Here is a 72,089-nt window from a genome sequence, read left to right as displayed (position 1 = left end):
GATGCTTCACACACAACCTGGGGGGCACGTGTAGAATTAGCTTTAAAAGTAGGGCACAGATAATTGTCTGGACAAGAAAGTGTATCAGTGCTCTGTCATGTTCAAGTTCCTGCCACTCAGCCTCATAAGGCTAATCCTCGGGAACTATCTCACGCTGTAGGGGCAGAGTCGCTCTGCTTTTTGACTTATTTCTCCGTGCCGATACATACATGTTAATGCACTCCTCAGCCCAAGGCAGCTGAATGTAATTAATATGTATGAAAGGTGAAAAAGGGAAGAAAAGAGGTGTTTTTGATTAATTGTTCTTATGTGTTGGCTTTACCATATTAATAACCAGGAGGATTAAGAAGGTCAGGGCTGACCTGGTAAACATTAAAATTGCATGGTGCTACTACACATAGCTGACAGTAAAAAGACAGTAAGCATACACACGCAGGCTCTAACACTGGCATGAATATAAATTACTCACATAGCGTAACACCAACCAAATCTGAAAAGTGTGCTGGGATGTCATTAATAATAAACAGGCAGGCTCCCATTTATTAGAATAGTGAAAAGTCATGTTTTCTCCAATGTGGCCTATTTTAAAAGTGCATCTGTGGGAATAGCGGAAGCGCTCTGTGCTTGTGTCAGAGCAGGCTCTCCAGGTCCCCACTGGGAGGAGGTATGGCTCACTAGCAGCTGAACACACTCCTCATTCTGGTGGGACAGCACTGGGACAAATAGCAGAGGGAATATTTTGCAGAAGCTAGATTTCCTTTACACTATGTGTCTCCATTGTGCTTATCATGTAAAGATCTGGGATTTTATTAGCCATGAAAATGTTCCGTATATTTTTTATGCTTTAAGCTATAAAATATAATGAAAGAGGAACACCCCACGGTGCATAAAAATGGTTCCGATTTTAGCACGGCACTGTAGGATCCAGCTGATACAAGGCCAAAGGGTCCATTTTTATCTTTTGATTCTCGCATTAACCTTCCATTAAAAATTATCTATGTTATCATCACCCCAGATTTAGCCTAATAAATTCCAGTTTTATGAGCCATCTTGGAGGAGAATTATCATGATGTTATAGTTTAAGTAACATATGTTCCAATTTACTGACATCTACTGGATTTGACGCGGCATCAGCCATCCATTCACATCATCATCATCATCATTTCATGGCATGAAATTCCCTGCAATAGGTCGCCTTTGGATTTAAGTGATCAAGCAGTACATGAAGCCAGAAATGAACAGGCTGCTGCAGAACCAGGAACAGTATTGGTGCAGAAATGAATGGGTTTTTCATGCATATTGTGATCATGCAATATCATGTAGCAAAGTCTGTAAATAAGAAAGGAGACGGCCACTGCACTGAATAATGCAGCCAATTTTCTTTGTGAGAAATACAATTTATCTGTAATGCTGAATCCTTATGTTTCAGCCCCTTTCTGAGTGGAACCCTATTAGCAAGAAATACGAGAAATTTCCAAGTGATTAATGTTGTAAAATTCTTTTTAAAATCTTTTTCAGTTTTTATATCATGCTACTTTATTTCCTCTGCTGATGTACTGGACAGAATGTTGCAGAGGCATAACTGTTGTATTCAGTGATTCATTTTGCACGAGTGGTAATTGATGGTTGATATATAACTACAGTCAAATATTTTCTGAGGTCATGGGAGATGTTTGGAGTCTCTAAGGTGTTTATTGCCAGGTTTACCCGGTGGAGGTTGACAAATGCAGATGTAAATCTAATTTTTAAAGGTTAATGCTTTGGAGAATTCAGAGTCATAAAAAAGGGAGTCGCATTTATAAGTTTTCCTTCTGGAGAGCTGATAAGCATTTCCTCCATGCTCCCTTGATTTTTACCTTTGTGACAAAGGGGAAAAAAAGTGTTTTCTTGTCATTAGGTATGAAATAAAACTGAATTATATGCCTTATATTCAATAGCATGCATCAAAACAAAGAATTAAGATATGTATGTCGTTAACAGTGATTTAGACTGAAAACAACACCAGTAGCCTGCTGATACAATGTGGTACTGTAGAGAGATGAGTCATACATATGTGACAAAACGAGAATGATATCACTGAATGTCTGACACCTCTACTTCGGTGCAAGCAGTAGCCTTTCAGGAGGTCAGTTGGAGTCAGATGGTGGAGGGAGACTCTGGGGCAAGAAATTAAGCTTTTCTGGACAGCTTCTGCAATAACCTGGATAGATATCTTCCCCTCTGCAATTAAACCCTCCCTGATTACGTCTCTCTGGCTATCGATTGGAAACTTTCACTTAATAACCACTAACATGGTCTCTTATCTTAACCTCAAGGTCTAGCCTTCAAAGACTGACTGCACAGAGATTTATGTCTGTTTCCTTAGTGACTCCTCCGGGGCATTGTGTCATTTCTGTATTCCAAAGTGTGGAGAGGTCTGTTGATTTCTTGTTTAACCACTTTCCCGGTTTGCAAGTCAAATCTGCTTGTATAAGTGCAGTGAAAAGGGGATGAGGGTATCAAACGTCTGAATGTAGCTCTACAAACTTTCTTTGATTGTCATTGATTCTAAGTTTAAAAGCTGCATTAAAATTGTATGACTTCATTGCTGTTCAGAATGATAATTCCCGTTATCTAGCTCCAGTTTGCAGAGAGTGCTCCCCTAAAAATCAATCCTACAGAGCTAATGGAAACTCAAAGAACACAAATGTTTAACACAATAACACCCACAGTTCAATGGCTCGCTATATGAAACCTAAATAATTCTGTAGTACTTAGTGAAGTCACCTTAAAAGGAAAGTTACGGTTTCATCATGAAAGATTATTTTCTTTGTGTTTGCACAAATTCAGGTAATTAAAGAGAAATCAGAGAGGTTATACTGAAATAAAAGTGGGTTTAGAGTGCCTCTACAGGGCTCTCACACCAAAATGTGAAATACCAAAAATTTTTCATGGCCACATGCATGAACTGTCTCCCAACAAACAACAGAGAAGCTCAAATTATAACACAAATAGAGGAAGAGTGTCTTCATTCTCTGTTCTGGACACTGTATATTTACAAAGAAGGTGTTTGCTGCAATATTAATGTTCTGAATGTGGAGTGTGTGCCTTTAAGAAATACGATCAATGAGACAATTATTAAAAATCCTTATTTGTAAGAGCAAGAAGCCAATTGGTTGAATACCCACTGGTTGTCCATTATAGCATCCATCACTGATTACAGTCTGGCTTCCTGGACTTCCTCTCAATCGTTTTCAACATTACTGGTATCGATACGCTAGCTAAACTAGCTTGTTTATAACGGGAGAATATGTTACAAGTGCCCAAGTGTCCCAGCTCAGTATTCTCCTCACATGTCATAAAGGAGACCTTTCAAAGGGTTTTAAGTTCTCAGAATCTGTTTTTGCCCTAGGCCAGATGTTTATGTATGTTTCCCTGGTTCAATATGATGCAGCTTATAGACTACTGATGTTACTCTTTGAAACTTACTCCCTCAAATTTGCTGGCAAGACTTGATATATCCACAGTGGCTAAACAGGCCTTTACAACTCAAACTGCTTTTGAAACGTCCAAAGCAAGGACTGTAATGCTTAGCCTACAGTATGTCTGATTTACTTTGATACCAAGGGCTAAAGGGAAAATGTATTTCAGGTGTGTGGGAATGTTTTATAGGCTGTGTTAAGTAAAAAAGTTCAGAATTGAACTATCTCAAATAATAAACATTGCAGGAAATGCACCAACGTCGGCTGTCCAAGGCCAAATTAAATAATGTATTGACTTTATATTAATCCCACAGACTTTATAAAAGAGATGACATAGCCACCATCACTCATTGGTTTGGGGACTACTGTTCTGAAGCCTCTTTGGCATTTTGTCCGTTGACATCTTGGGTTTTTTTGGCACCAAAAGTGACCATATTTGGACGAAGAGCTGGGATGGAGTGTTAGCTAAATGCTAGCTAGCTTGGTAACCAAGGTGCATCTATAATTCACTCTAACATGTTAATTGGATGCTCATCTTGGCTAGTGACAGGCTAAAAACAAACTGTACTCACAGGAAAAAATAAAAAGTCAACTCTTGAGTGTCTTTTAGCACAGCGAATACTGAACAAGACATTTTAGGCGACCAAAATGTTACAGTTAACTTTAATAAACTGAATATACACTTCAAAAGGGTTGAAGTTACACAACAAAAACAAAGACATCACCCAAAAACAATGGCTATTTAAATGTGCCAGGCTTGGACATAGGCTATATAAGCCTCTATCCTGATTGACAGGGTTGCAGTGGTAGCTTTATCGGCGGTTTTAATCTAAATGGGACCATAATTTACAAAATCAGAAAGGTTTTACTGAGGTAATAAATCAAATGAGATGTTGGGTCATTTTCATACTTCTATGCAGTTTTAAGGCACTTTTGTATCGGGTTCACATTTTCAGGCTGGAGATTGCTGCTTGGTTAATACTTGAAGCTCATACACACTTGAAGTGCATCATCTGCTACACTAAAACCATACAGCAGCCCCACAAGGACTTGCCTGAGCAGCGCTAAAATGTAGACTGAAATGCTCTTTAACAATTGTTCAATCAGAGCAATTTAAAGATTAAATCGGTGAGCTCCTACATCGTTGCTTTTAGGTAGCCTATAGCAAAGAAGGCAACGCATCTAGTGTCATGATCAAACTGTGTTGCAAAGTGAAATTAGGGACGGGGCCCCAGCAAAACTACTTTGCTTTGTTTCACCTGGAGCTCCACAGTGAAGTAGCTTGCAAATTGTAGATTAATCAATTGGCAACATTTCTGCTTATAATCTGTGACATTCTGAAACTGAAATTGAAATTCTCCCTGTATCCAGGGCTGAATAGATATTTCCAAAGAAAGAATAATACACTAATGCACAGGAAGCGATTACTTTTTGTCAGCATGAAATAAAAAAGAAGAACTGTGACAAAAGCAGTGATATTATGTGTGACTAAACGAAGAAGCCCACCTACACAAAGTGAGAACTCATCCAGAAAAAAGCCACACACATCAGAGCTCTAACCACCTGCTATTATCATACATATTCTCATGTAATTACTTATATTTTACTTCTAATGTTGATGAATGTGTTTAAGTCATATTTACTTTTAACCTTAAAGTAAGACGGGGGATGCGAAATTCCTCAAAGCTTTTGATAAGCTTGCTATGAAACAATAGAGGAGCATACTGGCTTACAAGAGGAAAAAGTCACAATGCGTGTAAATGTTTCCTGGGACAGCTCCAAGCCGCTGTTTGCTCCAAAAGCAACATTGACTTGTATAAAAAAAATTCACCCTTCACAGCTCACGCCTCTGAATCATACACCTGTTTGGTTTCAGCGTGCCAGTCTTCCTCACTCACCCTCTGCTCAGCCATGTGAACACAGCGCAGGTTGTCCACAGCACTGCCCTCAGGCCCCGCAATGTGTTCATAGCCCGACTAGCTGGCTGGCTGGTTGGGTGGGTGCATGCATGCAGGGGAAGAGAGAAGAAGGGAAGGAGGGAAGGAGGGGGAATTAAATAAATAATAGCATGGCCTTTCTCTGGGTGAGTAAGCAAAGAGGGAAGCGGAGTTTCCAAGTGGCAGACACGGTGCCCTTTTATTTTCCGGAGCTTTGAGCCCATGCTCTTTATGGTAAACACAAAGCTTAAGATGATGCAGTATGTTTGCTGAGTACAGAAAAAGCTAAAAGACAAACGGTACGATCAAAGTGTCCACCTCAGCTATGGGTTGCATTTATTCAAATAAAATTGTAGTGAGATAAACGCAAAATCAGCGATGGTCATTTGAAGATGTCGAACACTGCATTATCTTTTGAACTGCATCTTTCAGCGGGATAGATGGTTTGTTTTCTGTTCTTTCTGTCTGGTGTCTGATCTTCGGCTAACTGCTGCATTCATCAAAGGCCTAGTCAGACACACAGAGACAATAGCTAATGAGTAGAAGCTCCCAGTTGGGCTGATCCCGGCTTTGGTGCTCCAGACAATGCAACAACATCTGTGCTGCTGGTGTGTGCTGACAGAAGCATCCCCAGAGAGGGGGGGTGGGGGGGTGTTGGTGGTGGGGTGTTGTCTTCATATGTCCTGGACATACAACCCCCCCGAATCCAAGCCCTCTCATCGCACATCTGCACAAGGTCTCAACGCATAGAAGGGAAAGGTGCAGTGAAGCCATGATCCATTTCTCACCCAGGTGCTGCACAAAACTTGAAGCCCCAACTTAAGAAGCATTTGAAATGTCAACGCTTTTGAGTTACCACTGGCAGAAAGAGAGAGATGATTTTTCCAGAGTGAGGAGGGAGGTGAGAAGGAAACAGGTGTGGACCTCCCTGTGCATAGCGCTCCTCAAGAGGGAGGGTTAGCAGTGACATGGTGCTGGATGAATATCTCCCCACAGGGAGAGAGGTTTCAAATAATTCAGGGAGGATGCCGTTCTCTCCCGTACACAGAATTAGTTATGCTGAGCAGTGACGGGCCAAGCATGAACAATAAGATCCCTATTCACGCTCGAGCATTACGTTACAACATTTGGGGAGTATCTCATTGTAAACATGCAGGTAGAGATAAAGAAGGCCTGGAAACAGGCACGTCTGCACACTCACTCCCACCAAGGCGGTGACCCATCAGGAGGACAAGGTGTACCTGGTAATTAAAATGCAATCTCTGCTGCTGTGCCCCCTGGAGTGGCAGTGGCAGTGGCAGCGGACTCACCCAGGAGCCTGGGGGCGAGAGGTGCCACCTGCACTGCCACACCACCTGCGCCACCACTGCCTCCCTTCATTAAGCCTGGTATTTATACGAGCGTCTGAGCGCCACCCACCCCATCCCTACCCCCACCAGCCCTGGTCTTCGTGGGCCCTGGTAAGGCAGCACTTTATTAGAATTAATGTGGCACTTCAGAGGAGAGTGTCAGTGTGGCGCGTACCGGGGTGCCAGGAGAAAGAGTCCCCAGCTCTCCTCTGTCACATTGAATAAAGGCGCCACAGCCAGCCCAGAGCTGAGATGAGCGTGGACAGCACATGACAGAACTGTTTTCCAGGGCCAAGGGAAAGCAAAGTATTCTTTATTCAATCTGTTCTCATGTTTACAGCATGAGCTATTATATTGTACATGAAGAAGATCAAAGCCTGGAAGAGAACGTAATAACGCAAGACAGAACGTTGTGTCACAGGTTTGACAAAAACTGGACATTCGACAAATCTCATCGAAGAACACACGTGTCAGTTAAAGAAAATTATTATCAAATGGCCGTTACAGTCGGAAGGTAAAGCAGAGCCTCCCTGTCGTTTTGTTTTGAATGATGTAATTGTCAACTCGATTGGGTGTAGATTGAATACATCACACGCATGACACCAAGCTTTCTCACTTTACATTCGGCTTTTTCACCCGTCACGAGCCATAGAGGGCAGGCAAGACTCAGTCGAGACTGATGACATAAGTAACAGATTATCAACCAGCACTTTATTATAGCCCTTAATTAGAAACCAAAATTAATCTGAAACAAAAATGATTTAATAAAGTTCCCACATGAGTCATAACACTGTATCTTTGGCAGGATTGTCACAAATGCACTTTTTTAACATGCCAGGAAATAAAACAAAACTGTGGCATTTAGATGCATTTAGCGTCTAATATCTGCATGTTGTGTCACCACATTTAGGAGGGAGTTCATAAGAGTGCGTTTCAGTCATTGTTAGCAGTACATTTGGCCATTTCTGCAAGGATAGATGGAAAAGGAGGGGTGGCTACACTGGTGCTACTTGTAGTCAGGCAGCAGGGGAGGGCATTAAAAGCTAGTTTGCATCACTCAGCGTCTCCAATTAAACACGAATAACCAGATACAAGTTCCTGTCTTCAGATGTGTTTTATGAGCTCCTGTGCGGCAGGGGAATTCTCCAGAATATACTGTACATCTCCCCGCAGTTTGGCGATCTCTATTGCAGTCTCAGTTCATTAGTGTTAAAAATGGTAAGCAATTTAGAGCCAGATGTACTTTTTTAAGTCTTATTAGCTTCAGATGATATTGTTTAAAGGGCATATGAGGCATCCAATTAAATCTTTAGAAAACTAAAGCAAAAGTTTCCCCTTTTTTTCCTAGAGTTGGATGCAACTTTTTCTAAGCCATGGGCCTAACTGTTAGCACCCTCCTTATCAAAGGCAGACATCAAAGACTTCTGCAGCTTCTGCACACACAGCTATATTAATCCTTAAGACAAAATCTTACAAGCCAGACTCGAAGTGAGAGAGGAAGGGTTCAGTCAGGATTTGTCGATGTTGTCTATCCTCACAGTTGCTTGAAGGTAGCATAAGTTATAGATCGAAAAGAAAATTTGAGGCCCTCGCACATTTCATTAATGTAAAATAATGCTGAAGCTTGGTAAATGCCACCTCCTTATACTGTACCTAAACAACAGAGTAGGGTGATTAACAATAACTCTGTTCTATAATGTTGTAAAAAGGAATATTGAACTTTGAAGCATGACCGTGATGATCATGTGACCTTTAACGTTGTGAAATGTAACTTCTTAGTTAAGGCAACAAAACTATGTGGTTAGGGTTAGAAAGAGATCAATGGTTGATTAAAAATGAGATTTGGACGAAACTAAGTCACCGACGTAAGTCACAAAGTTGTTTAACCAATGAAAAATGTCGCTGCTGACTTTTGTTTTTTCAGGGACTCAAACTCTAGTCCCCTGGGTGAAAGTCCTGTATGGGATTCATCCACCACCTCAACCTTCCCCCTTTCATGGAGTTTGAGGTTCTTAAAGCTGGGCTCAGACTGCTACTACAGACTAGAGTTTGGAGATCCTTTAAATCCTCACACATATGAGGAGAATCTTCACAGATTTTCTTCCCTTTAATCTCTAACATGCATTGCACACACTTCAAGATTTGAAAATAATGGTGCATCATCATATACGACAGGATATTGATTAAGATAATGGTGCCAGAGGGATCAATGCGCCAGCACACAGCTCTTTTGGCGCTCTAATTTTGTGTTTGGCCCATTCTAATGGGTTCATCCTGTGCCACGGCAGAGGCAAGAACAAAGCTCTTCAGAATCTCCCAGTACGGGGAGGTACACCGAGGCCAGGCCACGCTGCATTCCCAATCCCCTTACAGGGCTGTCACTATTCATTCACAGTCTGCCCTTCCTCCTCGCGCCACAACCTCAACAGGGGCATCGCTCATGATAGAAAACAATGAGCATGATTTGTGAACTCTCGCCGTCTTTGTAATTTCATCAGTGTAATGGGATTATATTTCAAATCACCACTCCTTTGTTCATTACACATTTAAACTCCTCTGACAGACAAAAACTTAAATAAAATGTGCATGTCAACCCTGGTTGACTTTGCCTGCTCCCGCACTTGATTAGACAAACAGCGCACCGGGGCTGCAGAACGGGGGGAAATAATGTGCTCATTTATTCATTTTTCAGCCAAGTCACAATAGATTTTTAACGACCAGTGTCTGACCTCCCTTAGGTACGTCTTGCTTAGGGGGGTTAATAAAGCCTAACGCTGTGGCGCTCAAGCACCACAGTGAGTAGCAAGCTGAGAAGATGCCCGTGATGAAATAAAGACAGGCCCAAATCAAGAGTCTCCGAATGCCCGCTCCAACCCCAGAGAGAGGGGGAGAGAAAGAGGGTGTGGGGGTGGTGGTTGTGGTGCTAGTGTCGGGGGGTGAGGCTGGAGAAAGAGACTGGTATCCCACTTAGATTCCAATTCCACAGGTCTCTGAGGGACAATTAAACCAAGTGAGGAAGAAGTACTCTCTTTTCTCAATGCACTGGGGCGTGCATATTAGACGCCGCAACCATGGTGATACACTTGCACACAGAAGAGTCTGCCAAGATTTAAACTGGGGAGCTTGTAAAAGCCGCCCTGAAAACTTCAAGTTGACATTTTAGAACACAGAGAGATCTTTCTGTATAGTCCTTAGATTTAATGTCAAGCCGTGGAGTTAAAGGATCTTTTCTGAGTCATGCCAACATTGTAAGAAACGTCTGTTTGGGAATCAAGAAGTTGCGTAATTTACAGAGTTTCAAGTTGCATTTTTTTTGCAAGTCTAATTAAAGCAGCTACAAAGGAGATTTTAACTGGTTATGAAACTGTCTCAATGTATTGCAGATGCTCCTCTATGACCTACATAGACAAACAAGACTACCAGCTTTTGTGTAAAGCCTGTCCCCGCAGCCCCTTCTCATTCTCAGGGTTTCAAGTACCGCAGTCTTAAATAATTTCCCCCTGGGATTATTAGAGTATTTCTGATTCTGATTCTGATTCTGATTCTGATTCTGAGTTTTGTAACGGTCCTCTTCATTTGATACCGATGCACAAGGCACCCATAGCATCTGTTCGACCCATATCGTGTTTGCATCTGTAAGACCCATACAGCGGCCACATGTGACTAGTTGGGATGGCAACGGGTTGGTCCCCAGATCCGAAACGACGAAATCAGGTCAACCGCCAGAGCTTATGTTTACATTTTCCCAGGCAAAGTTTCGCAGTCAGCGAGTTAAAAGGAGGCAAAAGGAGATTTTTTCATTAGACCATTTTAAGTTTGGCATTATTTTGTGGTTATGGCTGATACTGGGGCAGGGGAAAGAGAAAAGGAAAAGAATTGACCAATGACAAAAAAGAGCTAGCAAGAGAAATAGCCTTACGACGTGTGACGTGTGTAGTGCTCATGGAAACACTACTGCTTTTGTCCACAGTGGCTGCCAAACTCAACACAAGATGAAAGCACCTTGTACAGTAGTTGCTTTAAGCGTGCATCCAGTCGGCTTTAGACGTGGTTTATCTGGGCAAAATGTTCAAAGTTTGGGCTCACCAAACACGCACACAGTGAGAGAGAGAGAGAGAGAGAGAGAGAGAGAGAGAGAAAGAGAGCCTGTGCAGATGTGCTGCCACTAGACATCCATCTTGTTTTCCCGCTTAGCTCAGTGCTCTATTTGTCTGAATCTATGTCATTTTAGCTCACTCAGGTCAACGGCAATTCAACCTCCTCTTTCGTCTGAGGCACTTCAGAATCATAATGTGATGCATGTGGGATAGGAACCTGCTAAACACAGTCCCTGTCACTGCTCAGACATTGCTGGATATAAATGATATACGCCCTGCGCTTGCCTTTCCCATTCTGAGCCGTACTACATCCTGTTTCCACCTGTCCACGATCACTACTTGGTGCAAATGTTCTCTCCCACACCCTCTCAGGTACTGTTCATGATGTGTCAGGGCATTAGACTATAATCACACCTCCAGAAACGACAGGAAAAAAATAAGTCTAAGTGATTTGGAAGAAGAAACAGTAACAAAAGGATTTGTTCGGAACAGTCAATATTCATATTTTTCAGGGCTCAGCCTTGTTTCTCTCCTTTTAGTTGGTGCAGCTCTCTGCTGGGCGCCTCTTGGGAACGGAGGAAATTACATCCTACCTGATAATTAGCAAAGTTCAGAGCAAACTAAAATCTGCCCCGCTCTCTTAGCTCCCCACCACTGGCAGCTTTCTCTTAGCAACTAATTAAGTCCGCCTCTGAGGTTTTCAGACAGCAACGGTGCTGGATGCTGCAACAGCAGAATTAAAAAACAAAAGGAAGAAGGATGGAAATGTTCACTTTTTATTATGTTTTTTCTGTTTCATCTTTTTACACTGACAAATAAAATATGACAATGGTATTCCTGGAGGGAGTATTATTATTTCACACATGGATGCATTCTTCAAATAGAAATAACAGTATTGGCTGCCATTACGCACGGTGGCAAATAGCGACGCGCCCTCTGTCCATAATGTTCTTTAATTATTATAATGTCATCATCCATATCCGGCAATGTTGCATGAAAAAGAAGCAGCATAGCACACCGGGTATTAAATGCAAATCACTAATCTCCCCGCAGTTGAATGGAATCACACTACACAGACGGCATTATTAGTGATGTTATCGTCGCTGTTGCAAATCATCTTGGAGATATTATGCTTTTATATGAGAATGGGGTTTGATGCATGTTTTTATATTATTCATTTGTGGTCTAAATAGCCTAATAAGCTTGATACCATTTTTATTTGTTCTTAGTTGTCCCAATCACATCAAATCTTCAAATTATAAATTAGTCAGAAAGACTCTTATTCGAGTACAACAACAAAAAATAGAAGATGAACATAATCTGTTATAAACCTTGAGTTAAACACTTGAATACAAGTTGCTCATTAGAGATGTTTGAGCCACTGGGCCGCTGATGACTAGCAGTGTAAATGGAGTCGGCTTTAAAAGGCAACCCAACAGCTTCCTTGATAAGGCTCTTGGTTGCACTGAGACTGTTTGTGATGTGCAATCCATGAGAGACAGAGAAAGCAGGCAGGCAGGCAGTCATTATTTCCTCCACAATTACCTGAAGTCCTTGATAACGAGCAAAAAAAATGCCATATAATTAGGAAAACACCAGCAACACCATTATTGTCAGGAGAACACAACAGTATAATGAAGCAATTATAAATGAGCAGCTTTGTGCTTGTCATTAATTTCTGCTTTTAAGGATGTGGAGATGAAGCATGGCTAAACGTCAGAGGGAGCTGGGAGGATGTTTAGGTGGGTTAGGCTATGAGGAGAGCACTCTGGGGTGTTGTGTGTGTGGGTGTGTGTGTGTGTGTGGGTGTGTGTGAGGGGCTTCGGCACAGACCGAACTGCTAGTGATAAGTCCACCAAGTCTCAGCATGGACAAGATGTCCACTGGGGGACACTTTAAATACGTTATAATGACCTTCTTTCATGCAAGTGCAGCTAGAGCTTTCAGCCTGAAATGTGTGTTCACAAATACGCTCAGATGAGGACACGCAGGTTCCACTGCGGCCACAGACGACCGGATATCATCACGACGCATTCAAGTTGTTTATTTTGCATCAAGTGGAAGATGCTTGGTTGCCAAATGAAAGGTAATGAGGAAAAGTACATGCTGGGCGAGGAGCTTGCCCTTTTCACATATCATCACAGAGATTGATCTCTCCTTCCCTTCCCCTCACTCGTATCCACTCTCAATTGAGAGATACTACATTTGAAATTCATGCATATTTTCCTTTGAAATGTATACTGTGCTCCTGATGCAGCCACACAATTAGCTAACGTGTTGCATTTCATTAAAAGAATTTCCTCCCAACCAGTGAGTGGATTAGAGACATGTCTATTTATTAATGAGCCTTTTTCCCTCTTTGATTTCTCCACATATTGAAATGAGTGGAGACAAGCTGAAATCCCAGTTTCCTCCTGATTTGTCAGGGCTACTGTGAGCTCAGTTGTTTGCTGCCTCAAAGGCATCAAACGGTAAAAAAGGTGAGCAAATAAGAACGACAGTGAGTGAGTGAAGTCACTCCACTTGGTATACACTGGGAGTACAACTCCAAAGCATTGTCGTCCTCAGTTAGAAATGCCATCTTATTAACACATCCTACAGCACCCTTCATCACATTGTCTTGAGAAGGCAATTGTATGGAAGGGGCAATTAGGACAGAGAAGCTGTGAGGTTGCCATTATTTTAGAATTTAATGACCACGCAATACGGAGCTAGATGTAGAAATGAGGGCTACAATGCTACAATTATGCATAATCTGGCAGATTTTACCGCACCCCCCACACTCCTCTTCCTTTCGCCTTGAATAAATTTACATGGAAATGCATCTCGGCCTAATTTATTCAGGAAAAATTAGAATATACATTACAAATATTTCCATAGACGACATCGGCAACATGCGGTTGGGAATTTAATGACTTATTTCTTTGTATTCATGCTTATGGATTAGGTCGGGAGGGCACCGCCTACTGAGGCAGGTTGTTTTGGTGAAAAATAGATAGCTAATTAAACACAGGTGTAGATATATATTGATATTTATATTCACCTTTAATTTTTTTGCTGCTGTGCCATTCATTCTATAGGAAAATAAAGCTCTCCAGAAGATAAGAAAGAGAGAAATATGTTGTATGTGCAAGTGTGTGAGTGTGTATGTGTGTCACTTGTAGTGGCAAGATGCATGAGTCTGGACACAACCCAAAAGCAGGGATTATTGACATGGATGCTCCACCATTAATAAGCCGCTGTATCCTTTGTGTTCGGGGTCGCCATTGCTGCAGTTAACTATAACTTGTCAAGGCTGCTCCAGCCGCACAATGCGTACCTCATGCATCTCCTGTCAGCAGGCATAATTCCTGGATGCTGGCACGCCGCTGATTTCTGCATAAGTGATGCGAGCCTTCTAGTAGAGTTAGGAGCAGGAGTCTTTTGCCATTGAGAGATGTTCATCATTCTTGATCTGGCTCTGTCAAGACCTGGTGTTTTAGTGCCTCTCACGATTAGGCAGAATTGACAGGCCAAGAAGGCAGTGAATAGCAAAAATGTGTGGAACTAAGGGGGTGTGGTGTAGGCTGTAGGGTGAAGTGGAGTGTGGCCGCCATTTAATCTGCAATTTATCAGTTTAGGCTGCACCATGTAACATCAGGGAGATTACATTCCGGAGAGAAGGAGCTCTATCTCTCCTCCATCCCCTCCTCCTCCTCCCCTATCTCCTCTCAGATGCCTCCTAATGTCGTCTGACGGCAGAACGTGGAGGACAAAGAGGGAGGACTGTCTTTATTGTCACCATTATTGTTTCTGAAACCCTTAATTAATATATAGCATTGTGGACTTCTCTTTGAGTAAGCAATGAAGTGCCAGTGACAGAGAGACGGAGCATAAGAGGTTTGCTGCAGCGAAACAGGCTGCATCTTTTATAGAGGGCTGTTTGTCATAAAGAAAAAGTTGGGCCAGATTTAACATGCACAAGCACACAACCTGCACACACACACACACACACACACACACACACACACACACACAGACACAGCCATCGATGTCTGCACATGACCTCTGACAATACTGATCACGTTGGGCCAATAAATGCTTAATTGCCATTTTTCCGTAGGGCTGCTTTATTGATGTCATTTCAAAAGTGATTAATATGAACTGTTAACTAGCTGTTGCATTTAGCACTAAACAAAACTGAACTGGCATGTCGAATGGTATTGATTTCTTAGATTTCTCTAATATTGTGCATAGATTAAATCCATTCAAGTCTCTACGACGTCAAACTGCAGTGACATAAGTATACGGCTTTGCAACTGCAATGGAATAAGCTCCATAAATAAATCTCTACCACGATGTTTTTAGGAGAGACAGCTTTTTTTTTTTTTGCATTTTGTCATAAGCAGCTGGAGAACACAGGTGTTATGTTTTTTTTATATTTACACAAATATCAAATGAATCCAAAATATTTTGCACAACTCTACATGGTGTTTAAAAGGGCCATTAACAAGGTCACTAACTCTATTAATATACACTGGTAGATGTACTAACAGCATGCTTAGTACTCCGGTTTTTATCTCTCGCTCTGGAAGGGCAGAAACAGAAATATGAAGATGCCGGCTTACAGGAAGGAAACCCATGGCAGCCTGATATTAAAATGGTTCAGGAGTCAAGTAGAACAAGTCAAGTAGCTGGAGGGCAAACAAAAGAGAGAGAAAGAGGAGGGAAAGAACAGGTCATTCTTAAAAGCTAATGGACTGTCAATGGTTGTATTGTATTATATTGAATATTATAAAATATGTTGGCTTCATGTGAAGACTGTGCTATTAGTCATTGGCTGTCTAATATTTAACCAAGACTATTTCACCAACACCAACACCAACACAAATGAATTAAATGTGCATATTTCTATTTGAATAATGTCCATTTTTAGAACCACAACAGTGACCTCCAATCATATTATTGTTTTTCTTTTCAAAAAGTGGTTTCGGTTTTTAGATTTTTAAAATAAGACACCCCTCCCGCACATTCTCTTTCATGTCATTTTCCTACATTTTGGTAACCTGTCCAGTGTGGCAGCTGTCTACCAGCTGCTGAGAGCGCTGCAGCTTACAGCTCTGTCCACCAGATGGACTGAACCCTGAATACCAGGCCATGCAGGGCTCATAGAAAACACATTCCTGTGCCTGGACATACAGGAAAAAAGCAGCAACAATACACACTTTGACTCTAGCTCAGGGTAAGTATTTTTACATTCAAATCTAGTGCTGTAGGATACAGAGTGCACACATACATTGGTGCAATTTATTGCTTCATGATCACCATTAAAGCAGCCTTTATTAAGCATGCCTGTATCCCAAGGGTTATTTTCCAGACATTGCCAGGAGGAAGTATGACCCGCTACACTTATCTGAACAGCCTCTCTTCAGCGACAGAGAGAGAGCTTGATCCATCCTGAAAGGGGGATTGAACTCTTACAAGATGAAGACATGACATCTTCGGCTTACTTGATGTCAATGATAGGACAGCTCACTTGTAGATCGGGCATGATGCCAGCCAGCTCTCCCTGGGTCCTGAATGCTGCCTCTGAACAGAGGCCAACGACACAGATGACATCCAGGGAAGCCCGTCACCTGTTGCTTAAGGACAGAATAATCAAAGTGGGTCATACTGGGACGCTGCCCTCACAGTGCGTGCAGGGGCTGATGTGTTCATCTAATGCATGTGTGTGTCTGTGTGTGTTCCCTAGACTTGTCAGGGCAGCAGTCAGAGCTGAGCCCTGAAATCCACCCCAGTGACAGAGATCATCAGCATCAGCAGCAGATCTTCAGCCTAGATCATGTTCACAATGAGATCTGTGCCAGGCAGTGACACCACGGCACTGTCCAGTTGCACCAAAAAAATACTGCCTGCCAACGCATTTCTGAACACTGATTTAAAAATGTTCACATTAGCAAATGTGTATATGCAATATGAGCATTTCTCTAGGCAATAACAAAGGTCATTTTAATATAAACAAATAACTTTATTGATTTACATGCATCCAGGTAAAAAAATATGTTATTGTTGCCCTTAAGGGATTCTTTCCCCTTTTTCAATCCACGCCTGACACATCCCTAACAATATTGCTTAATTGCAACCTCAATGAAACGTGCATGCTCAATCAGGGAGGGAGTTTACTGTCGAATTTATGGAAATGCATGAAAGAAGCCTGTGTTAGTTGTAGGGTACACCTGCACTTGTCAAGGTACTCAAGTACGTCGGGTAATTGGCTGTTGATTGCTGCCATTAACATGTGATGGCTAAGTGCATCTAATTCCTGTTCTATTTCCACGGTTCAATTTGATGTCACCACCCACTCTTTCCCTCACAGGTGATTAGCTGTGCCTGTGGAAATTGTTCTTTTTCTAATGATATAAGTACAATATAAGAAAGGAGTGGTAGCCTCACAAGCACGTTTGTAACTGACACCTTTCCTTAATTGACATCCTTTGTGTTGAGCAGTAAAGGAAAACATGGGGAATGCCATTGATTACTACCATTTCAGACTAAACCCGGTGGGTTTGATGCTACAATAAAAATGCAAAGGGATGCAATAATCCACGTATCTGTCCTTTGGAATGACAGGCTTCTGCACACTGTTTAGGCTACTGTATTTCCATGGTTTAATATTGACTCTCTATTGCAGCCCTCGGTTGTACCAGAGCTATTCTGTTATTTGTTACAAGACACAAATCTCCCTTGTCTTTGGAGTTTAAACTGAAATTATTAGAGGGAATGGTGCTCACTTTTACTATTTGCATCTTTTACAGTATAGCCACCTCAGGGCACAGAGACTTGGTATCCCTTTGAGTTTTAATCTCCCTCTCTGACTGCCTGCATCCTTGCGGCTATTTCATTTAAGTTTTAATATGTGTATTTGACATTTTTGTTCATTTAGAACCCCCTCCTCTTCCTCCCCACACTTAATTTAATTGACGTGCTGCTGCCTTGCGTTGTTTATTCCGTCCTTTGTGACGATTTCCCGCCAACAGCAGCAGATTAATCCCAACGAGATAGCCTATGCACATATGGACCTGTACCGAGCAGCGTGCGCGCGTGAGGGGCGGGAGGAGGGCGCGCCCTTGTGTGATAACACTTTCAGCATCATAGAAAATGCACGCGGAGCCTCAGTCAACAACAGACCATTCATCAGCTGCAAAAATAAAAACTAAAATTATGCATGTGCATTTAGCTTAAAGTGCGTTCTGTGAGCGTCCTATACTGCCTGCATGACATGATGATAATAACAATACTACTAATAATAATAATAACATTTTACATTTGACGAGTATCCGCAATGAACAAAACAGACCCAGTTCCAGACAGCGAGTCCCATTGGTTTTAAATGTCAAGCCGTCGTGCCCCGTGGTGTTCTTTGTCTGAGCCGCTCTCAGATCAGATCTGCAGACCGTGCTCGGGAATGGTGCGTGTGCCATCTGCAGGACACCGAGGGGGAAACACACACGCGTACAGTGGGAGGCCTACAGTCAGTGAGGAGAACAGTGCTGATGCTTGGGTTTTTCCTGCTGCTGCATGGTCTCATGGTTCATAAGACAATTCTGGATCCCTGCTTTAGATATAGGGCGCCTAAGAATAAATCTAATGTATTATTATTTCAGGTAATGTTACATGTGGAATAAGTTTCTGTGGTGTACTTTTAGACATGTATTTTTTTTGTGAAGCATTATTATATTCTCTCTACTCTTGATCACTTGCATTTAGGCCCATCTTTAAGGATCTCTTACAAGCCACATTTTATAATTGATCATGAATAATTTGTCATGAATGGCAATTTTATTGTTCTACTGTAAAAATCTGCAGTTCATTAACGCCCCATTGTTGTGTGAAAGGTTAATGGGGGCTTTTTTAATGAGTCCTACAGTACAGGAAGTCAGTTTCTGTGATTTCATGAGATTATTTTGTCTGATGCTGAGCTGGTGTATAATACAGTTAACTGTTCCCTTACAGCCAGGAAGTACCAGAGCAACGTGTGAAGTCATGCACGAGCCCCGCTGGACTGATCATCTGTCATTTCACAGCCATCTGGGGGAGACCTGGGGGCTGTTTATGTCTTCAAGCAACAGAATGACATCAATATAAAACTCAGATGAGTCTCCATTTGATCCAGCTGCTATCACCTGTAAAACAAACTCCACTACACTGATACCTTGTCTAAATTGTTAAGTAATGTTACACCTTACGTATGTGGTGTGTGCACAGCCTCATGCGGCCTCTGCTGAAGAAAGTACCAGCCAATAATAAAGCAGTATGCTTTACGGAGCAGCGTGAGACAAAACAAAAACCAAGCCTCCTTGTATCTCGAATCAGCTGAGTGCCACATAGTCAAAAGATCCAATCTCCAAATCTGGCCTATCTAGCCATTGGCTTGTGCAACTAATTAACTTCACACGCCAAAATTTGAATTTAAATTAACAATTGGGAGATATCATCAGGGGACACAAAGCACCCCACGAAGAAGTTTATGATGAAAAAAAAAAGATGAGTATTAGAGAAGGCAATCGGTGAAGTAAGGAGGGCTTTTAGATGAGGGGATATCTCCAATTACAATCCACCGTACACTTGTCAGCAGTAATGAAATGTTTGCTGAGAGGTTGCTATTTGTGGCTGCTAGATTGGATGATGCTGCTCCACTGCCCCCACTAATAATTATATTCCACGCATAAATTTCCCTACCATCTCTTCCATTGTATGAATGGACAGATATACCTACAACTGTCCAAGAAGCCGCATAATAATGGAACATGTTATGAAATAATGAATAATAATGAAATAACGCGTACAGTATTGTAGGTAAGACATTCCACCCCTCTGCAGTGGGAATGTATCCCAAGAGCCACAAAAGAATTAAAAAAAAAAAAAGGAAAAACATCTGCTTGTTTTATTGTTTTTAAAGAATTACATAATGCATTAATCACAGTAAAGACAAACCGGCTTTCCCCGCATGTCATAATTGTGCAAGCTTACAATTAAATGTAAAATTAGATGTAAAACTTTTTCCTTCTCTGCTCAGATTTTCAACTCAATTGTACAGGGAGCAGAGCAGTAAAGCTTTGAAGAACAGACTCTTTAGCCCGGTCACCTGACACCACCGCCCAGTGGTTTGCATACAATCAAGAGCTAAAATTACAGCTGCTATCACAGTCATATGTATATTTGTGTAAATAATCTGGAGTTTCGATCAGGACTGGGGTCGTCTGTAGCTGCTGCGACCAGCTATCTGAGGAAATACTGAAACACAAGCCAGGTCCGAATAATTTCATCAGATTTGTGCAGTATGCATTTCTAATTCAAGTGACATCACATAAACCTAATTAGTATAGATGCAACCTGCAACTTGATTTTCCAGTGCATGGTTTTCTCATCAAATTGATTACAGAGACTGCGCGAGGAAGAATACTGCACATACAAATCTGGTGCATGCGAAACTGTAGACGGATATAAAAAGATGCATTTGTGATGTTGCACATAAATGCGGACACCTTAAAGAGTAACTGTCAGGCGCTTAACTCAGCTACTCAAACTTTGTTCTAATCACTATATGTTTATGTTATAGGCCAGAAGTAATGACATTTCAAAATGCACTGCTCCCTGTCAACTTTTTCAGGAAAACATCTGTTTTGTGCAAAATAAATCGAGTTCTGATATGCAAGTATCACAGACACAAAGGGAAGCCTCGCATCCTCTTGCAGGTTCAATTACTGGCCTGTGGCAGACGCTAACCCTATTCTACCGTTTATCGTGATTGAGAATGTACAGACCGTTCAATGACTTCATGCAAGAGGAGGCAGAGGGTCAACCAATCACACAATCATCTCACACACTCACTAGATAAAAACCACACTCACGTAGTACACCAACCACTTTAGCATAAACTGAAGAAAATCAGTAACAAGTCAATAGTGTTGATTATTTGCTCTGCTATCCTACTTTGTATTGTGCTGTCAGGTCAGTTACCGTGAAAAGTAATGGATTATCGAAGAACTATAATACACGCGGCACGTCTGTGCACAAAAATGAAGCAGAGGAGTTCAAGAGAGAGGAGTTTTAGTCATTTCTGAATAATTAACGACATGCTTGTACGATATTTGGGAAGATACAATGACACTGGGATATTACAGCACGCCAAATTTGGGTGAGAAAAAAGAAGAAGAAATATAAGTGCACATAAACACGAGTCCCTTTGTTGAACTTCTGAGGAGGTAGAGAGCTAATATCCGATAGTTCACTAGTCTGCCCATGCGGACACACGTGGCGTCTCAGGTATGATGAGAAACTAAAATGTCTTTGTTCGCTAAACAAGGCTTGTTATTTAAGGGTGATGTGAACACAATCGTCACAGCAGGTCAATAATATGCAACGTTTTACTATTTCTTACCAGTGCAATAAAAAAAAAAAGTACTCTGTTGACAAACAATGCAGGGCAGTCATAATCAGGCTCATTGGTTTCACCTCTGAGGTGGGATCTACAATTCCAATGAGGATATTTGTTCAAATTCAAGTGCATTAAAAAGGGACTGCGCCATGACAATCAGTGACGGGGAGATGCCCATGTCCCTGCAGCGAGGGCTGGACAAAGGTTTCTCATTGAGACGTGGTCGTCCCATTGGAGTGTGTGTGTAGGGGTGTGTGTGGGTTGGGGGGGTGGGGGTTATATGTATGCTGGGTTAAAATATAATCGTCAAAAATAACTACCTGTACAGAGCGCGCCAAATCAAAAGGCACAATTTTCAATATTCCCATAAATGCCACCACTACTCTTTGCATGACATGACCCTGTATCATAATCCCCCTGCATCCCCACCAACTCATTGCTAAGGTGCCTTCCTAACTCGAGCTTCTCTAGCAAGTCTGTTATAATTACATGACTTTGCTCGGACACCCTGAATGGGCATGATATGCATTTTCATTTTTTTTTTAAATTAGATAAACAAAAGCATTAAATTACAGAAATAAATACATTTATTTCATATAAATATGTCGGCCCTTATGTCCAAATTGTCACTGACAAACTTGTTTTTTGGGAATAAGATGAAGTAAACAATTCATGAAAGAAGCTGCCCTACTTGTCTGATACACTTACCTTATGAGTGGTATGGTTATTGTGTTTATGAGTCACTAAAGCCCATCAGTAACTAGCACGCATTGTAAATCCCCATGTTACAATGCATTTAATGAACATTATACTGTAATTTAATTGGAAGCCCTTCCCTCTCACTCAGGGGGGAATAAAAAGATCAGTGATCACATCAAGGAAGTCTGGTTTACATAGGTTTATATAGGATTATCTTTTAGGTTGATTTAATGTCATATTGGTAATTGTGTATATATAAAATTTCTAATACAGACCCCCGAATGTGAAATATTATTCAAGAGACAAAAAGGGAAAAAAACAAAACAAATCCAAATCAGGTTCAGAGTTAACATCTATTTTCTAATTTTTCCCCAAGGCCGATTTTTCAGCACGGCTAAAACCTGTATTTGTCCACATACATACAGTAATATATATTTTTGTACTCTTTCAACGTCTCTGGCTATGTACAAGCTATACAAATAAAGAGCAGGCTGAGGGCCAGGTTTTATAAGCTGTGCAGAGGGAGCAGTTGGTTGGGAAGTCTCCCAGTCTCCCAGCTCCTTCCCCCCGCAGTCTGCCCATACAGGTGGCTGTTCTGCTTCACTTGCGATCGTCGATGGTCTTAATGAATTCCACCGCCGCGGTGAACTGCATCCACCAATAGCACTCCTCCCCACTCAGCCGGCTGGCATAGAAATTATTGATGTACTGAACAGTGGACAGCAGGCAGGGCGGGTTTGCCTGGAGGGGAGGAGATGTAGGGATGGGCGCACATTAGCCGCTGAAAGAACCTCACGCAACGCCGTACGGATTTCAATCATAAATATGTAAATATGTAAAATATATCCACACAGGTTAACAAATAACAGTTTTAATGATGCCTTGTAGTTACAATACAGACATTTGGGGAATTATTTTCTGGTGATTAATCTTAAAAAGTCATTAAGGTAGAAAACAGAGTTCGGACTCTGCAGTCAACAAAATGTGCAAGAACGAAGCAAGAGCAGACTTACCCTTATGAGGACAAAGACAAGTACAGGCACAAAGTCATCCGCTCCAGGGACGGAGTCTTCATTGGCCAGACTGAGGAGGTTCATGATTGTTGAACACATGCGCAGTATACACTGGACTTTGTCTCGTGGCGTCTTGTATGCATTGATGGTCCTGATCTCAGACTGTGCAGAGGGCCAGGGAGCCTCCTTCAGGTAAACCTGCAACCGTAAAAGTTTAAAAAATGAATAAACTCAAACAATGAAAGACACTTTTTGAAGTCTCTTCCACCTCCATAAATGCATGGAAGTGATGAAAAAAAATTACCTCTGGGATTTGAAGAGCTTTATGATTGGCTGTCACAACTTTTGTGAGCCGCTGGATATGTTCGTGGAAAAGCCTGTGAGAGACAAAACAACTCAGTGCAAGACAACAGGGAGAGTGCACATTCTGTCCAATCCAACAGTGCAACACATCAATCTAAATATTAAGCAGTTAAGTTGAATTTATCTTCCTCTCTGGTTTTCTAGTGATTGATTAAGTAGCTTTAACTATTTAAAAGAAAATTCACAAATCAAGTTACCTGGCTTGCTAGTAAATGTTAGCAGATTTCACGATTTAGGGGTCATCAGCCACATTTGTCCAAGGGTTAGAAATTCTCTAAACAGATACTATGGGAAATCCATAATGATAATGAACTACGACCTGGATCAGAAAATGCTCTGAGACCTCCGCCAAAGAGCCAGTTACAGTAGGAGTAATGGTTTAAATCTGTATTTATGGAAATGTATTTACAGAATGCAGCCCTGTTGGTTAGGAGATATTAATCAACTTTAACGCTATTATGCAGTGTCCTGATTTTATGAAAGAAAAACAGTTACAGGAAGCAGGAAGAAAAGCCTGTTGAATTGTTTGTCAGGCAAGTTACACTGTCACTTTCAAATTATTATAATAATAACTATCTTCATGAAGTTATTTAAACTTAAAATACTTTTTACACCTGCTTCCATGAATTTGTGTATATGAAAAAAATATTATTTTACATAAAACAGTGAGTGAGTGAAGCATAATTAGGTCCTTCACCAACACACAAGATTAAACTCTTAAAAATGTTTAATGTGCTGTATCAAAGTCTATTTACTATTTTAGGTTTGAAATCTTCACACAATAACAAATAACATGGAATAATGCCAAGAGAGACTGTGTGGTCCTGGTGTCATCCCAGCTACTCACTGGTCTCTGAGAATATCTCCATCCTGGTTGGGGTAGAAGGCCAGTTTGAAGATGCGGTTCATAACACTGCGCTCGATAGCCATCTGGGCATCCTGCAGCTGGTCCTCGCTAGCGTACTGCCAAATAGCATCACTGGCCATGGCACCGTACAAGTAGCGCAGAAAATCCTCCACTGCTGCCGTCTTGTCATCCGATGCTGTGCACCCCTGGAACGCTGGAGGGGAGCAGAGAAACAACAGATGTAGCTCTACTGTGCAACAATAGGATTGTTTCAAGTGGGTCGACTTGAGCTTGGAAGTGATGTTGTTCATAGAATTACAAATACTTTGAAACACAATAATACTTTGAAACTCATTAATTCAAAAAATGAAATACATGCCTACAAATAGGACTGCCAAAATGTGGATTAATTACATATTAGCTGACATTAAATTGTCAAACTTTAAAGACAACAAACCTCCCATAAAATCTGTGAATGAAATATTTGGGGATGGGTTGACTATATATTTAAATGTTTATGTTGTAAGAGTCACAACCACCTACTTTCTTGTTTAGTAAAGCATTGTAAATATTGTATTATGTGCCCAAAATGTCAGAAAATGAGATGGTAGGAAGGTCAGGATTCTCTGTACAATCTGCCAGCTGAAGGACAAACAACGCAATACGCCCACTTTTAGTTACAAGAATGTGAAATGTAGAGATACCTTTAATGAAATCAAGCATCTTAGACTCCATGTGCTCAAGAAGGAGCCGAACACACACAGTGGTGAAGTAGCGGTTAGCCACCTCCTTGTCTCTGAGCACTCTCTGGAGGAGCCTCTCCAGGTGGGCGTGAGAGGTCTGCAGGCCCTGACGACACCTGGTTAGATAAGCTATGTACGGTGCCCGCTTTCTAAAGGAAACACACAGAAATGTGTATTCTATTATTGCCGCTGTATTGCTGGCTATATCTCTTGAGCATTATGCATTGAACAAAGACAAAACAACTAAATGAAGGACCCGTGGGTTGCCATGAGCAAGCATGCATCGACTCTCCAGGCCTCCTCAGTTACCTGTAATCCTCCGCAATGGCAGCCAGCAGCTTCCTGCTGGTACGTGCGTCGAAGCGGCTGACACAGCGCGTGGTCTCCTGGATCTGGGCCATCTGGTTCTTATCCTGAAGGTTGATCGCCTCTGCTAGCTGGATCTTCAGGAAGCAGACGATCTCATTGTCTGAGAGAGAGGACGATAGGGAGACAGCATTAGGCGACACTGCCCGCCACTCTCAAAGGAACGGCTGGCCGCTGTAATCTGATCAACCTGCTGCCTCCACATGACAATGTGACTGATTGCCACAGAGAAGGAGTGTTGTGGTTCTAGTGTTGACTGTTTCACAGGATGTCATTTGATTCTGCCTGCTATCGTCCTGCTTCAGGATGTGAAGATGGTACCCTGCAGGACTACAGTGAGGCAACCTTAAGAGGTCTGTCTTTATTTTGTCCCACATCAGAATACTTATATCTTTATGGTTAAATGTTGGACCAATATTAATCTGTGTGGTTACAAAAGTGTTTTGAATATGCATGATGGCCAAATAATGTGATATTTTACTAACACCATATGGTGATTCTCTCTTAACACCCCCCCCCCCCCCCCCCCCCCTAAACCTTGTGCCAAACCTTGGAGGGGGAGTCATAAGGTGAAAGTGGTAACAGATTTTGCGTCTTGCTTAAGGACACTTTAAGCAAATTGGATGCTTTCCAACATTAAGGACTTGCACACCTTGGATAGATGTGACAAAGACACCCCAAGTCCAGTAGATGGTACCAACTTTAACAACAGTTCTAAGGGAATACATTCTTAGCATGTTTAAATGGGTTCTGCTTCATGATCAGTTTGTATGTGATCACCACTAAGTCTCTACCCTGGCACTTATGCAGGACACATTTAGCAAAGATGCACAAATACTGCCTACCTTCAGAGTCCATGTGGTCAGGCAGCCCATTTCGTGTGGTTGCATGAGCCATGATGGGCAGAGCCACTGAGTCTGCAGAACACAAAGCCAACCTCAACTTCTTCTTTGCATCACTGGAAGACACAAACACACACACAGAAAAAAGAAAAGTATAATTAACAGCAACGGCTAAGCCTATCTGCTAAGAAAACCAGAAAGTGTTGAGTGATTGTTTGCAGAATGGATTTTGTGAATGTCTGACCTGAAAGAGAACTTGGAGTCATGTTGCTGTGCTGTCTGGCTGGCTGAGTCTGGGAGGTCATCTGTTGAAATGTTCTGCAGAGCGTCTTCTCTTGGAGAGTCGTGCACACTGTCCTCGACACAAAGATCTGTCAAAAATAAGCAAATTATTCAATTGATCCACTGCAAGTGTGTGTAATATCCATAAAGAGAAAAAAAGGGCGTTTTCCTGACCTCCTGTACCATCGTAAGAAGCTCCACCTGTGGCTCCATCACTCGGGCTTGTCCTTTTGATGTTCCTGTACTTGTCGAGGATGTCTTCCGCTGCTTGTGCGTGAGAGCTCTGTCTGGTCGGGTCATCTGATAAACCCACCCACATATGAGATGCATTAAAATGAAAGCCAGCATAAAAGATGTAATAGAGTTTAATTAAAGGGATAGTTTGCATATTTTAAACCAGTTCTGTATCTTGGCAGTGTGAACAGTGTTCGCAGATAAAGGATGTTTGGCGTATAGCGTAGCAGTGGAGTTCCGAAATTTCAGTAAGTCATGATGACGCGAAATGCGCGTTCAGAGGACCTTGGCAGAACTCTGATGGCCAAACACAGTTCATCTGCACACACTGCCATGACACAGACCTCGATTTAAATCAGCAAAATATTGAAACCAGACGAAGACAGACCTTGTGGGACACGCTCCGGGGCAATGTCGTCTTTCTCCTGCTTGTCCCTTTTTCGAAATGCAGCAATCGGAGCTGTAGAGGAGAGAAATACGATTAGCCGACTGACACCACATTCACTATCTGTGGATGACAAGCTGATCATGAGTCGCCTGCTGACAGCCACTTTGGAAAATCTTTGGTATTTTTTTCATGGTTTGTATTGAGACTTAATGTAGGATGTATGGTATCATACTTTACCAAAAAAAATTCTAGTGTAGAACTTAATAAGGAAAAAGCAAAGGAATATTGAAATGGTGAATTAAACAACTGGTTCATAGCAGAATATCACAAAGGTTCACTGTATATCACAAAGGTTCATAAGTTATAACAAGTCCAGTCAATATTAGGCTTGGACGGTAGATATGTTTTCATACCTTCATGACACTTCACCAGGGTATACGGTATAGAAGAGCATTGTGTAAAAAAAATAAAACATAAAAAATGTGCTAAAGCTAAGGTGCTTTCACTAAAATGATGTTGGTTCACCTGAAAGGTCAGTCCACCTTAAGTGAGCCTTAAGGACTAAGGTGGTTCTGAGCATAACTAGGAGGAGAGTCTTGTCACTATAATAAGAATAGCTGGTCAGCCTCAAATGTCAGTCCACTTTACGTGAGCCTGAGCAGAAGTTGTTGCCAGCTGTGGGGCTAACCCCCGTCCCTCTAAATCAGCAGGTGGTAAGCAAGACACTGGAACTTGACTTGGTTCATGAGGAGTTCTAGCATTCGTTCACCGACAAATAAACTAGTCACACACTGCACTGCAATGGTAACAGCTGTAAAATTACTGAAAACTTCATACTCACTGTCACACATGCTCCCTTGTTAAATACAATTTAGGCAGTATAACACATTTGAGTTTTGAAAAAAATCTATATACGATATATAAAAATGTCCCTGATGCTTAGGCCCAATGGGAAGCCAACTCACTGTGCACTATAATACATCACCTCACTACACCAAGAGGTACGTCTGTGTATTTAACAATATTGAAAACTATGCTGTCTGGATTTCTAAATACTCCTAATACCGCCCAAGCCTAGTTGATATAGAAGTAAATAAGCCCACTGATGCTTATCCTATTAACACTAAGGTGCAAACAGGACAAACAAGAGTGACACAGATTCTACAGTTTGATAACATACAGGAATCACTGGGGTGGAGTATCTGCATTGATATTCTGTATTCTCCATACAGTAAATAATGGTAACATACTGTAGACAAAAAGAAAAAGGGGTGATAAAACGGATGCATAGATGAGGAGTGTGGGTATGTGAACTCAGGCTACGACCATGTCACATCACAGCTCTACAGCTCTAAGGCGACATCTACAAAGCAGCATGGGCACGAAGCCGCTGGCTCCAGCAGTAGAGCTAGCTCAATGACGACAGCATGGTAGCTTTACCTGGGACATCACTCTCAGCCGTCCAATACAGCACTGTGAGGGACACAACAGACAGGGTTGGCCTTTCACACACAAGCTGCCGCTCTGTCGGACAACTGACTGTGTGTCACCATGCAGAGCAACAAGACAAACACAATGGACTCTACAGAGGTTTGGTTGGGGATTGGTGGTTTAGGTTTCACGGCTCTTTGCTTTTTCATGTACACGTAGTGCTCCATTTTATGAATATCACTTTAATGTTTACTTAAACATCATTATCTCAAAGAGTAATAAGCAGTCATTCTGTGGGTACAGCTCATTATTTCCCAGACAGATATATGAGAGATGGTTGTAGAGTAGAACTGCAACAAGAGATGTGTCATCTATCAGTGCTGATGACAGAAAGGTCTATCTAATGACCATTAGCCGCTGGCTGACAGCACTGCTGGGAGGGCTACAGCCATACAATCTACACAGCTAAAGCTCCTCTGATGACTGATTAGCTTTGAAAAGTCTATATAAATCTGCAGCCAGTGAGACGTGAAAGAAAAAGGACTGGACACGTCTCTGAGGTAACTTCAAACAACAAGAAACATGATTTTCCAACTGGAGCATCAGAAATGGAGTGGACAACATGTATCATCATTCTCTTTCTCACATTATAAATTGGTTTTGGCTCTGCTCTTTAAAGTGGCATATTTACTGTCGGTTGTGATTAAGAACTTTTTTTCCGCGCTAAAAAAGTGGGGAGAGCTGCAATCAAATCACTTTTAAATGTATAAAAGTTTGGGTTTTTTTGGAGTTTAGAAAAGAGGGCATGCTCAAAATGACCAAGTGTTTTGTTTCCTTACCTTTGGGAATGGCTGAAACAAAACGCTTCTTCCACCATGGTCTGTTGCGATCAGACTTCTCGTCGTCACTGTCTTTTCTGTCCTCAGCCTTTCGATGTAAATTACCAAGATACACTTAAGACACTAGCAGGTATATTATTACAGAAGAAACTATTTATTTACTTATGAACTTTCCCAGCAGCATTAGTAAAAAGCCGCTGTAGCTGGTTACCTCTCCTTTGAGGGAGTCCTTGCTGGGGGACGAGGATGGTCCTAAGGCGAATGCCCCCGCAGGGTCACGCTCTTCAACCACTACCCGCCGGTTAAGGCCAGGGTCACTTGTGGGCCGGCGGCCTGGGCACACAATGTCAGAGCTGCGGCTACGGACCAGCCTGTCGGGGAACGAGTGGCGCTGTTTGGTGTGCTCCAGCTCAGCCTGGGCCAGGCAGTGGGGCATGAAGAGAGAGTGGCGTGTCTCCGGCCCCAGGGCACTGGCTTCAGGGATGGGAGGATCAGGGGGAGGATGAGGGGGCCTAGTGTAGTGCACTTTGGGCCTCACTATTGTTCCAGTGGAGGAGCCTGAGGTAATAAAAGAGACAGTAAAAGGTTGAGAAAATTTGAAAATGGATAATATTCAAATATCCCTGTGCACTTTGTATAGTTGTATTCTCTTTAATATTCATGTTACTTACTTAGCAGCTCACAGCATAGGCTCCACAAACACTTCCCTAAATACATATTTGTGTTAATCTGTTTTTAAAGCCTTAAAGGGGACCTATTATGTTAATTTTATGGTTCATGCTTGTATTTTTGGTTTGTATTAGAACATGCTCACATGATTTAATGTTAAAAAAAAACATTCTTTTTCTCATACTGTCTTTCTAATATACTGAATATACGTCTCTGTACAGTCACTGCAGCCAGGGAATAACAGTAACTGCCCTGTAGTGGCACTCCTACGTATATATACTCAAGACTCATGGAAGGAGGCTGAGACGTCTTTGAGCAATGGGCTGTGACACATTTGTAATGTAACTGGAGCTGCCATGTTGAAGGGTTATAGCAGATGGCGCTAGAAATAAAGTGATGTTTCCGCTCAAAAGGATGGCGGCCGATATACATATATTTATTTTTCATATGCAATATATTCAGACCCAGGGCCAACTGTGGGAGCCTCAGTGAAACAAATTAACCCTGTAAGGCCTTCTGTCGCACTATTTAAAAATATAAATCATATTTCATAATAAGTTTTCATAGAAGCTGAATTTACTACATTTGCATAGTCAATGGGTTCTACTTTCCTTAAAGAAGCACTGTGTAGGTTTTCTCCAATCTTGTGGTAATGATTTGCTTAGGAGGACAAGTCAGATTGTTGGCAGAGGGAATTGTACACCAATGCTGACTTATTTATGAATGAAGACGTAGATTTGAGGTAATAAATGACTTAAATCGCTACAGTGTCCCTTTAAAGTATGATTTCGAGAGCATAATAGGTATTACTGTATACTGTAGGAACAGTATTGTGTGAATTTAGTGGAATGTGTAAACAGGATTAGGAAATTATTTGGGCTCTAGAGGGTTAATCATCCTATGTTCTCTCCCAGCTTTTGGCAAGTTCAGACCAGATTTTATATACTGTATATATATATATATGTAATTAAAAAAGACATGGAAATCTCACTTTTTACGATATAGGATCTTTAAATAACATACTAATAAAATTCTACATGTAGGTTTACTGAAGTATTGATTTTTACCACAACATTTCACTTGTTTCTTAAGTGTATAGCTAAAAAAGAAAAAAACACCTCAAAAGTGGAGAGTGCTAAAGAGAGATGTAAGTAGGAGCTGAGCCCTAGGTATAGGTAGGCCACCTGTTCCAAGGGTAGACTATCTCTCCTGAAATGCTTCCAATGGCAGCCCCGTGCCATGAGCGCAGTGGGACAAGGGGACAGTGCCAAAGTGCCCGGGGTGAGGTCTCTCAACCTGTCATCCCTTCACCTTGCCACAGACACAAAGCCACGACCATTCCTCTCTCACACAATTTCCACCTTCGCTTCAACCAAAATGCACAGGAACAAATACTGCAAAGCATAACTTGTGATACTAAATGGGCCAAATGAAATGACATTTAATTTACACTTATAATATGACCAGTAATTGGGGTAAGGCTGTGTGTGATGGGCACAGGCACTCTTTTGTTAATTCGACAGAGCTCAAGCTGTTCTGTGAGCCCGCGACATTAGGGTAGGGATTTAATGGTACTCATTTCTAGCTCTGATTGGCTGTAAAGAACTCTGGGAGTGCAAATTACCTTCACCAGAGGAGAGGGGATCAAACATGGCCAGTAAGGAATCGGTCTGTGAGGGTGGAGATGTCAGATGGTGTGCTCCTACAAAAACACAAGAGGATATGAGACAATTAAGAGCAGTTACTTAATTAACCACTGGTGTTATTTTATTTGTGACAACTTTAAAAAGATAATGGCCTGAAAATTCCCCTGCCAAGCTAATGAAGGTTATTTAACTTTACACTATAACTTTATGCAACAAGAAGAGAACTAAAACAGTGATTTAGCTTGGTGGCAGCTGTGGAAGTGACAGGGATGGATAGCTCAGGCTGATGCTGTTTAGACCAGATAGACACCAGACTGATGGCTTAGCTAGCCTAGCGGGGATGTGACACTCTCCTACCGTGGCCCGACTCCTCCCCATCTGGACTGGTCACAGAGTCCTTCCCTCCAAAGTCTGAGCTGCACTCTGACCGCAGGTCCTCAATCTTGTTGGGGATGTCTTCTGAGGTTGCACTAATGCCTGCAGCAGGGAACGACAACAACAACAAAAACAGTTCAGGACAAAAGCGACTCAATATCGGCTCTACAGTAAAATACTTTCTCTCGTCACAAAACAGAACCTGCATGTTCAATGTTTCTCACACAAAAGAGGATATTTTTCTCTTTACAATACTGTATGCTCTCTATCAGATACAGTAGAAACCCACTGGGAACTCTAAATTGGTAGCGTAAGCTCCCATGGGTTAGGGGAAAGACGCAGATAAGAGTGATCACCAGATGCAGACTATCCATCGGCCAGATCCCATGGGACGTTTTCCTGTGAGCTGAGCCACGAACATCACTGCTGGCTTTTTAATCTAGGGTACTACTTCATGCGTGTCCACCTGAGCCCACAAAAAAGACAACCAGCAATAACCTGTGTCATACAGACAAATTCACACTGACCCCATTACACTGGTTAACAACCCTCCCAGCAACATGATCGCTCTACACAGACTCAAGGAGGGGGAGAAAGTTTATTTAACCAGAAGTCAGTTTTGGAAAGAGAGAAAAAAGAGAGAGAGAGAGAAAACCTAGGCAGACAAAGTAGGTGTAAGGGAGAAAGAGGTGCTGGAGAAAGTGGTTTAGATTCATACCTGAGACTACACTGAGGCCCGGTGTGCTGGGTCTCGAGCTGACCTCCCTGACCTCTGTGTCATCGGAGGTACTGCCAACCCCTGAGCAGCTCTCCAGCTCCTGCAGACGCTCCTCCTGTTTTAGGTCCGGGGCTTCTGGAAGTGTACCCAAAAGGGAAAAAAAAAATTATTAAAAAAGTAATCTCTTTAGAAAAAAAGAGACATCTGAGACAGGAATGTGTACTTTTCTCACTTGAAGTATGGGTAAACTTAAAAGAAACTCATAATCCACTGTACTCGTGGCAGTTTGCAACAGATGATGGCCATTCATTCTCTCCACTCCCTCCCTCTGTTACGATAATTGGGAAACCAAGTGTGCACATATGTATGAAATCAAACAAAGCATACATTATCATGTCTTTTAACTGCCAAACCAAACTATAAAGCTAGTACGGCCAATTCTTTGGCTACCCAATGGAGCTGTTGGGTCGAACCCAGAGGCTCCATACTAACAGCAGTAGTCATTTGCATGCTCGTTAGTAATAATGTGTTGGTGAAGTGCTCTTCAGAGTGTAGTTTTCTGCTGCCTAGCCATGAAACAAGCGTTCTACTCAAAGCAAGCCTCCGATCGTGCTATTACTGAGCAGAACAGGGGCAGCAAACGGAACAAAAAGCAATCAAGACACTCATGCATGTCATTTCTGCACTGCACATATTGAAATGTTGTACTACTTCAATTAACATAAGGCCCAGGCTTTTCAAAGAAACACTTAACGCTGTTAATAAAGCACTCTACTGATTTTCACAAAACACTGGTTTTCAAAAGGGGGCGTTAAGCACATCATTTCTCATTAATAAAAGGTTTGGGCTGTATGTGCAATTTGCAAGAACTAAAAAAGAAAGCATAATCTATATATGCATTTGTATATGCATTTTGATTGGCACTGACAACTGACGTGATGCCCTGTCTGACTATTATCACAATAACACCACAATATGTAAACACCAGCCTCAGAGCAATGCAATGTCTAGGCAAATAAATAACTGACACTATGTAAACTCACTGAGGACAGCTGCAGTCCTTGTGCTTCCCTCCCCACTGCTCCATCACAGGTGCATTCACACCTGGTGGTCCCTCTAAGGAAACCCTGAGCTGCCTTTTACTGGCACACATAGATCTGCCCTGAAAGACAGGCTAGTGCGCACAAATATGATGACAGATGCACGCACACATTTTTGGTATGGAATGTCATGCAACCGCACCTGGTGTGCCAACCCCCACCATATCAAAGAAACATAAATATGCATGCATACACACGTGTGTGCATGCAAACACACATTTGAGAGTGTCAAGGAAATGAAGTGTAAGAATTAAGACAAAGCAATCATTCGAACAGAACAAATCTGGCTGCCTACCTGAGTCACTGGGAAGGACCTCCACACTCCAGGCCTCGCTTGTGGTCTCGGAGATGGTGGAGCCATAGGGGTCCAGCAGCACTGAACCCGAGCCAGGAAGACACAGCAGGCTGCCAAGCATGTTCTCCGCAGCTGCCCCTGAGAGAAGAGAGAGACAAAGAGTTAACCTTCCACAGCATGAATCAGCTTCTTTTTGTCTGGAAAAGAAATCACCTCTATAGAAGTCGTCTTGAAGGCACTTTTGTTGTACTTTACCAGACTCAGACTTAGACTTAGACTTCTCTTTATTGATCCCTTTGGGATGACTCCCGCAAGGAAATTGAGTTTCCAGCAGCTTACAAAGACACAAGGGAGGTACAAAAAAAATACAGTATAGGATAACCAATAAAGTCTTATCTAAATAAATACAGAAAGTATAAAAAAAAAAACAATAAACAGTGAGCAATAAACTCTTAGTCAAATATATATGAGGTAGATGTAAGAATTCAGGTCAAACAAAATTCACAGAAAATTAAATCAGATAAGTTAAATGTAAAGGAAATAAGAAATAAGATAAAATATGTATGACTGTATATGACAGAAATGAGCAGTTAGATTAAATGATTTCACTTAAGTGGTGGATAAAGTCATTAAACAAAGAAAGAAGATAAGTGTCCAGGTATGTAAGAGTAGATTATTAATTGCATAGTGAGCCACTCCCACTCCTTCCCTTCTGTCCTCTTTATTTCCTCCTCCCCCCCCAAGTGAGGAGTTGTAGAGGATGATGACCTGATGGACAAAGGAGTTCTTGAACCTGTTGGTCCTACACTTGGGCAGGAGCAGCCTTCCACTGAACAGGCTCCACTGGTTGCTGATGATGGTGTGCAGGGGGTGGCTGGCATTGTCAATACTCATCCTCTCCGTCACCCCTGATACATCCCACGATGGCTGTTTCATCGGCATACTTCTGTATATGACAAAGCTCCGAGTTGTAGCAGAAGTCTGAGCTGTAGAGGGTGAAGAGAGGAAGGGCCAGCACTGTGCCCTTAGGGGCTCAAGTGCTGCTGACCAGTGTCAGTGACATACTGTGGGCTGTCAGTGAGTTAGTCTCTGACCCAGTCCACCAGATAGGGGACCGGCACCCTGTTCAGTTTGTCCTGAAGTATAATGGGGCTGGATGGTATTAAAGGCACTGGAGAAGACCAAGAAGAGACTTCTCACTGTGCCACTTCCCTTATCCAGATGGGAGTGGACTCCTCCACACCAACATCTGGCTGGTACGCAAACTGCAGGCGGTCCTTGGCGTGTTGCACCTCGGGTCTGAGGAGGCTGAGGAAGAGCCGCTCCAACATCTTCATCAGGTTACCAAGCCTCTGTGTGTTGTTATGGCACTGGTGTTGATTCATATTCTGTAATTAGTTCTAATAAATTATTCAGGTTTTAAATATGAGCAACATGTGGATTTGTTCCTTGCCTACAACATATCAAATTACATTTGGTACCAGGGCTGCCTGCAACTAATGATCGTTTTCATCCTTTCGTCAACTGATTGGAGAAATTTTTCTTTCAATTTACAAATGAGGCTAATCTTTTAGTCTATAGAATGACTAACAAATTATTAAAAAATGTTTATTTCAAATAATGTGAGCCCAAAGTGCAATCTATAAATTCCCAGTTTTGAGAAAGTGCTGAAAAATTAAGCAAATGGGGAAGCACCAACAATTGCAGTTCCTCGAATGCGTCCAAAAGTAAGTCAATGCCCATAGAGCCCCATGTTAAAATGCCCAACTTTATAGCACATATAAACATGTTTACAGCCCGTACAAAAAAAGGTTTTGGTCTCCCTCCCTGGACATGAGTTTTTTTTATAACTCATCTGTTTAAATTATATGACGTAATGCAATGTTATGGCGTCAAGCACTGCCAAGATGGCGACAGCCAGAGCCGGCCACTTTGAGCTTTTGTTCTTCAGAAAACTATGGGTGACGTCACGGAAACAACGTCCATATTTGATAGTCTATGGTTTTGATTGACAAACAGTTCCAAACCCAGAGATATTCAATTTACAGTGACATAAAACCAGAGAAAAATAGCAAATTCTAACATGAGAGCTTGAACCAAAAAATGTTTGACATTTTTGCCCAATTAATGACTGAAATGACTAACCCATAAAAAGTTTTTTTTTCTAAAGTTTATTGTCTTTCGATCTACAAATCGATTTAGCAAGTAATAGTTTCAGCACTATGTTGTACTGAATGCATTTCTTTCACATTATATCTTAATTAAAACCTATTCTATCACTTTTACAGTATGCCGCCTCCAGGTCTGACTTTCAAACAACACTGAATAAGCAAAAACACTAGAAAGCCCCTCTCTGAATGGTGTGTGGATGGGGCTTTAGAGACTGTGAGTTTTGCATACAGAGACAGAGAGAGAGTTGGAGCTCACAAGCATTTCACACTGGGACCCACAGGCACATATACCACTGTGCCAAAGGTCAGAGGTTAATGGTAATATCTCACCCTGCTCCAGCCTTAAGGCTATGACTTGGGCCATGACTTTGAGCTGTTGATTAAGCCTAGCATTACTCACAACCAAATTACCGCTTTGCCCACCCTCCCGCAAAGTCCTCAGCAAGGTGTCCCTCCATCTCCATTTGGAAAGGGAGTCGTGGCTTAACAAGGCGGAAGAATGTGGAGGAGCTAGCAGGTGTGAGTGGGAGTCAGTGGCCAAGGCTCAAGACCAAAAAGTCGACCTGTGCTAGCCGCGCCCACTGGTATGTCGTGCTTCCACTTCATGGCACACACACCCCATGAGCATGCATGCATGCCAGCACCCAGGCAACAGTGTGTACTGATGTTGGCGGGGGCAGGCCTCTCATTGGCGGTGGGAGAGCTCTATCCCGCTGTCCGTGTTTACAGTCTTCAAGGTAGGGGCGCCGAGTACTTGTCTTTCAGGTGGATGATTAAATGAGTGGCACAACAAGAAGTGAAACAATTAGAATTTCTGCCTCATTATCATGGTAATCTTATCAGTGGGATAATGAGGTATTAATGGATATTTAATGTGCATCTCATAACCCAATCCCTTGGAGAAAACACATAAGGAAATCGCTGTAAATTCACTTAATGATGGAAAAGTCCCCCAACGCCATATTCCGAAGAATGAAAAATGGTGGATGCAAATGAGAAGGAACCAAGGTCAATAAGACTGCAGGGACTGAGTGAATGTCAGAGAGACAGAAGGAGAGCGAGATGGGCAGGAGGAAGGCTGTGAAGAAAGAGAGGCAGAGGAGCCTGAATAACATGAAGACTCAAATATTCTGTTTATAGCTGGTTTCATATCAGATGAAACGTTATTTTCATAACCTGTCTCTTACTGAGCAACAGAATGCAGAGGCTGAACTTGCACGACAATATCTATCCAAGATCACATACATATGAGCATATTATTATTATGCATGTACTTATCAGCTACTGTGATAATGCAAGCTAACTGCAGGATATACTTCCAAAGACGGATCCCTCAAGTCCATTTTATTTTATTTAATTGCAACCACTTCATTAGTGCATTTTATAAATAAGAAGATAATTCCACATTAAATAGTCAGCCCGCAGTAGATTGACAACAGACAAACAGTATGGAAATGGTATTTTTTCATCCTCAATTATAATTATTATTCAATTATATTGAGTGTTTCCTCTTCAAGTGCAAAAGTATGATAAACTAAGATATGTGTATTACCCAAATCGAGCATCATTTAAAGTTATGATTTGGTAGTGAGGCATTGAATTGCATTAGAGCAATTGCACTGAATTTGGAACACAAAAAGACAAATTTCTACACCACTCGTGCCAACTGTGCGTGTTATAAATACAAACATTTCACATGCTTTCATGCCTCCCTCATGGTCAGGCTCCTTTGGCACGGGGTGGAATCAGAAAGGACGCATTATTATAGGTGTGTGCATTAGAGGCTGTGACTACAATGGCTGATCACATTCACTACTTTCACCCCCTTAATTCACAGAGCTCACCCCATCATGACGCACTGCTGGCTTGGGAATCCTATAGAAAGTTTTCATCAGAGGAAACTTTGCCTGGGATAACAAAACTGGAAAATTATTTTTAAACTTAAAGAGTACCCCTCCATTAAAATAAGTGCTGTTCTTCTGTTTCTGTCCAATAAAATGTCTGACACTGACTATAGTGACTTGTATCTGAGGAAATTGTGTCACTAGAGAGGTGTGTTGACATTCCACAGACAATATCTGTGCACTTCTCTGCAATTTAAAATCCAAAACGCATTCCAGGCAAGATTTAGTTGGAATGTCACTTCCAATCGCAGTCTGATATGTATAACACGATTCGACGAGGGAACAACTTCAACACAACACCGGCGAAGAAACAGCAGAGAGAATACACACCGCCATCACAGATGTCAGGCACTGACAGTTACACGCTAACAAGCAACAGAAACTATTAAAAGATGCTAACTACACTAACCATTCTGATATGTCTGATACGAAACAGTCTTTTTCTTGGTATTCCATTGCTGCCGTGAAGAACCATTGATCAGGCTCATTTCTATGTATCAATATTCATGTTGTGCTTTGCATTCACCATTTATGGTTGAATGTGGACGTGTAGAGGGCGGGATATAAGGCTCATGCGTGTGTAGATTTATACAAAGAAGAAAGGTTTTATAAATCAGAATGTTTTTTGCTGTACATACATTTCCTCATTTGAGGACACACATATTTAGTGTGGAATCTACATTCAGTTTTATACATAAGGCCCTAGGAGGTAGATACCGGATGACAGACTAACAGGAACGGACAGTCCTGAGGGAGTTAGAAGCTGAGCAAGATGTTTTAAGTGATTCACAATTTTTTTGTGCCACTGTGTGAACTGCTTTCACTGCGTTCAGATGGTTAAAAAGAGAGTCAACAGTGTAAAAGAAGGTTCTTCAGTAAAGTACTAAGGAGAACCAGAAAACACAAGTGTTGATATTTACATGCTTCTACCTAAATACAAAATACACAACATTGTATTAAACCATGTGCACAAAAAACACTAGCCCATATTATTACTTTCAGCTCAAGAAGGTATAGAATGTACTTGTGATGTGAACTTAAATGCTGAAATGTAATTGAAATATGTTTTTTTTAATCACAGAAAACTCACAAGAAAATTTTTAAGCAGTGCCATAGGTCACATGGTGCATTTCTTCATAGAACCTGAGCTGTACTAAAGACCTGTCCTGTGATGCCATTTCACCCACATACCACAAGGTGATGACATTTCCCTAAATCTACTTAATCAACAGTCAGGGAGGATCCCCGTGTACAGAAAAACCATCTCATAAACTCTGCAGTGATTAAGCAGGCTGTGTAAATCAATTAATTTGCCTAGTGATGCATAGAGTGATTTATTGCAAACACAGGTAAGAAAACCATGCCCCACCTGCTATTTCCTGCAGCCGATCTTCATCCATGTTGGGGTCAAAGTCACTGCCGAGCACGTCGGTGCTCCAGGTTTCGCTGACCGTCTCAGAGATGTCCCGATCATCTGTCAGACCCATCATGTCTCTGATCTCAAACTTGCGCAGTTTGTCATCCAGGTTGTCCTGAGTAGTGGCTGAAGGACACATACAGTATTGTTAGACATGGCCTGATCATAAATATCTCTAACCTGTAATCTTTCTCATCTTTCATCAAAGTGTAGTATCTAAAATAAATGAATAAAAATTTATACTTCCAACAGCATTTAGAAATATAAACAAATACCTTGTTCATGCTCCAAAAGCTGTAGAGCCTCCACCCCGTTGCTCCCTGAAGGTCCGGCTCCCATCTCAGAAACAGACTCTCCCTCCAGGTCCAGAGATGACACAGAGTTAGAACGATTAGATGGACCTGAGGGGAAAAAATTAATAAATAAAAACATACACATGGTAACGGGGTCAATCAGTTATTCAAATCATCTGTAAAATGTATATTGGAGAGTAAAGGTGAGTTGCATCACTGTTATTTGTATGGGTGTTTGCTTTTGTCTGGTCAAAAATGCAGATGGGAACTGATTTATAATCACAATGATATACTTCATTCCATTTACATGCTTCACTTTTAGCAGTTGCCCCATGTAAAGAGGCTGAAGGTCCTCGAGGCTGCGGCTTCGACCGGTGGCCCTTTGCTGCATGACTCCCCCTCTCTCTCTCACCCCATTTCCTGTCTTCCCTATCTAACAAAAGGCTTGAAAACAGCTTAATCTGTCATCAGACTGACCCTCTGAGATGCCTTCCAAGTTGTCACTACAGAGAGAGAAGCGCAGGGTTTTGTCTGGTTTCCCATGCTGCTTAGTATCATCAGTGTGGCCATCCCCCTGGGCCCCATCAGCCATCTGCAGGTTCAACACCTAAAGAGCCATAGAGAGAGCAAAAGCATACAATAAAAAAAATATAATTTATATTTGGTTGCTAACTTTCTTTGCCATACGTCATTCTTGCTAGAGGCTTATCTAATTTGGCAAGAGACAGTTACATGTGGATCAGGGAGGTAGTTACACATGAGATACAGGGTATCTTATCAATCACATAGCATTGTAAGCACACACAAAGCACTGCAAAATGCATAACACCGACTCTGGGAAATCTAACTCCTTTTCAGTGACAGGAAAAAATATGACATTGAATTTATCACATCATCATCTCCCCTGCAAATGAGCACATTAATTCAAGTCACATTACCTCATTCTCTGACATCATCCCAGGGACAGACTGAGGACCAGTTCCGAGTGAAATCACCAGCACCTCCTCTGGCAGCAGCTCCTGGAGAGACTCTTGGGAGCTGGCCTCTGCCTCCCCCTCCTGGGCTATGTTGGAACGGCTGCGACTACGAGCGGCTGCTGGTTGGTGGGTAGGAAGGAATATATTTTCCGATTGTCACATTTAGATTACACTTAATAATAACATATATTTTAAATTAAATTATTAATTAAATCATTTAAATGATCAGGATGAATCAGGAATTCATGTTTCCAAAGAAACAAACTTTGTGAAAATGAAGAGTGATCACCTAAAGCTTGAAACTAGATCAAGACTCTTATCTGGTATGTCACGCCAATGACTTACCAGTTATTGAATGACTTCCGATTATTTCCTTATGTAGCTATACACTGGTGTGACACTAAAGGTGAGTTTATCACTCATATTTAGATGTTAGACAGAAGTTAGTTAATGGTAAGCTTTCTTTTAGCATAAAAATAACTTTCCTCAAAAGTGGAAATGGTATTCCCAGTGTTAATCGATTAAACTGAAAACCATACACACACAAAAGCACATAGACAGCTTTGCTGATGACGCCTCTAGAAAACAAAAAGATGCTATGTCTGCCATAATATTTGGACAAAATTATGTTAGCAACACTGTACATAGAAATATTAACATGAAAAGAATGATTTAAGTTCACTCTTCATATAACTGGGTATGTCCTGAGTTGGAACATGGTACTATATGCAAGTCGAAAAATCAACTGACCTGCGTTCCCAATGTTTCTGGGATTAAAATGTCAGGCCTGACATAGAGCAACACTTAAGCAGCACATGACGCTCATGCTACTCGAAAGACGGCTCTGACATATTTCAGCCTTATGTTTCTTAGGCTGTAGCATACGGTTTTGATTTGTTTATCTCAATCCACTGGTACTATACAAATTCATTAAGGTTCTGGATTAGCATGGGATACCTGGCACTCACTTCTCCAATCATCTCCAGACAATTAAATAAAGGAAATCAAGACATATGAGCACATTATACCCATCCTAGATTGTACTTCCTTCTCAATAAAAGTTATTTTAAGACCAATGCTTCCTTCAAAGCATGAATAGAGAAATGGGCAATCTCAAACAGAAACCCTATATTTCCTTCAATTAATTAAACAAACAAAAAGAGCCAATATAAATCACTTAAAATCCCTGGTATTGTCACTTAATTTGTTTTGCCCTTACTTTCTCAGAGATAAGTGAATGCCAGATGTGCAACTAAGAACAGAACCACACCATCACAGAGCCATGCTCAGTGTGGGAAGTAACAGCACTAGCATCTCCTTTATTTTGGACCAAAGACCAGAAGAAGGGAAGGTGAAACTGTTTTTTTTTTTCCCCACTCTACCTGGTAATGAAAAGCCATATTCCGCTGTATGAAGAAGCAAAAGGGGGAAAACAAAATTAGTGCCAAAACATTTTAGCACTAATAATGAGCCAAAGCACTGCGCAAAGCAAGCATGGTGAGAGCACATAGACAACAGCAGCAGCAGGTCGGGGAGGTTACTGTGCAGCTAGAAGCATGGACTAGATGAGTGTTATCTAACACGCAACTTGCTGAAACAACAGTCACAGGGGCTAAGTACTCTCCAGGTCTAACGTGACCGACTACCCACCAAAAGGGGTTACTAATGGAATGTGAGCAGACAGAGTTGTGGTTGTGGGATCCCAGGATGTTATAGCAGCTAAGTGTTGTCCTGATCATTCAATGGCAGCACAAGAGGAAAGGAGACAAGGTAGGGAGTTGGAGAAAAGACACAGAGTACATCTTAGAATTTTAAGTAAAAGTATTTCAAGAATCAATTCAAGACTGTGTATAAACGTCATATCTCAGAGTAGCAAGCACAAGTGGGTTCATTTCTAATTAAGGGGGTGTTGCTACAGCATCATTTGTCTTGAGAATGCTAATGAAGGTAGTCTATGCATCTTTTCCATCCATTCCAATTAAAATTAGTTCATTTATATTTGGTAATTTAATTGGTTGTCATTTCTGTAATTGAGCCTCAATCCAGACCATGCTAATTATCTTTATAACAAGCTGAGAAGAAGCTCATTAGCTTCCTCTAAAACACAGGCCTTTCACTAGTCATCACCACTCAACTGTACTTATTTATTTTGTTTCTCATTAGGCTCAATATTACACCTCTATCATCTAGTTCTTGTTTCAAATTGTGATATTCCTATAAAGCAAAATATCCTTTAGATCCTCACATCAGGAAATTACATCACTCTGGGCACACCAATACATCTATTAGAGAGACAGAGGCTTAGAGGTCCTGTTGATAGGTACCTATGGGGAGCCTGTTCTTCTTGTTGGCAGGAGTGGTAGCCGGGGAAAGCTGAGGGGTGTTGGAGGGAGTGAGCTCCAGACTGTTGCTCTTCACTGTTTGAGACTGGGGCACGTTGGCAACCAGGGTCTCCAGAGCCATGTGCTCCTCCTCCCGGAGGTGGTCCCCTGCCATCACATTCCGCACAAAGTCCACCTATGCAGGAAGTGGAAAACATTATTCACAGAATGTCATTAGTAATCAGTGATTCTCAGAGCGCGCTCACACTATCCTCCCGGGCCGAGACCCGGACTTTAGGGTACTTGTCCCCCCTCCCTCTCCCCCCCGCGCCCCAGCCCCGTTTGTACTCACACTACCAGGGCCTCGGCCAATGCTTCTTGCTGTCCACACGCCATCACGCCGTAACACGTCACACGCATTGATCGCGTGTGTGGCTTTGTTTACAAATCTTTCCATAGACCTCGGAGTTTTTGTGCGTCTTGTCGACTGTTTTTGAATATTTTCATCCGACCAAATCTGCAGTAAACACTCCACCTCCGCATCACACCAACGTGAACCTTTCACCACCATTGTTGTTGTTGTTAAATGTCCGCGCATGGTCCGTCCTTCTATTTACATGTCAGAACAGGCGCACATAACGCTACTGCCGTAGGGCTCGTGCGCGTGCGCGTGCACGTGCGCACGCTCGTGCTCGTACATGTGCAAACGGCTCCGCTAAAGCCCACCTCTTTCAAGCGGGCCGTGGACGGTCCGCTGGCCCCAGTTGAGCGCGGAGCGGGTGCGCTCACACTACTTAAAGGTACTAGACTTTAGCTGAAAAACCGGTTTTGGCCGCGGCCAAAAGGACAGTGTGAGCACGCTGTCAGGAAGGGTGTAAGATGACAAGTTTGAAAGACCCTTGCTCAGATCACACCCATTTTTGAACTTGGCCTTCATTTTCATCTAAACTACACACTTGTACAGTTTTGTGACTTAATCTTGAAAGGTTGGAACGCTATCATGGTGACAAAATATAGCTATAGGTAGACAGACCAACACCTTGCAAAATACTCCACTTTGGTAGTTCCTGTTCCTACAGTAGGTGTCTCTCCCGGACCACATTTTTGCCATGATGACGCACACATGGTGAAAACAACACTAACATGTCTGTCGTGGCTGACAATAAAACAAAATGGTCCTTGAGCTGCCTAATGTCTGTAAATAAACATCTGTATGCTTAAGTAGCACTAAACTCCTAAATGATTCATCCTTAGATTCACTCACACTATCCAGCCTATATATAGCCTATTTTTAACTAAACGTAGGCTGCCTTGAGCTTTCTACTTAGAAGAACAATATTTGCCACACATCTATTAAAGCTTTCATGTTCCGCTATTGGAAATCAAGTGAAAGTGATTCATTTGTGTAGTTCCCCTTTGAAAATTTGAGCTCCATAGCCATGACTGATCTGATAGTAATTAACTTGTAAACACTTAATGATGATGTACTATGAAGACAGCTTAAGGTCAATAATGATGACGCATATCAAATGAAGAAAAGCTGCAGTGGGACTTGGTCACAAGAAATGCAAAAAACACTGATATTTACTCAACAATACTACAAAGTATGACAAGGCATGATGATTCAGTGCTATTGTTTAACACACTGAGCATTTCCAAAGGGATGTTTACTGCACATATTTGTACTGTTGGGCATTTTTGTCATTTTGTCCACATGCCTATACATGGGCTCTGCATTGGAACATTTTAACAATGACAGTGTCGGGAATCTATTAGTACCAGCCATGTCATGCTAGTTTGGGGGCCAAATAACGTTTCAAAAGCCCTATTCGGACGGGATTAGTTTAATGTGGGGATGTAGGGTAAGGTTATTTTTACCAGAGGTTTTAGTCCTGTCCAAATGCGGCCTGTCAGTAATTATTCTGGAGAATGTCAGTAAAAACTACAGCGATTACTACCTTCAGTAATACAGCCTGGAAAAAATACCCCAGGTGCAACTAATCCCGTCCGAATACGACCCTCTTTAAAACATATGTTCATATACCATCATAGCACGTCAATACGTAGTTTCCATATTGTTTTGAGCATGGAGGTGCTTGAAGAAGCACTCTAAACACTTTTTTTACAAAATCGATTTTGTCCTTTAGTTTTCTGATATCAGAGAGCAACATAGCTCGCACATGGCATCAGGGAGGTGAGGGGAGTGTGTAAATCGAGTATGGTAGAATACTGGGATTTTCTTAATCCTGAGCGAATTAGCCATTTATATTACAGATGTCCTGAGGTAAGACTATTAAATATATAGTATATTTATATTATAACTACAAAAGAGCCTACCAGCACGAGGAGCTGATTGTGTGTTAGATAGACTGCAGTCCTACTGAGGCCTTCTAGAAGATTCATGGAGGACATGGGTGGGGTCTCGACTGCTCTTCCACCAATCACCACATCCAGAAAGGCGGCCACACAACTCTGCAGACAGAGACGGAAGACAGTAAATTAGTACAAGGGGAAAAAATGTTGCACTATGGCTGGATTTAACTAAACAGGTTCAACATAGTTCACACGCCTTGTCAAATTTAGACAAACTGCTTTTCCTCCTTGGGTCGGCATCATCGTCAGCCATGGCCAACTGCTGCAAAAGCTGCCCCACCTGTGTAACAGAAAAATATGCAATATAAACCCACAGTAGTATGATTCCCATATAATGATGAAAAACAGCATAAATGCTATGCCACTAACCTGCATTAGATTGAAGCGGGCTACTTCGTTTATGGGGGCGTCTGAGATGATACCATACTGCTCAGGGTTAACTATAGCTGGGCAGATGAAACAGGTCAGCAGCAGGTCTGTACACATGGTGCGTACCTCGCCCACCTCAAGGCGCTCCACACACGACAAAGTCTTGTACATCTGCGACACAATCCAGCGCAGGCTGTGGGGAAAGCAGTAGGTGTTCTGCTTCAGGTAACCGATAAACTTATTGACCAGAGCTACCAACTTGGCTTCGTTGGCCTCCACAGCTGCCTGGACCCTCTGTTTGTAGCCCTCAGAGCCCTTCTCTCCAAAGCGTTCTTGCTGGGCCGGAGTGAGGCGCTCTGTCACCTTGGCTGGGTCGGTCTCCAGGTGGTCTTCATCTTCCACCAGCAGCTGCATAATGGGTTCATGGAGGGTGGCGGTGAGGAAGAGCTTGGCGGAGTATAGGCCCTCAGAGAAGAGCTTGAAAAGTATGCTGAAGGCACAGGTTCCCCGTCGCAGCAGACGTCGAGGGTTGTCACTCTCCTTCAGCTCAAACTCCACCAGGTATCGCAACACCTGGGCATTAGCAAAAAAAAAGTTGCACCAAATATAAAAATATAATTTTACTGAGAGGTTATTCAATTATTCACTAGAGACAGGTAGGGCCACCAACCTGTAGCAGGTAGCTCTCATCCTCCTGCATGATACAGTTGCCATAAAGAGAGGTGAAGACTGTATAGGTTACCCCCTGGGTGTGCTCCTGGTTCAGCCTCTCTCCGGCCACCAGACAGGAAGCAATCAGTCTGGGGTTCTCCCTTAATCTTGCCAAGAACTCGCCATAAATTGTCTCCTGGAAGCCCAGAGTCTTGTAGCCGTCAACAAACTGTGTGTCCTCCAGCATTTTGGCATGTTGGCAGCATTCAGCTGGAGAGGCCTCCGCGCTGTAGAACAGAGCTTTTTCATTAATATCAAACATATAAAATCTAACCCTAACTCTCTCACTATGACAACCAGATCTCTCTCACCAATGGACACAGGGGATCTAAAAGAGTATAACCTAGATTTTAGTAGACAACACATTGTCCGACCTCATTCTGACGGACATACTGTATATCCACCTTTAGACAAGCAAGTGCAAGCATTACATCACAGATCAATGGGATGCTAAAGCTCTGCAGGCTCCAGCTGACAAGTGATCTAAACTGTAGTGACAGAGCCAAGTGCACACAAGAACATCATACATCTTTAAGCTTGTTCTTGGGTTATCTTAGCATGTGTACCAAAACAATATGATTATAAACTGCTCATTAAATCCTTAAATTTTAAATATCATCATTTGAAACTTTTGAAATTCATTATTTCCTGACCACACACTGCATATTACTCATTTATTTAAAACTGCATTTTGTTGAGAAGTAAAATATGATATACAATAATAAATCACAAGCGTGCATAACAGGAAATGTTAACTTTTAAAACTCCTCTGAAAACTACTAATTATCTTGTGTGTGTGTGTGTGTGTGTGTGTGTGTGTGTGTGTGTGTGTGTGTGTGTGTGTGTGTGTGTGTGTGTGTGTGTGTGTGTGTGTGTGTGTGTGTGTGTGTGTGTGTGTGTGTGTGTGTGTGTGTGTGTGTGTGTGTGTGTGTGTGTGTGTGTGTGTGTGTGTACGTACAAAAGAACAGAGAAATAAGAGAAATAGAGAGACAGAAAGAGAGATCGGTCACACACAGCATGTACACATATTCACATATCAATGGTGTGTTTGGGTGCAGATTAAACAAATATGTTTTGTTTTAATAGGTGAGTTTTAGGAGGTGCTGGTAGATATATATTTTTTAACTCAAGAGACAGTTTGGCTGTCCGGTGAAAACTCAAGTCTTTCCTTTCATTTTGAAGGAAGTGGTGCGTTTAGGCTGCGGCCAGGATAAACGCAATACATGTCACATGGCAGTGGCCAATCATGTAACAAGCAATCAGACTTGGTGATGTGAGAGTCCCTTACAGTAAACATTGCTGCCTTTATCTCCGACACAAGAAAGTTTTTAAAAACTAGGAGGGTTAAAAAAAACGAAACACAAGTTCTTTACTGCCTAAGAAGTGAATTCCTGCAACAAGCTCCAACACAACAATCAGTCCCTTCGTCTCCTTTCTTTGTCATGATTCTACTCTTTATGCTAAGCTAGTCTAACCACGTCCAGACTCCAGCTGTGTACTTAACACACAGACATGACATTGAAAACTATCATCTCACTTTTTTCCAAAAGGTTGAACTATTCCTTTTTAAGGCCAAATTGGATCAAGATGGTAGGTCTGACCTGGTGAGAATGAGTCGATCGAGGTTGATCCTCTGCTGCTTGGCGATCCACGCGGCCCGGTACAGCCTCTCAGCTGTCTTTAGCACATCACTGTTGAGCCTTTGGATCAGCTGCTTCTCCGATGCCACATACAGTCGCTCCTGCTTCAGGTGGTGGGCCAGAGTGTGGATGTCTGGCTTCACCATCTTCACCAGCTCACACAGGCAGAGAGCTAAATGACTGGAGCACAAAAGGGAAAAGATGGGATTGAAACAAGTAAGGTGAATATGTGGAACAGAAACAGAAACTCAAATACACTTTTATCAAATGTTCGACCAGAGTCACATTAGCAAGACAAAGGTTTCTTCAGTCAGCTGTGTTTAACCAATTTTACTTATAAAAGATCAATTTATTTATCATGCATACTAGTAGTATTCAGCATGTGAACACAGTAGTACAACGTACACTGGGGCTCAGGAGGGGCTTTGTCAAGTCTGAGAAAATAACCCCTGATGAGTTATCTCATCTTTACTTCAAGACTACAACTGTCATGAATTAGAACTGTAAGCCTGTGTTTTGAGTTAAACATTTGAACATTATTTTTACTATTCTAACCAGGGCAAAGTCAGGATATTAAAGCCTCTGCTACTTCCAACTGGACCATCCGTTTTTTAAATTGGATTTTTTAATATTAAGTGAATTATTAAATTGCTGGCATGCCCCTTTAAGTGTCATTAAGCAGCTGTTTCCCATCAGTTTTTCAGTGCTTTGCTGTTACAACTTTCTGGCACTAGACTTATGATGATGCTGTGGGACCATCTAGCACTTACTTGTCTGTTACCAATCAAAAACTCCAATGAACCCAAGAAAGCATTCTGAACGTATTGTTGACATTTACTATATAGTAGCTTAACTTCACCTACCATATGCTTAATTTAGTTTTTTTGGTAACAGAACCAGTATTCATTATTTGACCTACGCTGCATTAAAAAGCAACTGTGTTCAGGTGAGAAGCAGGAAATGGTTCCCTTTTCTGTTGGTCTGGTTCCATGCTGGCTCCCACGACGCTCATGTCATTCAAGGGAAGTGATCATTTGCATTCCATGTGCTTCACACACGGCCCTGGCCCAACGACAACAACAAAAGCACGCTTTTCACAAGCTTCAGGAGATGCTACACAGCAGAATATGCAAATCAAGCTCTTTTTTTTCCAGATATACACAGCCAAGACATACAAACCAAGCTGAGTGCATGAAATTTGAAGGATTTCTTGGTGAATCCTTTTCACAAAAGCCTCTTTGTGGCTGGTTGCAAACATAGATTTAACTGTGAGTTAGTTATGGCTCATGGAGGAGAATGAGACTAGACTGGAGAAAACTGCCTCAGAGTGGGAATGACTGCAAGGCACAATCATTGTTCACGAGCTAACAGACAACCACAACGTTAGAGTTGATGTGTCTGACAAATCAAATCGGTTACGCGGATTAAACAAATAATAATATGCTCCACATTGAACTCCCTCAGAAAACCAAGAATAAACAGCAATTACTGATCTCCACCTACTGTGATAGACTGTCATAATTTTAGTTAAAAAAAGGTCAAGTTTAAAAGACCCATTTTAGATAAATACAACTCTAATACAAAGAACAATTTAAAATGTTTGGGGAGATGACATTTATTTCTTCACGAGGCGCAGGCTTTAAACGTGAGAAACAAGATGGACACAGACAGACAGACACTCACAAGCAATTAATCATTCTGTCATTTATCAGTACAAATATTAAACATTTGATAATAACAGCTCTTTAAGTGCGTAGGTTTCATTATTCCATATCATTACAAACTGAATTATTTTAGTTTGCTTGTGATGGCACTTGTGATTTTTTGTATTATTTTTGATAGCTGACTTGTTTAAAATTCACTTCTTCCCCGGAGTTGTTTGTGCTTTGTCGTCTCACAGGTCTCTGCTGATCGTGGTGGTGCCTGCTGCCGTGGTCGCTTCCTGCTTCTATTATAATCTATAACCTTAGCTGTGCTTGTTTCTACTATTCTTCTGTATTAACCGCTATAACATATAAGTCATATTTCCATTACTATAGATATTATTATAGTTATTGTTTTTTTGGTTGCTTGCATCTCTGGAAGTGTGTCTGTCTGTCTTTGTGTCTGTCATTGTCTCTCTCTGTCCATCTGTCTGTCTTTTCTCTCTTTCTCTCTCCTTTTCTTCCTCCCCAACCGGTGCAGACAGATGTCCGTCCTCAACAGAGCTCGGTCTGTCTGACTTTCCTGCCTGTAATAGGGAAGGTTTTCGGTGCAACCGTACTCTATGGGGGAATTGTTGGGTCTCTATAAATCATAAGTAAGTCATAGAGTGTGGTCTTTACCTACTCTGTAAAGTGTCCTGAGATAACTTTTGTTATGATTTGGCACTATAAATACAATTGAATTGAATTGTTTGTGAAAACACATTACTGGTCATTATTTAGCATTTATAAAGAGTATTTAATCATGTAACACTGTTATACAGTTGTAAGTAGATTTAAGTGTTTACTAATACATAATCAGATATAAAAAGATACTAAATCATAGTTGTAATACGTTAATAGAAAAGATGCCTTCATAGGAGAAGGTATAATAGCTCTGAGATACTGTACATTAACAAACACTTAGAAAAACTCACTATAGCTGCTTACAACTACATTATGTGTTAACAATTACTTACTATACGGTGCTTATACATGCTATATAAGTGACTTAAAGTTAAGTCTTAGCAAAATAACTATTAGTTGTGGCCAATCCGGAAATTTGTAGACCTGCTTGAATGTGAAAACAGACACCTTTTCTTGATTAAGACCTTTCTAGATTAATAAATAAGAAAGGTATATTTTTTTTTTCGTATAAGTTTCTTCTATCATCTGAATTAATTGACAGGTAACTGGCTGATGAGTAGACTCGGGGTGCACTTCCACCTATGCACATTCTTGAATAAGCACATTCCTCACATACTTGGAAGGAAGTGAAAATGCAACTAGGCTATTAAGTGGTTAGCAGAGAGGTTAACTGCCATTTGTCATGGCCTCCTGTGCGGAGCAGCTCCAATACATTCTTGTATTGAAGCTGCTGGGCACTGCATAAAGCCACCTGGTGAGTCAGTCATGGAGAGCACTGAGGAACTCTAAAGCAGAACAGAAACTAAACAACAGACAGTGAGAGTAAAGGCATAATCTGCAACCTTCTGAGTTGTGTGAGGGTGATTGTGGCAGAACAGCCACTGAATACTATTAACATGAGTGACAAAAGAACCAATCGTTCAAAACAACAACATAACATCAGTGAAAGCACCAGACTTATAACAACAAGGTATCATAAGAGGCAAGAGGCAGGGCAAAGACAAATGATTAAAAGTGCCAGAGCAAGTCTAACCACTTAGGTTAGAGGTTATCTAATGACAAAGTTTATATGTTTGATATTACAACAGCACTACTTTATGAAGGCGATATCACCGCACCACAGTAAAGATGTTTGGAACACAGCTTACTCCTCCCACCTACACACAGAACAACCAATGGAGCCAAGTGCTTTTTATAGATATTCAAAGGATTTCACTTTCTACTAAAGGTATTCTTGTTTCTGAGCAAACATCCTCTTCACACTTCCCTTTCAGATAACTTCTTACACCGCTCAGCAAGCACATACTGTACATCAGGCTTAAGGTTTCCCACCATTCGGGCGGGGTACTGGACCTCAGTACTGAAATGAAAGCTGACACTGACTACTTGGTCTGATTGTTGGATTAGGTTAGTAAGAAAGATGTGGGAGGGAAAAAGTATTACTTTCTCACAGAAAGTTCCCCAGATTTATCCGGCCAGTCTGGGGATGGAAGAAGCAACCTTCTGGTCACAACGCTTGCTTCTCTAACCTTAAGGCCACCCCGGCACTGCCCCAAAGTAATGTTTGATAATGTCCGACGGCTCTGACAAAACAAGCTGTAGTTGTGGAAAAAAAGAGAAAAAAAATACACAAATAAGCTTTGGCCCAGTGCAGGGGCAGTTTCATGTTTCCATGTTTCTATACCAAATACATGATTATGTCCAGATAAGAGCCGATTCATGTGGCTCCTCAACATTCAGTTGAGAAAACAGTGTTTAAGCTGTAATTCCTGAATAAACTCCCCTATATCGGCTTGGATATAAGTTAATCATAGGGCATTAAAGGGAAGTTTTATGGATAAACAGTATTTACCGTTAACATGGATCACTGTTTACCAGTCATCCATCATGTGCTTATGTTTAATGTAACGACTTGCACTGTAGACCTAGGTATCATGGAACATAACCCAGTTTACCACATGTGTTGTTTCTTTGTCTGTTGTCTTAAGCGCAGCTTCCCTAGTACTTTTTATTTTAACAGTTGATGAGGAGCACCTGAGTGCATCATTAGCTTTGCTGTCAGTCCTCATCAATCTACATTATTGAGAGAAATGGCTTCAAGGAATCCTTAAACGTGCAGCAGCTGTCATAACAAAGTGAATAAAACAGCACAAACGCATACACAAATACTGTATACACACTCCACCGGCTCTGCGGTTGAACATCTTGAACAATATTAAGAAATTGTCATCTGCATCAAATGCACTGACCATCACTTATGACAATTAGATGCAAAACTGTCAGTATTATGCGACAAAGAAAAGTCAAACCTACTTCTAAGTAATGAATGAGTCTAGGAATTATAAGAAATCCAGTTATAAATCAATCAGTGTGTGACCCATTGGTCACTCTTGAACTTAAAAGTTATTCCACCCTGAAACCACACAGTAGAGGGACCCCATTCTCTACCATCTGCAGCCATGACTACAGAAGAAGAAAGGCCGAGCCTCAATCGAATCCTGATTAAGACGAACAAAGTGAATTTCTGAAACAGAGTCCTTAAGCTATGATGTAAATGCATGATTTGCTGTGTAATGTGGCATTCATTGCTGTGTAAAAATGCTAGCCCTTTTGTGGTGAGAGGATTACTATGACACCAGTTGTTGTCAAAGAGGAAGGTGATGACCGTATATGTGGGTTATAATTAACTATTATATTCCATCATTTAAACTTAGAGTTCATGGAGCATTCTGGTCTTTTTTGTAACATATTTAGTTTGGCAAACTGTGAAAATACAAATAAAGTGTTCAGTTTGATGAGAAAAAACAGAGTAAAGCAGCATTTTAGCATAACAAAAACTACTGGTTCTATGAATAATTACTACAGTAATATTTGACAACATGGGGACATAATCACCCCTGGGCTGCAAAGAAGGGTTAACGGTACGTAATGTGTTTAAACATTGATGTTAAATTGCAGTACACGGCCTTACAAGCCTCCACGTTATGTCTGAGTGGTTATGTTATTAGGCTACAAGACATTCCCTTCACAGGCTCAGTGGGTGGGTGTGGACACATTTGACACGAAAAGCTGAAACATTTTTAAGTGCTAACGTTAAGCTGCAAGTTTATAGTGTCCTTGGTTAAATGATGTACCACCAAACCGAGATTCAGCCCACAAATCGAGATGGGTTAGTTAAAGTTCATGTTTTCATGTTAGGTTACCTTGGCTATAGGTTAAGTTACCAACTGACGAGCTGACAAACAAATCAAATAAAGCACGTAACTAACGTCAGGTTAGCTTAATGCTATGAAGGAAACTGACACAAGACACTCAGGTGCTAACGTTAGCTACATTAGTACCATTCAAGACGGGCTTGTGTTGGCACTGATTTGAGAAGGAGCACAGACAGATAACCCTGCTAACGTTAACCAAGTTAAACTCGGCTACGTTTGCTAGTCAAGCAGGGTAAGCTAAGGATAAGCTAGTTAGCTTAGCTTTAGGCTACAAGCTCCTGAGTGACCAAATGTGAGCCACAAAACACGCTAGCATAAATCCAGCAACTTACCAAACGTATTTAGCGTGTACTGGTCGTTCGCTGTTTCTCCAAACACAGCCGACGGTGAGATTTCTCGAGTCAGAGGGATTGTTTGTTGGCGGATAGCCGTCTCACACTGGCTTCTGCAGGAGCGAACAGTGCTGTCATTTGCTGTCATCACGAGGAGACGTGCGCAACCCGCATGCGCAAAGGCTTGTTAAAGGAAGCTTTCCCACTTTAACGTAGAAAACAGACCTACACACTACTACATGTAGAAGCCTACAATTACACACATGGGTAAGGATGAACACACACAGTGCTATTCCTGTTAAATAGACTAATAATTTGGTGAAATTTCTGACAAATACTGCAGCTTTAATATCTAAAATGAAATCTAATTGTCTGCTGAGAGCCTCAATTCATGTTTCCTGCATTGTAGCTACACACTAGTAGAAAAAACAAAGTGTTTCTTAATATTCTCTCCAAAATGTCAGTCCATATGCTACTTAATGAGGTTTTTGATTCCAAGGCTTCTGTAAATACCATCCAATGTCACACTAGTAGCATTAACTAAATTTGGTGTAGCCCATGGGCAGTGGTGGATTAGGGTGGTCATGGGCCTCCAGGCTACAGTTTGTTTGGGCCCCCCACATTATCAATCATGCTTTATCAGAAAAAAAATGTTAGAACATGAGAAGAGTCCGCAACCTTGTAAACCTTGTTTTTTAGTAGATCCTGAACCCACTGTTCTTTCAGTTGTGCTTTTCTTTTTTCGTGTTCCACGCATACAATTACACACATGGGTGAGGTAGAAAACACACAGTGCGATTCCTGTTATATAGACTAATAATTTGGTGACATTTCTGACAAATACTACAGCTTTAATATCTAAAATTAAATCTAATTTTCTGCTGATATCCTCAATTCATGTTTCCTGTAGAAAAAACAAAGTGTTTCTTAATATTTTCTCCAAAATTTCAGTCCATATCATCCAGTTCACATGTTACTTATTGAGGGTTTTTTTATTTCAAGGCTTCTGTAAATACCTGAGTGGCAATCTGTCTGGATCCCATGTCACACTAGTAGCATTAACTTAATTTGGTGTAGCCCATCGGAGTGTTGGATTAAGGTGGTCATGGGCCTCTAGGCTACTGTTTGTTTGGGCCCCCCACATTATTAATCATGCTTTACCGGAAGAAAATGCTAGAACATAAGAAGAGTTCGCAACCTTGTAAAATCCTGTCAATTTAGGATTTTTTTAGTAGATCCTGAACCCACTGTTCGTTTAGTCGTTGTGCTTTTCTTTTTCGTGTTCCACCATCACATTTCCTTTTTGACATTTTGACAACAAAACTGACCTCATGAACCCGGCCACATAATGGCAGCTGATTGGGTAAGTGTGTCCCATATGTATCCAATCAGTGATTTTTTTTTTAAATGTTTCTAAGGGCCCCAGTAAGAGGCAAGTTTTTCCCCAGTGTAGTAAATTAGAACATTTTTAAATGATCACGTCAATCCGGGGCTCCTGCACACCTGGGGCCCATAAACTGCAGCCTAGTCCAGCCTGTGCATTAATCCGCCTCTGCCCATGGGTGTAGCCTACTAATACCACTTGTGCATCTGTTCCAGCCTGAATATACTGGCAAATATAACTGTATAAGGCACATGATATTGAAATCTGAGAGATAGGATGTTGCCATAAACTCAGAGCTAAACAATTAAATAAATGCTTCTGAGATGAAGCAGAGCTGGGGCCACATTCTATAGTGAAACACTGAAAAGGCCAATAGATCATCCTCTCTCTGGGTTTCAATTGACTGAAATCTAATTTGTTATAGGCCTGATGCCATATGTTTTGTGAAGTATTCCCGTTTTGCTGGTGTGTGTCCATATAGGCCAGTTATGATCATTTTAATCTTATTTGGGGTTGTATTTTTGTGTTGTGCCATCGTGATGTGTTTTCGTAATGTTCTGTAAAAATAAAGCTGGCTTAATATGACCACATACTGCAACTCTGTACTGTAGCGGCTGGATTAAGCTGCTGCAGAGAGCCAACATTAGATTATTACATGAAAAGATTCAAGCTGATTCACGTCTGTCTTAAATAAATCATCCAGTGCCCATATCAACATTGAAATCGATTTTGTTAGGTGTAATCATTAGTCCTGTTCATACGGACAGTAAAGAGATGCCCTCATAATGCTCCTCAACTTTATGTGATGGAGGACAAGACCCACAGTCCTTGTTCTATTCAAACACTGATCCCAATGATTATCTAATTATGAGTTAGACAAATCCAGTGTCAAATATCTTTCAAGGTAACTTTTTAGTATTTTGTCTTTTTAGTCCAATGTTCCCTCTTTGTGTTAATCCCTCCACCACAGCTCAGCAAGGAAACACTATCTGGGGGAACATGGCATATGCATAAATAATATTAATGTATTTGAATGCAACTCTCAAACATATGAGTTTATCATTTACAGGTAATCAATTTGTATTTGAACATGTACAGGTAATTAAACAACATAAACACCAACACTGTCATCAGAGAGCATAATTGAATGGATTGACACATGCGTTGACTGACATGCACTTTTTTAAGAATAGATCTTAAAGACCACTAAAGCAGGACATTTACCAGTACTGTGATATTGCCATTTAGTGCAATTACCCATAGGCAAATCAAAAAGTAATCATATTTTAAATTTTGATAAGTTAAAAATAATGTTTCCAGTAGGACAACAGGATGCTCTTATAAGAGATATCAATATGTTATAACTGTGTAAAGACATACTGAGTTCATCAATAGTTGTGTATGCTCTATATGTGTATATATAGACAATGCAATCACTTATAGACATGATTGTGAGTACAGTGCTGCTCAAATAGTGTTTTTTTTAAAGTAGCCTAGTTCATGCATTCTTCCACTAGGTGGTGGTCTAATAACACAGAAGAAAGACACGTCAGGAAAATCTGTGTTACTGCAACCAGTTGCAGTAACACGAATCAGGCATGGTATATTGTGGCACATTCATAGTAAAAAAAAAATTAAAATTACTAAATAAAATAAAGGATGCAAGGATCTCCAAGCATCAGCCAATTTCAAACTCAAACCAGTTCCTCAACAGAAGGTACAATGAAACAGGATACAGAGGGATGTGGTTGGGACCCCATGGTTGTACTTCAAGCTTTGTTGCTATCAGAGTGAATTTAGTCTTGTAAATTTACATCTTGTTTGTCCAAACCTTATCTACTGGATCTTTTTAAGTGTGCCCCACACCTCAACCCTCCATATCCTATTCTTAAACCTGGATTTACTGTAAAAGATGATAAAAAGGGCATCACACGTAGTTGCCTAATGTCATTAACTCATGTATTAATGCTGGCAGGCAGAGAGAGGAGTTTTGAAAAAGTGGCTTCAGTACTGATCAATGCAATGAATAAAACTGTAATACAAAGCTGAATAAATAGTTATTTATTTATTTAATTTACATAATTAATTTCACCCTTTTTAAGGGAGGGGTTTGATTTGTCATTCTTTTGTGAAAACTCTTGCACGTGTGTCAGAAAACAAGAGCAAAAGGGACAGGTGGATGATATCTTCAGACATGTCGACCAGTTTTAACATAAATTCTATTGATGGGAATTGTATTATTTTACCCTACAAATCCTGCTAATAAGGAGTGCTCTGGAAGAGAAGTACAAAGTCACAAGGTCACTCGTTAAATTCCATTTATTATATATTTATATATGGGTTATAAACATCACAAAATAGAAAGTTCAGGAAGATCTTGCACAAAGATAAATATAATCAAGTAAAAGAGCAACCTTAGATTAGTCAATAATGGCAATGGAGGCTGGCATCGCATCACATCTGGGTTCAGTGCTGCAGCTCTGTTAGGAACATACTTACTTATTTTATAATTTATGTTTTAGTGCAAACAAAGTCTTTGCAGCTCTTGGCTTCAGGGAATTGTTCAGATATTAATAATAAAATAAGATTTTACAATATAGATGTTAAGGTTGCTCTTTTATTGCATATTGTTTAAGAACATACTGTGGTATTAGTTATAATAAGGTCTCAAGGTCATGATGTTCAAATTATCTAATATTAAATATATATACCTCTTACATTTCTAAGCATCAAATGGTATCTCATTGACATAATAAAGTGAATTATAAGCAATATCCATATTAAAATACCTGAATAAATAAATAACATGCTTTGAGCAAAATAATTGTTCATTTACAATGGTATTTCAAACAACCTACATATAGAGCTGTCAAGCCTTTAGAAATAGCTAAACCTATACATTGCTTTGTGTCAAATGCTTTTTTTTCTGACTGAAGGCCACTTTCAAACAAAGCAATTTTATACAAGAATGACATCAAGTCTTATCACGAGATGAAATAAGTTACAACTAAACATTTTTAAATGAAGTGTGAAACAAAAAGGTGGTTTGATTGTACTTTGTTTGTCTATCAAACAATAATAAATATAGCAATAATAACAAAAGTACCCACACAACTACAATATACTTAGGAAATAATACTTAAGTACTAATAAACAGTTGTAATATTACAACCACTGTAACAAGGTATAATATAAATTTAACATGTGTTGGAGAAATAAATAAATGATGAATGTTACAATGTGAGGCCTGGTTGTACCTACTATGTGGTGGCAATGCGATGTGCACTTCATAAATATTATGTGCTTCATACATTGTCTGCAGAAACTGCACAGATCATATGTTCACGTCTTAAACACCTGGTTAATTTGTGCCTAGTCTACATGCAGGCTATTAACTCTTCTGAGTGCAACAGGATCAAAACAAGCCAAAAACAACAACCTTTCAAAGTGTGTGTATATACTCTGTGTGTGTGTGTGTGTGTGTGTGTGTGTGTGTGTGTGTGTGTGTGTGTGTGTGTGTGTGTGTGTGTGTGTGTGTGTGTGTGTGTGTGTGTGTGTGTGTGTGTGTGTGTGTGTGTGTGCGTGTGTGTGTGTGTGTGCGTGTGTGTGTGTGTGTGTGTGTGTGTGTGTGCATGGCGACAGAGAGAAATAAGAGAAAGAGAGAGACAGAAAGAGAGGTCGTTAACATACAGTACGTACACATATTTACATATCAATGTTCAATTTGCTAAACAACACCACGTATGTACACTATGAACAGTCAATGTAGCTGACATCATCATTACAATTTAATGCTGTACTATATAATATCATCCAAGAGATGAGGGGTACCCACCCAGTCCAGTGTTCTTGGCTCAGATGCAGCCATGATCATGCACATAAACTGTTTCCCTGTTCTCCTATCTGTTGGGTAAATTGTAGTCGGAGTGAACCTTTTGTTACTTTCCACAAACTCACACAGCTGATTATAGATTTTGGGGTACTCGTGACGTAGGAAGACTCCCCTGGTCCTGAGCTCACGCTGGATATTGACAAAGCATACCTCTCTGGCTTTCCTTCCCTCCTCCCCCTCCTTGTCAATGTCTGGTGTGCCTGGAGGCGGAGTGAGGATGAGGGTTTCCATTTCACTATCCTTCCTGAGTACCTTTTTGTCCGGGCTTGAGGAGGCTAAGGACACCTTTGCATATTTTCGAACTGTTGGTGCTTGGACCCTTGGTGAAGGTCTGTTAGGCACTAGTTCACCAACAGCTACGGATACATTCAGAAGGAAACATTCATTGGGGTCATACTCATTACCTGCCTGCTGTAGTTCCTTGCAGTATTCACCAAGGTTGTCTTTAAAGCTATCCAGCTCTCTGAGAGATAGGTATGTGGGAGACATGAGGAGGCTCTCAAGCCCAACTTGAAGGAAGTTGTCAGCTGTCTCCGGATTAGCAAAACCCAGGAAGAGCACACCTCTACCCCTGGAGAGGTATCCAGCTTTAGCAACGCGAGAGAAGGCTTTGTGGATCTCTGAATTCTCTCTGCAGAACTTGAGACTATGTCGACACACACTGTTCACACGGCCGTACAGACAGCTCTCTTTATGGATCTCCCAGTCGTCCCTGCGACAGTTTCGTGAGCAGTAAAAGGTGTAGCAACTGTGACATGATTTGAAGTACAAGCAGGCGTTGAACATACTCTCAATCCGGTTGCACTTCTTATTAGAGCACACCATAGTGTCGTCGTCATCTGTGCTGTGGTCAGGAGAACATTCTTCTGCACTCCTTTGTAAAGCATCACATCCACTATCAGGGTCTTTGATTGTGTCTGGGCTAGATTTAGAGGACAGGAGCTGTGTGTTCAGACATCCTAAGTTTTCAAGTCCAGATCCTCTGTCTTTGTCATCATCTTCGGTAATTAGTTGTTTCAGCTGGCCTAAAAGGTCTTCACTTGACTTTCTGCTAGTTGGTGGTTTGTAATCAACGACCAAATCTGCTAAGAGTTCGTCCAGTTGCTCTAGGCTCTGCTGGAGGGAGAAGTTGTTGTGTTTCCTCTCTTTGGTTATGTCCGGTGTATTTTGTGGTTGCTTGTGATGCATTACTATCGGAGATGGTGTCTTTTTACCATCCAACGTATCCCAGCTGACAGAGTGCACATCATGCCGCTTGCGGTTACCTGCACATATGTCATTATCTGTTATGGTGATCTCAGGAGTGACAAACCAGTTCCCACTCTTGGTATTCCTCCATGGATTGCTTGAGCTCCTCTCTAATGAGCTTTCAGAGATCGAAAGGGCGGCGTAGCGCCGTGGTGAACTTGAGAGGTTAAGTATAACAGGTTGAGATGTAACATCAGAGGATGTTGCTTGCTTTGCTTGGTGAAACAGGTTCTCATAGCTTCGTCCACGAGGCACTGATTGCTCTTTGTCGTGCCGTGGATATAGAATATTGTCCCAAGACTTGGAATGGTTTCTAACCTCTGCTCCTAGTCTACTTGTCTCCAAACAGCTATTAGTAAACCACGGAGGTATGCTGGGGTCTTGCCTTACCCTTGGTGGTGTGTGCTGAGAGGACTGGTTAGAGTAACCAGATATACTTGAGCGATACCAGTCATCTGAAAAGGCCTGCGACATTCGAGGGCGTCGACGACCCTCCGTATGGTATGGCCTTGATGGAAAGTACTGCTCCTCAGGGGAGCATGGTTTGGAATAAAACAACCTTGAGTTACTCATATGGTATGGGTTGAACCGGTTTTCCTCTCCATAGTAAGATCTAGACAGTGGAGTTTGAGAAAAGTATGATCCTGCCTCGCTGGTGGAGTAAGGCCTATTATATACAGGGTGTGCTGGCTCTCTGTTGGAAAGGTTTTCCATATAATATGACTTAACAGGAAGGGTATGCACCCATCTAGACCTTGGATCATACTGACTAGTCATTGTACTACCATGGCTGGTTAGACTGGACCGGTCATCCTGAAAGTAAGCTCTAGAATAGGGATGGACTGGATACCGAACAGGGTCCTCTGTATAGAAAAACTTGGTTGGTATGTTAGGATTTGAGTAAGCTCTTTGTTCTTGACTCAGATATGGTGCTGTTGGTGACGGCATTCTGTGCATGACTAGATGCTGGTATGAGATGGGAGACATGCTGGTGGTATAGTGGTATCCTTGTCTAAAATCTCCACTGTAGCATTCGCTTGGAGTGGGCGTTGGTGAGGAGACAATCTGTCGAGGTACATACAAACCTCTACTGCTGCTGGCCTGGGAGTATCTCTGCCAAGGATTCTCAGTTCGCACATTGGGAACTTGCCTAGATGTGTGCTGCAGTACAGCAGCATCAGGTTTAATGTCCACACGGCACCTGACATGTGGGGTTATGACTGGTTTATCTACTTTATCCTCCCCAAAACAGTCAGAGACATAGAGGGGAGCTTGAGGCTGCAGTTTGATAGGATGCACCTCATTCAAAAAGGCCCTGTTTGAGGAGTAGGATTCTCGATGGGTTTCAGTAGTCCTCAAGGTATCTGACGCAGCCTGAGGCCCATCCCTCCCCTTCCTGGCTCCTGGAGGGGATACTGAGATGGGCACAGGAGTGAGGGTGGACTTAATTCTTGGAGCACTTCTAGATCGTGTTCTCTTCTTAGAGTCTGACCACGTAAGATGGCTGGTTTGGTCATGGGTGGTTTGCTGCTGGAACTGCCTGGTGTTGAACAGATCGGGAGAAGAAAAGCGAAGGTGTCCCGGTTGATCTAGTCCATTCCACATTAGATCTTTGTTTAATGTCTGATGCTCTACCCTCTTGTAAGGGTAATCCATGGATTGATTGTTTGACTGTGGGTCATCCAGTGACTCAATGAAGTCAAAGCTACGGCAGTGTCTTTTGTTGATGATTTCTGGTTTGTCGATCATTTTCAAGTCACATTGCCGGGAGGAGTGGGGAGAAATGGAGTGGTCGGCGATGGGGTTTAGAGCAAAGTCTGGATATAGAGTCGATGCCAGTATATCAGGGGGATGCGTGCGTGTCATCTTAAAGCAACTTTAATGCTCTCCATTCAGAGTGATTCAATGTCATCACAGCCTGTGGAAAGAAAGAAAAAGAAGAAAACCAATACATTTTAATGCAATTTAAATGTCGTAGAAAATAACAGTAAGTGTTTTCAGCAATAGTACGATCAAGTTGTTTTATTAGTCTGTAAGTCAAATCTCGATACACATTTATAAATAATAAATTATTGAAATGGAAGCATCTAAAAAGCTGAATCAGATAAAGCCTGTAATGATGATTGTGTAAAAATGTAGCCAATGTAGTTGCTCATTTACTAACCAAGTTAATTCCTTGCCAACAGCCACAATATATCTAAGCAACGTGACAACCATTCATTATTTTGGAATCTTGAGATAATTTAACAAACGTTTGAGGGGGGAAGTTTGTATGTAATGCAACCACAAACACTGGCAAGACACGACCTTTAATTAGTATGGAGACACGTATGCTAAAATGAGCTATTCCCATTATCTTGCACTGCTAACTGGAAGGTTTCTATAATAAAAGAAAATGGTAAACAGGACTTGTGTGACATAATACCAAATAGCTGTTAAAAAAAAAGTATTTATGTTTAATTGAATCTAAAAACGTGTTTGAAAGACTCATCATTAAACATGGTAGTAGACAAAAGCTATTTTAAACTATTTCTGATAAAAAACAAACATAATCAAGACAAATGTATATAACTGTTATTGCATTACTGTATCTTATCTTGGTTTCTCGTTATATCCTGCAACCTATAAACAGTTAGAGTACATATTAGAGACCTTACAATGTAAACAAAACCATAATAAAAAATTTGTTTGAGTGTCAGTTAGTGCCTATCTGCAGTTTGTTCTTATAATTTAAATAAAATGCAGTGCAACAAAGCATTTCTTTCTACAAATTTGAATTATTCACATCTTATAATTAAATGATATGCAGACACCTGCTGTCTATCTCTGCTTGAACGTCGCGAGTATTTTTTAAGGCCTTTGAATGTTTTCATGGACAAAACGATTCCATTTCAACAATGGATTTAAGTGTCACACACACATGGGCTTTATTGTTGGCACCCACCCACGAGCTAACCCTGAGTTACCATCTGTTCATCATGATGAGAGGACTGACCAGCCATCTCCCTGTCATGTCTCCACAACACACCTAAATATCACGTCCTTTCACACATGACCAACCACGACAGACAAACCAACACTGCTTTGCGTGGTTCCTATTAGATACATGTGTTAGTATTTTGCTGCTCTTAATATAAAATAAAAACAGCATCAACAGTTGCATACAAGGATTCATTTCTAGATTTGCAGGATTGGGTCATCAGGGGTAAAATCATGGCAAATCAATACAGCATAATGTAATTTTTGTCAAGAAGGATGAATTTTTATATAAATGATATAAAATGATATGTATGTATTTATATATATATATATATATATATATATATATATATATATATATATATATATATATATATATATATATATATATATCAGGTTTTCCTTATATGAGTTTTGTCCAATTATGTAGTAGTAAACACTTGCGTATTCATGTTATACTGCTACAGTAGTGCATCAGCTGCACAAGTAAGTCGCAGTCTCATTTTGACTTGCTAAATCCAACAGTTGTATAACAATGTAAGGATTACATTGTAGTTTAAGCGCAAATTTACCTTTTCAAATTCTGTAAAAAAAAAAAATTGAACAGAATTGTTTCCCAATAGTCTGCTGTTCCTTAAAAATACAGGTTACATACTGTACTTTTACAAGCTGTTCTATCACCACTGGGGCTGGGAACGGTAATGGGTACGGAAGTTCAAACTGTATGCCACTAAATAGGAAAAAATGTTCAATCTTCCTGTATGTCTAAGTTTAAATGCATGAGATGAGGTGTCAGAAAGCTGGCAAGGGCCTCAGTGAGTGTTCATTGCATTACACAGCAGAAAAAAAGCCTAATATGGTGCAGAATGTGAAGGGTGGACACAAGCTATCTGTTTCAAACCTTTAATACATCAGTGAATATGTACAGTAGCTCCCTATCACATTGTATCAAAAATATGTTGTTAAAGGAGATATGAATGAGTTAATTTCATTATTTTATTTCCGTTCACAATATCAAACTTCAAATTAAGAGTAAGTAATAGCTATACATTTAGCAACTAAACATGTTATGTAGAATGAAAAGGTTTAGGCTGAAGCTACAGCTTATTATACCTACCCTTCTTACGTTTCAATTATTGCCATAATTTTAACCTTAGTCAGTCAAAAAGAAAAAGAATCGCAAACAAACAACAAAACAAACAGAAAAATAATACATTTCCTTACATTGAAAATACATAACTAAATTAATATTACCTGTTCTTTGCTTTATTTGCTGTCACATTTAACAGACACTATTTTACTACTATTTTCTGTTTTTAACATTAGTTCTAACTCTTGCTATTTTAAAATGTCCTGTTCCTCTAAGTTGATAAGGACATTTTGGGAGTAAATGATGACATGCTTTATAAACGACTTGTATAACTTAACAAGGTCATAGAATTTTAATGAAAAGTGTGTTTGAACCACATTGACTGACATTTTACATGGCCTTCTTCTGCGGTATGAATATATGTTGCCCCAAAGCTCCACACAATAGGTCATGTATGGAATAATGAAGGAACAATACAATAAATATAATGCATTCTGGTTCAGGATATCCTTTGTTTTATAAAATTATTGCGATGGTTTTGACAGTTTTGCTTTAACATTATTGATTTGTGGTTTCCATTTTAATGAATGACCAATGACAACTCTCAGAAATATATTTTCATATACTCATTCGATTTCAACATCCTTAATCTTTATTTTGACTTGGTTTCTAATTTTCCAAAGCCAAAAATAATATATTTTGTTTTACTTAAATCAAGTGATAGTTTGTTATTGTAAATTGACTTTTAATTCCATTTCAACTATTAGCTGAGTATTTTTTCCTGAAAAATTTAGATTAGTGTCATCAGCAAATAAAACCAGCTTCAGCAGTGAAGATACATTGCATATATCATTAATATACAATATAAACAATTTCGGTCCTAACACAGAACCTTGCGGCACCCCATAACTGATAACTGAATCAACGTTATCATACTGTACATACTGTAGTCTGTCCTGAAGGCTGCTTAGCCATGTCAACGCTTTTTCCTCTGATACCATATTGTTCCAGTTTCTCCAACAACAGGCTGTGATCTATAGATGCAGTAGATATCTGTTCTACTTGTTCTATTACTGCCATTGAGTTGGATCTTTTTGTTCTGAATCCAAACTGCTGATCACTCACAATTTGTGTTTCTCAATAAAGCTGTCAAGTTCTTTCACAAATATCTTTTCATGGATTTTGAGAACTTGAGTTTGCAAGAATACAGTATAAATAGCTCTGCAAAGCCACTGTTCAAGTCCCAGTAAGACTGATACAGTAGTTACATGCCACGAGAGATAAATAAAATATCAGAATCAATTATGTAAGTCTACCATAGGACACCTCTGACCACCAAAGACACGTGTTTAAGTCCCTATGGAAATATTAAGCTTTTTCTGTAGTAAAGTTTTAATGTGTTAGCCTAATGATCCATTGAAGATGAGACACATTTGTTTTTGGTTTTAGTTAGAGGACAGGACGAGAACGTAGGCTATAGACTAACTAAATGCATTCCTTCGTCTGCTCATCCTCATGGTCTAAGGCTGTTCTTAAATAGATGGGCTGCACTTTCTTTCACAAGTATAAAACCACATGCCACATACTGTCTCCATGGCTACAGCACACAGCCACGAAACCATGAAACACTCCTGGAGTTGCACACCAGGGCACAGTTTCAGTCTGGGAAAAAAAATGCTCTCATAATCAAAATGAATTGCTTTAATATTGTCTGTGTGGATAAAATATTATGTGACACACATGTGTGACTGTACTGTATATCAACCTCATCAAAGGATGCACCAGTGATATAGCTGTAATAGCTTAATCATAAGGCCAAAGGCTGTGATTTCCCATGTTGTTTGAGGTTAGGGCTCTACATGCGCTTTAATAATTGGGTTCATATCAATTTGCTTGCCAAAACTAAAAAAAAAACTTCGACTGAAGGCCTATTCTGCCATCTCACAGGGTTTTCCAGACAATAACAAATGTGATGCAGATTCGCCTGAAACCTCCCCATGGGGCCATACCGAGGCGCATTCAGCCTTGAAGCGTTACCAAATACTTGCTCCAACGCACTTCGACACCCCTTTTATTTTGGTGCTGCGGCACGAACGGCCCTCCATCCATCGTGGCTGACCAAATGCCTCTGAGCCCGCAATGACATTATTTCATCGACAGAAAGAAGCAGCGGGTTCAAACCAGGACAGAGCCCGCTGGGAAATGGTGGGAGGATGAGTTCGGGCATAAGTTTGGAATTGAAAGATTTCGCGAGTGAACGAGGACTCTTACCGTCTCAACAGTGAGTAGATCGGATGCGGTGGACATGGTGAAGCGGCAGCCTGTTCTCCGCGAGGAGCAGCTTCACTCCTGGCGCACCTGCTGTGAGCCTCCCGGAGCCGTGCACTTGTCCTTCATGCTGCCTTTACATGTTGTCTACTTCCCCAGCGATGCTCTCATACTCGCTTTTGGTTGTGTGTGTGTGTGTGTGTATGTGTTGTGTGTGATGGAGGGGAAGTAGGAGGTGTGTCTGAGCCTGCGCTAGTGCGCGTGCCTCTGGAGGCGTGGTTGTGCGTGTTTTTATTAGAGGGGAGGGTGGAGGGTTTTGGTGGTGTTGTGGAAGAGGTTGGGGAGGGTGTTCATGTCTCAGAGCAGCAATGCGGTCTCTCCGTTCATCTTGGAAGATGGGGCCCTGAGGACAACTGCACGGGCATTTCCGGGGAAACTGCTGGTTGTTTGGTCTCCATGCACTGTGAGGTGACTTGTTATCAGCTGCATCATGGAAGCGGAGCGATCCTGACCTTTACATTTTAGAAAGTTTGCAGACAGGCTAAAAAAAAACTGCCTGCACAATTGGGCATCTCCTACAGTGGTCACTTGTGGTCTTCCTCCTACACTGTTGCACAATCATGCATTATGCATGATGAGAAAAATCAGTCAGTGCCAATATACTGCAATGTTGTACTTTGCAGCAGGTTATATGCGTCATGTAAGTATTATTTCCATTATACATTATCCACCAAGACGTATTTTCTCTATTAATTGTTAGGTCTATAAAATTGTGATAAATATACATTATAATTTCCCACCACCCAAGGTGACATCTTTGAAATCCTTATTTGACCAACAGCCCAAAACACAAAGATAATATGCATGACAAAAAAAAGCATCAAATTGTTGCTCTGTGTGACAGCCTGTGTATCAAAACTTGACTTGTGTGGCCTAGAGTTGCTCTTCTGATACTGACCTGGAGTCTGGAGAATAACTCCACTACAGCATGATTTCGATACAACACAATCTTGCGAGATTAAAATACGTTCTACATTATGCTTGCCTCACGTTCCCCTGTGCCACCCACATCTGCCCTGAAGTCTCACCTCGCCTCAGCCTTCTGCATTGTCTGAATTGATGATGTGGACAGCTGGCTGTGAGCCCCAGCCGGGGAGCATGTGACTGCCGCTGGAAAACTGCTTACTGAAGCACTCTCATGGCAGATAGAAATCACTACAGACAAACTGTGCTGATCGGGCTGGAGATTGCAATGATATTAAGCTTTGACAGCTTTACACTGTGTGCACACAGTAGATGATCACCAGGGTTCTATTATCCTTTACTGCATCCTGGTTGCAACACACCATATACTCCATCTGTGACACACCACGTGTATGAGATATGATTCAGAATGACAGTACAGTGGATCTCACATTGTGCAGTATCCAGCATCTCTGAGAGTGGGATCTATCCGTGTGACTCACCCTCTCCAACACAGTGTATTGGCATCAGTTTGTGTCAGCTGTTGGTTAGCAGGCATAAGTGTCTGTCAGCTGGCCGCTAGCAGGTGTCTTAGGCACCTTGTAGGCTCTGTGGAGAGGAAATCGATGGCTCTCTGTTGATTAGAGGCCCTTCTGACAGGGATCAATCAGGCTTATACCACCACAAAGTAACATTAAAGTGTGAACACCGCTTCACTCAGCCTCCACTGCTCAAAGAAGCATTCATGCTGCTCTCACACATATCAGCCATAATGAGCCATAAGGAAGGATCTGGACATTTTTGTTTGTTCATACACTGTTCTCGGCTCATGCTGGCACAGCAAACAACCTTCACTTCTCCAGCTGTCTCCAATTAACTTCATGTAGGATCAAATTAATCTACAAACTTTCTGTTTGATTTCTCTTCCTATTGGAGAGAATTACATAAGAGCTGTGGTGATGCACAAAAAGTCCAGTCCCAAATAGACTAGAGATTAGAGAGGCTAATACAAAGCAACACTCAGCTCCAGCTATTTTTGACTGTAATAATATGTCAGAGGAAACAAGGGAAACACATTAGGCAAAAAGAATTCAGCTTGACTGTTTTGCAAGGAATCCCCAGGGAAGCCAGGGATGTTGTCCACGGTCCCTGCAGTGGTGAATATTTCAGATAGCCAGAATTAGACCTCTTAGTTAAACATATGTCTGTATGTGGGTGGTTCCTCCAGATCTTACAAGACCTTTCCATGCCTTGTATAAAATATGTATACTTTCATTCAGTGGACTTGGAATGGGAGTGAAATGCAGCAGTGGTGAATCTGAAGACTCAGTGGGGGGATGCACCCAGCCTTGCCTTAAATCCAAATGAACCCTGATTAAGTCCTTGACAAATTAAACCACTCAATCCTCTCCTTCTGACTTTCTTGCCCCAGACTTGATTTAAAGTTGTGGCGGTCCATATAAAGCGCACGCCACTAAGATCATGTGTCTATGAGGATTTAGATGCAACCAAGTGAAAAAATTGGATGGGGTTTTTTTTTTGCTCAACGGGGAACCAAAGAATCCATGTTGGCATAGCTCTGATTCCTGGTGGATCAGACTAGATTATAGTCAGCGGATTTTTAGGCTTTTCAGAGTGTTCTTGAGTTACTAGAGATACTCTTACTAGTGTTCCCATTCAGCTGATTCAACATCACTGCCTGACCTTGACCCAACGGTATGCTCTGTATCTTGAAAATTAAAGTTCCCATTGTAAAAAGGGAGGTTTCCATACCTTTTTTAAAGTATCAAAGTATCAAAGTAGTATCAAAACCCTCAATCCACAGAGAAATGTACACAGCCTGTATTCAGAAACTGTGCCTTTAAACGACCCGTCAGGACTTCTGCATGGTTGTGATGTCACAACTATAATACATATGTGCCGCTACAGTGCCATTACATTCATTCTCCAGCTGCAATGACGATGCAGAGATGCCAAGAGTGCAGATGCGGACGACCTGGAAACACTGACCATCAGAGCAGACTCAGCTTTTTCAATAGGGGGTGTGTTTCAGACAGAAGATGCATACAGGGTGTATTCAGACAAACAGTATGGGAAAAATAATGTGTATTTTGAACATTCAAGCATGTTTTTTGGGCTTCTAGTGGAAACCCAAAATACAAGTATGAACCTGAAAACGAGCTTAATATCCCCCCTTTAAAGAACAGAATAAAATATAATAGAATAACCAAATGTAATTTCATGCTTGATTAGCAAAAATGTGTTTACTTTGGCTGCACAAAAAAAGAACATTCCAATCCACTCCAAGTAACACTCATAAACAAATTCATGTACAAGCCAAACCATTTGGGAGCGGTCTCCATGGTAACCCACACTGAGTAGGAGCAAAAGGGACTGAATTGATTTCAAAGGGAATTAAGTGAAGTGCTGATGGGAGTCTTCCATGGAGACCATAAAAATCTACGTCACGAGGATGAGACACATGGAGGTGAAAATTGCTTGTAAACCTTCGACAATTTGCAACTGCGCCGCGGGAGGGATTCAGCAGCGCAGCTTCGTACCGCCTGCACGTTTAGTGGAAATACACAGTGTCGATGATTTTCTGTTCCGGATTATTTCCGGCTGAGATTGACAATTTAAAGTTGACATAAGGTTTACCATAAGGAGACCTCCCCCTGGCAGCCTCACGATGAAAATAAGATGGAAAGAAAGGACTCATGTGGGCATATTCTCAGATCCTCCTCCCACTACATGTAGGTCAAAGTAGGAATAGTGTAGATATTATTCACAGCTGCACTGAGCAAACACAAACTCCTCTGTCCTGTTCTCTGGAGTCACAGTAAGACATCCCATGGCGAGTCTTAATTAAATCTTTACTACACACTCCTCTCTCATCCTTCATCATCTGCCATTTTGGCTAAGGAATCACTCAGTCATGTGTGCAAGTTTATTAAAGGGGTAACACATTTAGAAGGAAGATACGAGCCTCTCAGTGGGTGCAGTTTCTATCCGAGGCCTCCTGATGGTGTGAATTATTTGTGCTTGTGCATTGTCACTATGTCATTGTTATGTAACAACGTGGAAACAGAATGCAGTCGTATTACATTTACAGAGTTTTATCAGATTTTCAAACTATGATTGAGGTCAGCAGGAGGTTTTTACAACGCAGGGCTGTCATTAAAGTCCTGCTATTCAAGACTGGACAGACAACAAATCTTTTGTGCCACGCTTAGGAAGAATCAATGAGGTCCTTCTAAATATGGATATCTCTCGCTCTCCATCCCACAGCAGTACAATGCAAAGCAGTACTGAGTTTCACTAATTGTGCGAGGCTGTAGGCCATGTATAATAGCTGTAACAGCCACTGTTTCCCATTCAAAGACAGCCATCTGATTTCAGAATAACACTGAGTTGTGGACTGACATTTGCTTTTCTTCTTCCCTCATAAATGAATGAGAACACTTGGTCAATGTATTCTGTTCCAAGTATTTGAAACGGATTAAACAAATGTGATCTGGGAGCCTGTATTTTTTTTTCCTATTCAGCTCATGTGCAGTTTGCAGTATCCACCCATCAAATTATATGGGCAAATCGGTTTTGACACTTAATGTATGTAATTACGCATTCTGGTTAGCAGTTGCAGCCATCCAGATGCACCTGTGCTTGCAGCTTCTCCAGGCTGTTTAAATGGGTCAGCTCTAGAAATATCCTGGCAGGCAGAAGAAGTCGTGATTGCCCCTCCCTTAACAGAACAAGACTGTGGCTGGCAGTACCCTTGAATCCTTTGTTTGTGAACTGCAAAGTCATAGGAGTTGTATTAGAATGATTACACTACACCGACTGTAGTGGGAGAAAATAACTAACTCTGTTGTTTTATTGTGAATGGATGGCGTAGTTCCTGCTGATGCTCAAGATCAAGATACTGAAGTCACTCCTTTGCTGTAGGCCCAAAATGCGGTTCGTGTGCGAATGATGCTGACATACAAACTTTAGATGTCAAAACAAAGTAGAATGAAATCTCTTGCGGAACATGTTCAACATGAATTCATGTCTGTCCTGATCAGATGAGAATCTGAATTGCCAGCCCAACCTAGATTTGTT

The 72,089-nt window shown here is 41.2% G+C and overlaps 2 protein-coding genes across 5 annotated transcripts; both read right to left on the bottom strand.

The window, feature by feature from the left end:
• Nucleotides 1-19,746: 19,746 nt before the first annotated feature.
• gapvd1 (GTPase activating protein and VPS9 domains 1) lies at nt 19,747-54,303 on the bottom strand. Of its 4 annotated transcripts, none has more exons than XM_083912096.1 (28): nt 54,165-54,303; nt 48,249-48,467; nt 46,607-46,874; nt 45,937-46,509; nt 45,762-45,847; nt 45,532-45,664; nt 43,198-43,390; nt 42,524-42,604; nt 40,835-40,989; nt 40,374-40,503; nt 39,879-40,004; nt 39,556-39,729; nt 34,112-34,249; nt 32,717-32,851; nt 31,981-32,100; nt 31,602-31,679; nt 29,520-29,866; nt 29,309-29,396; nt 27,039-27,110; nt 26,591-26,716; nt 26,379-26,505; nt 26,138-26,250; nt 25,236-25,395; nt 24,888-25,075; nt 24,184-24,397; nt 23,278-23,350; nt 22,974-23,171; nt 19,747-22,701 (listed from the first exon to the last, which is right to left on the bottom strand). In XM_083912096.1, the coding sequence occupies exons 2-28, from the start codon at nt 48,431-48,433 to the stop codon at nt 22,561-22,563; spliced, it is 4,422 nt and encodes a 1,473-aa protein (XP_083768222.1). In that variant the 5' UTR covers nt 48,434-48,467; nt 54,165-54,303; the 3' UTR covers nt 19,747-22,560. The 4 variants fall into 4 exon arrangements, with proteins under 4 accessions (XP_083768222.1, XP_083768223.1, XP_083768224.1 ...); XM_083912097.1 differs by having other exon boundaries at nt 32,717-32,848; XM_083912098.1 differs by lacking the exon at nt 42,524-42,604 and having other exon boundaries at nt 40,835-40,992.
• A 5,044-nt stretch (nt 54,304-59,347) lies between these two features.
• On the bottom strand, nt 59,348-62,554 carry unm_hu7912 (un-named hu7912; the record flags this gene model as incomplete). The annotated part of the gene is made up of 1 exon (XM_083912842.1): nt 59,348-62,554. The coding sequence occupies one exon, from the start codon at nt 62,552-62,554 to the stop codon at nt 59,348-59,350; it is 3,207 nt and encodes a 1,068-aa protein (XP_083768968.1).
• Between the last annotated feature and the right edge of the window lie 9,535 nt (nt 62,555-72,089).

The sequence above is a fragment of the Echiichthys vipera genome, assembly GCF_963691815.1.
Source record: "Echiichthys vipera genome assembly, chromosome: 4".
Classification (NCBI taxonomy): domain Eukaryota; kingdom Metazoa; phylum Chordata; class Actinopteri; order Perciformes; family Trachinidae; genus Echiichthys; species Echiichthys vipera.
Note: the sequence above shows the minus strand (reverse complement) of the source record. Positions and strands in the feature narration are given on the sequence as shown.

Coding starts and splice junctions, on each gene's coding strand:
- gapvd1 (XM_083912096.1), bottom strand. CDS start 48,433: ATGGTGAAGCCAGACATCCACACTCTGGCCCACCACCTGAAGCAGGAG. Junction 34,250..39,555: donor TCGGCTGCAGGAAATAGCAG/GTGGGGCATGGT, acceptor CTCTTCTCTCAG/GGGCAGCTGCGGAGAACATG. Junction 23,172..23,277: donor AAGCTCTTCAAATCCCAGAG/GTAATTTTTTTT, acceptor TTACGGTTGCAG/GTTTACCTGAAGGAGGCTCC.